The 51,826-nt window shown below is 38.9% G+C and overlaps 1 long non-coding RNA gene across 1 annotated transcript; it reads right to left on the minus strand.

Moving 5' to 3' along the window:
- Positions 1 to 15,804: 15,804 nt before the first annotated feature.
- Positions 15,805 to 42,985, minus strand: LOC116592727. Its single transcript, XR_004286596.1, has 3 exons — positions 42,802 to 42,985; positions 29,471 to 30,731; positions 15,805 to 15,897 (listed from the first exon to the last, which is right to left on the minus strand). It is a non-coding gene; the product is annotated as an uncharacterized LOC116592727 (long non-coding RNA).
- Positions 42,986 to 51,826: the final 8,841 nt, after the last annotated feature.

Below are 51,826 nucleotides of genomic sequence, written 5' to 3' on the forward strand. Positions count from 1 at the left end.
GTTTAAGCCATTTAGAGTTGAGTTTTTTGGGGCACCTGAGTGGCTCAGTGGGTTAAAGCCTCTCTGCCTTCTGCTCAGGTCACGATCCCAGGGTCCTGGGATCCAGCCCCGCATTGGACTCTCTGCTCAGCAGAAAGCCTGCTACCCCCACCCCCACTCTCTTTCTCTGCCTGCCTCTCTGCCTACTTGTGATCTCTGTCAAATAAATAAATAAAATCTTAAGAAAAAAAAAGAATTGAGTTTTTCTGTCACTTGCAACCAGAAGAATCTAATTGGATCAGACAGTGTTTAAAAGAGAGTCAACAAATGTTTATTGAAATGTCATAGAGTATGAAATCATAAATGCTCGAGATACAACTCAAAGAACTACTTCTATCAGCAAAAACCTTAACTTTAATACACTGTCCTCTGTGTATGGAAACCAGTCCTGATTTACTATCAATAGGACATCTCCTTTGACTGCTTACTTAACTAGTGATAAAAACTCTTACTCAGGAAGCAATTAAGTGGATAGTTTGGTCTCTCTAACATGTTTAGATCAACTGAACTCACGTGGAGGTAGATAAATCTACCAAATGTGAAACCAATAAAAGCAGGTAATTGCAAAATTACAAAGCACATTGAAGGAACAGGGCTAAAATCACTCTCCCACACTGCTTTGTGAGAGTATACATGTACAACTTTTAAGGGTAATTTGACAATATTACCAAAAGCCTTAGAACTGTGGTCCCACTTAAATTTGGTGATCACCCTTGTGGAAATTTATCCTAAGGAACTAACTGTGGATATACACAAAATCTTAGATACAGAGAGATGTCCATTACTGCACTGATTACAAAAGCATGCATACACACACACACACACACACACACACACACACACACACACACACACACAGAGGCTTAAATGCATGGAGGAAATCATTCTAGTGTGGAGCAGTATGGGACTAGCTAGCTATGTATGGCTTATCTGCACAATGGAACCCCATTAATCTCATTTAAAATAACACAGGAATACTGTCACAAAGTACTCTTGCTGATATATTATTAGGTAAAATAGATTTTCAAACAGTATGTAGAGTATACTCCTATATTTGTAAAAAAAATCTGTGTAGATATATAATGGATATTAATTTGGCCAAAGAAATTACATAGTCCTGTGTTCAGTAAAGTAAAAAATGGCTCTGCTAGTGGCTGGATCATGATGTTGCCAAGTGGAAGTTAACAATGTTTAAAGAATATAAACAATACTGTACTAGGCCATTCTGACCATGTTTGGAACAAGATAAAGAAAAAGCCACTCTACAACCTAAAATATCTTTTCTAACACTGATGACTGCTACTTTCTTTTTAAACTGATGACGACTCTCTCCCACTTGAGTTTTTTTCCTTTTAAGGTGAAAATTAATATAGTTATCCCCAAATTCCCTTTCTTTTTGACAGAACCCAGTCCAGATTTGATCCCCGTTGCCCTAATGTCTCCTTAAACATATCCAGAAAGAGCCCAAATGCCCTAAAAAACCCTCTCAATTCCCTTTTTGGGGTCTCCAGCCAAAGGGCTTTAACCGTGCTAAAGGAGATAAACTGGGCCCCACCCACTCACCAGAACAGGCTGGAAATTCCATCTCAGCTGAGTTTTACATGGTATACAGCAAAGACAGGGGCTACAACTGTTCAGGTCTCTGTGGGAGCCATCGAGGTGCTTACTGCCCTTTTTCTAAGATATCAGCTTCATTTCTTCCACCAAGCTGGGTACAAGGATCTTACATTGTAGGATAGGGCCAAAAATCTGGGGTTCAGTCCCCCTTCTGAGAAGCCAAGTCACTACTTGAAGGCTGTCTGGGGGTGCAGTGGGACATAGGTCTTCCCCTTTTGAAGAACCCACTACCACTGGCCTCCTCCCTAACGAGCCTCCTGTCCCAGTTCAGACCTCCTCCACTCAGCACCAGCCTCCTTCCTGAAGGGGTAAGCCTTTGCCTTCTAGTGCCTGCTAGCTTCCATTTCCAGCTCTGCAACTGAAATGGATCAAGTGCTGGGTTCGAAATAAAGGAGGCCAAAAGAAGCACCCCTTGTTCTTTTCTAGTACTGAGTTCAGCACACATCAATCTGTGAATAATCCTGGCACACATTCTAGGAAAGGTTCAGAATATATATATCCTCAAGGGTTAAAAGTAAGTGTCTCCACTTTGCATCATGGACGTTTAAAAATGTTTACGTAGATTACCTTTTCTTTCTTTTTTTTTTTTTTCCATTTTATTTTATTTCTTTTCAGTGTTCCAAAATTCATTGTTTTACCTTTTCTTTCTAATTTTTCTTCCATGAACATCTGTTATCACAGTAAGAAAAAAAAATACGTCATTTAACTAATGAAAAGGTAAAGCAAGAAGGAAGAAAAGGGCCTGCTGCTGTGAAGGTACAAGAGTATCAGTCCAGCACAAGAACAAGACAGCCCTGGAGGTTGGTATTCCCCGGCATTCTGGAGTCAAGGCATCAACCTTTTGCCTCTGAATTGTACTTGTGGGAATACTTTAAGTGGCTTTTTAGTCCTCTGTTTATCAGCAAATACAAGGTAGCCCTATGGAGGTGGTAGAGGGTATTGGGAGTTCCCAACTGGGGAGAATGGCTTTTAGAGGGGAAATGTAATGATGGGTTCTACCCCTGATTTTATATGAGAATGACTGATCCCTGGCCCCCACTTCCAGTGATTTGGTTGGTTATGGATTAAAGGGAAGAGAGGATGGGTAAAGAATGGAACCATACAAATTCCCCTATTCGTAATTGTCCTCAGGGCCCTCTTTGTAAGGAAAAGTGGGACCAGAGATTCTTTCCATCAGCGTTTTCTCAGGTAGGGTAGGTGTACCCCATTGGTACACAAACTATGCATACTGCTGCAGGAAAAAACATTTTAAAATAATTTTTAATGATGCATATTTATTATATTGTGCACTATACATCAAAGTCATGATTTTATGGTCATGTTAAAAGTTAAAAAAAGGAAAATCATTTATGCAAAAATGCAAGCCAATAGCTACAGACAGATTAGTCGTAGAGTAGGTGGTTCATGGATATGGCCAAAATCAAGATAGTGTGCATGTCTTTAGACTGGGAAATACTGACAAAAGTTGCTTTCCTAGATTTTTCTGAATGTTGTGAGCTTTGGGAAGTGATTCAGAGCAGTGCATCCTAACATTGGACTGAAAATATGTGAGGCTGGCTGAGAGTTTTGGAAAAACTCTTCTACCGGAAGATTTTAGTTCAGGAGTTCTGGGATGGGGCCCAGGACTGTGTGTTTTCATGAAGGTTACCTGATGGTGCTGGGTGAAGCCACTTGGGAACCTTGAAGAAGGGAGCAATACCTCTTTGGGCCTGGAAGAGCAGTAGTTCTTCAAGAGAACTGAAGTTATTTTAAGTATTTGCTGGTTGCAAAGCTTATTCACTACCATTGACTGTCATCAGCATGGCTTTGTAAACTTTTAATTTTTAAACTGTGCCTCTGGGTCTCAGCGTTGAGAGCGTGTGTGAAAATTAAAATACACACAAGTGAGCACACTATACCCCTGCCAAAAACACATTTTAATCTGATTTAACCAATTAAACAAACAGGAGTGAATTATGCCATTAGGCTCAACGGGGCTTCTAGAGCAAACCAACTGCGTGGTGCAGACCAGGCATGGGAGTCATAAAGTGTGTGCTTTAAGTGGAAAGGAGACCCTGGAGTGGGAGCTGTTCCATGGCAAATTGATGTTTACTCAGTGAGTTTCAGAGGAATCATTGTGAGGCGCCTGGGATGGAGGTGCTGGGTGGGAGCACTCTGGGATGGAAACCCTGCACAGGGGCCCGTGGGAGTCCCATGAGAAGGCGACCGAGAGGAGTGCAGAAGAGAAAGGTTAAGAACTGGAGAGCTGCAATCAGGCCAGGAGGGGATGAAGGACTAAGAGAAAGCAGAGAGCACTGGAAGGGCACAGAGATGTCACTGAAGGGCTGGTAAAGTCTCCTCCGGAAAAGCTGCAAATAGTTGTGGAGCTCTGGGGAGAGGCAAACTATGATCCCAGAGGCCGTTTAGGAAGTAGAATGAATTCTTATATGAAATCATTAAATGCAAATACACCTCGGGCGCCTGGGTGGCTCAGTCCGTTAAGTGTCTGACTCTTGAATGATTTTGGCTCAGGTTCTGATTAGGGTTGTGAGATCAAACACCACATCAGCTCTGTGCTCAGTGGGGTGTCTGTTTGGGATTCTCTTTCTCCCTCTGCCCCATCTCCCTGCTTACATGCACGTGATCTCTAAATTAAAAACAAAACAAAACAAAACAAAACCAAAAAACTTAAAGAGCAAATACACATCTATGTCATTACAGCAAGTGAATATCTTGGATATCTTGTAGCAGTCTTTAGTACAATGGCTCTGTTTTATGGTTCAACTGGTGTTAGGTCATGTGTTCTGATTTTAGGGTGAGAAAAAATGAGAAGAGGGATAGAAGCCCAAGATGACATCCAGATGGCCCTGCTCCAGTTTTAGTTGGGAAGTATGAATTGCAGAAGCTCATAGATTGCGTGCGAGAGTGGATTCCTGGACCCCAAGCCTAGGGCCAATTGCCAGAGGCCAGGTCACTCAGCAGGGTTTCCAGAGGTAGTAGCTCGGGTTATTTTATTTTTTTTTTTTACCTGCTCACAGGTGCCTAGTCAAATTCAAATTGTTCTCATTGTGTAGTGGAAAATTTTCATACCATGCTAAAAAAAACTTGGGACAAAGATTTTTTTTTTTTTTTTTTTTTTTTTTTTTTACTGTCGCCTTTACCAGTTTCTTCATTCATACTTTTAAAAACTAGTTCAAGGCTTTTAGTCCCCTTTTGCCGTATTTCTTACAGAGCCTGATGTTACAGGATTTGGGGTGCAATTTTCAAAGACATTGGCGTTAGGACCCCTTGGAGATACTGTGGAATAACTTTATAAACTAGATTAATTCGACTCTTCCGGGTGGGGTAGGGTGGGGAGGAGATAGAAAACAGAGCTTAGCAAAGTTTTTCCACTAGGTGTCACTCTTGACCCAATTAAACCCGCTGGCGGTGTTTCTAAATAGGAGTGTATCTGTAAAACATTTATTTCCTTGGTTACGTAAATATGAATAACAAAATGTCCCCACCTGTGTGTTCTGAAGTCCTTCCCTGATGATCTGTGTCATAAAAGACAACCACACATCTGCTCTCTGGAGGATTAATTCCTATCACTGCCACTTCTGTTGTAATACCTCTTTGGCGTGGTGCGGGCTGGCCGCGAGAGTCGGAAACTCAGTTCACCGATTGTTTTATGTCACAGGACCCAGCCCCTTCGGGGACCACACTGGAATCTCCTCTGATTAGAGCTACTGCCACATTTCCCGCTTGCTGCTCCCAGAAGTGCTGTCTGCGGCTCTCCCCACCAGAGGCACCTTCACCGCCGCACCTGTCCTCCACCTCTCCACGCGCTCCCGCCAGCCGCTTCCACCTTCCTGGGTGAGCTGGACTCCGGAAGGGCAAAGCGAAGTTCAGCGACTCTCAACCCCGGGAGGTCGGCTCTTCACCGCGCCCACACTGGGGCAGTGCTGCCAAAATCGCTGTGGTAATATTGAATTTCGGAATACAGAATTATTTCGATTGGCTATGAATATTGGCCAAATTTGATTCATTTCTCATTTGCACTGCCTTCAGAGATAGAAATGGACGTACAATTTAGAGTTTACATAGAAGCAACGATCTGATTCAGAGAAGACTGTCTGGGGTTCTAATTAAAAATATATTTTATTCTTATTAAAAATTTTTATTCTTCAAAATATAAGATCACCTTCAGAGAAGAAATGATGCACTAGTAACTAATATTTATATAACACTTTCTGGTTCAGGAAGTTGTCTCAAATCCATCACCTGGTGGTAGTTTCTGCATAACCTTGGGAAACAGGTATTATTACTACTGTGTATCTGATTGGGCCTACAGTTGTGACGTCCTATGCTTGTCAAACTGGAATTTTAATCTAGACCAACTGATGCCAAAAGCTATGAAGTACCTACCTTATACCATGTTCTTAACCAAGGTGTACATCAAAATGTCCTGGTGATTTCAATGTACTCCCAGACCCATGCTGGACATTCTTTCAGAATTCCCCGATATTGGGTTCATTCACTAACAAAACACAAAGTAGGCATATAATATTACATCAGGTAAAGAGGATATTTTGGGAAGAAAAACAAAGCTCACTGGGGAAGTAGAAAGTAACAGGGGTATTAATTTAGGAAGAGTCCATTGGGGAAGGCCAAATTTTCTGAGGTGGGGACATCTGAACTCAGGTCTGAATGAAGTGGGGCAGTGAAGTTTACAGATGTAGGTGAGAAGGATGTTCTAGCAGAGGGAATAGCAGGTTCAAAGGCCCTGAGGCAGGAGTGTGCTTGACATGTGGATCAAGAGGAAGGTGACCAGTGTGGCTAGGGTGGAGTTAATGAGGGGAGAGTGCTAGGAGATGTGTTGGGAGACAGCGTGTAGCCAGATGCTAGGCCTTCAACTGGTACTGCATGACTTTTAAAAACAGGTGCATGGGGCGCCTGGGTGGCTCAGTGGGTTAAGCCGCTGCCTTCGGCTCAGGTCATGATCTCAGGGTCCTGGGATCGAGTCCCACATCGGACTCTCTGCTCAGCAGGGAGCCTGCTTCCTCCTTTCTCTCTCTGCCTGCCTCTCTTCCTACCTGTGATCTCTCTCTGTCAAATAAATAAATAAAATCTTTAAAAAAAATAATTTAAAAACAGGTGCAAGCACAAGTTTTCAATCCTCTAATGGTCTTTTCTTCTTTTACCTTGCCAAGCAATGAAAAGGAAAAACAAGGAAGGTAAAAGCAGAGCTAAAATACAGCCCTGATGAGCTGCCACTATTGCAATCACCATGAAGCTTCAGTTCAGGGTTGTTAGAGAGACCAAGAAGACTGAAAACGGTTAGTGGTGAATGAGTAGCTGCTAATTTGATAATCACCGTGAATCCGAGTGAAACAGATTTGTTCGCCTCACTGTCTACAATTTACTTTTATTTGTGATTGAATTGTAATTTCCATTTAAAATCATTATAAGGAAACAATACTTTCCCATCACGCTCACTTAAGTGCCATCCTAGAGTTTTTAGTTTTGCTTTAACATTAAATCTGGTCATGCTGTCTCTCATTCCCACAATCACGGCTTTCTCTTAAGTAGATGCTGTTCTTTTCCTTGTTGTGTTTATCACATGGCGGCAAACTACACATGCCTGGAGAAACAAGGATCACGTCTCGCTTCTAAGTACAGATTGATTATTTTGAAATTTTCTCTCAAGTGTGTTAAATATCTCCCATAATTTTGGAAGGAAAATATTTTGTGGATATCATTTAAAAAATACATTTATTAAAGCAGGACTAGAATGCCATATCCACACAGTTTAAATCCATGATAAATATAGTTGCAATAGATACTACTAATATTAATTTATTTTCCCCATGGTATGCTGTGATTAGTCACTTGCTTAAGCCAGCTGGCAAAGTCGGATGAGAGGGGAGTGCTAGGTGAGAGATGCAGGAAATTTTGCCTGGTATAGCACTCATGAGCCCGGCTTCCGAATGGCTGGCACACACAACACAGGTGAAGAGTAACTTCAGAAAACATGCAACTTTGATGACTTCGGAACATGGCAGTAATGACGCAGTAAGTGAAAGTGGATGCAAAATGTGATCCTCTATCTATCTACATATGCAGTCCATAACATCTAAAATGATCTTGTCACAATATTGCCAGTGGTATTATTTTAGAGGAATGTGGTTTCTGAGTGATTTTATTTGAGATTTGTTGCATATCCATACTTTATAAGATAAACACATACTTATGTAACAAAGAAAAGCATGTGCAATAAAGAACAAACAAATTACAGAACAAACAGCACTGAAAGATTTTTTTTTTTTTGAAGTGGTGTTTGTTGCATGGTGTGAAGATCACATCTTGGTTTCCTCTCAGCCTCACTGGTTTTTTTTATAACTCACTAATGAGTTATTGATTCCTACTTAATATTTTTTTTAAGATTTTATTTATTTATTTGATAGAGAGAGATCACAAGTAGGCAGAGAGGCAGGCAGAGAGAGAGAGAGAGAAAGAGAGAGGGGCAGGCTCCCTGCTGAGCAGAGAGCCTGACGCAGGGCTCGATCCCAGGGCTCTGGGATCAAGACCAGACCGGAAGGCAGAGGCTTAAACCCACTGAGCCACCCAGGTGCCCCGATTCCTAGTTATTTTAACTTTGTGTTCCACAATAGAAGACTCAATGCCTCTGTAAATTTTTTTTTTTTTTTTTTTTGTTATAGTCACTCCGACTCCATACTGCAGAGGAAGGGATGATTTTGCTATGTGACTGTCAACCGTCTTCTGGAGTCAGGCCTCAGGGAGGAGTTCTGGATTCCAGACCGTACTCGCCACTATATCCCTTCTGTCCACTAGAGGTCAGCAGATGACAGGACTCATGGGCTATTAAGGTTAACTTCCTGTGTTGACAGATCTCTGGGAGACAAGTGAGAAATGGTCCAGGCGTAGCTGGCTGAGTGTCACAGTGACTCTGTCATTCAGAAAGCCGTATGGTTTATTTGTATTGGTGCAAATTAAACAACAGAATGTTTCCCTCTCCTCTGAACTATGGAGATGCAGAAAACTAACTTCTGCTCCATTGTTAGGTATTTCCAAAGATGCCAATGAAACAAATCTACATACTTTGCACCAAATAAACTTTCTTTTTTCTTTAAGACTTGCACACTATAGACTATATACTATACACTATATATTGTACACTATACACTATATATTGTTGGAGGTTCTGGTTAACTAAATTTGAGGCAGGGCTGATCTAAAGTTGAGGTATGAACAAAGGTGAACTGTTCTTGCCCTTAAGGTATATAGAATACAAAAGCCAGGGAATATGGTGCAGAAACTCCATACAGTTAAGAGGGTTTAAAGGAGTGGTGATGAGTAAAATAATATTAGAGATATGTGTTTGACTCTGAGTCAGGATTTGAAGAAAGTAATGCCTACAGATTAGAGTGCAAACAGGGGTTGAAAACGGGTGCCTACCAAATCCAGGCTGTGGGAGGTACTTTGAACAACTTAATACTTTAAATTTCTGAAAATCTGAATTTTATTTAGGTGGGCCATGCACTTCTTAGTTTGCTCTACTTCCCACCATTCCCCTCATTGTGCACCTAGCACTTCATGTATTTATGTCCCTTGTCTTCCTGGCCCTCAAAGACATTTGTTGTTGCAACCCCATCTTAGAGGAACTGGGGAGCGGGACACAGGAGGGACGAGGCAGACATCCAGGAGTTGGGGCATGAATATGGACCAGAATTGGGAACAGGAAGTTGAGAGTGTGTACCCTGGGGTTGGTATATATAGACCGAGTTGACTCAGACTGAGGGACCATATTGGAAAATAGGTTACAAGGAGTTGGGGGTGGTGGTGGTGGTGGTGATTCAAGGAGTAGTTTGGGTCTGGTACTGCTGTAGGAAGCCCTGCAAATGCTTCAGAATCAGAGAATCAGGAAGTCCTAGAAGATACAGGAATCCACTGGTAAAGTACTGGCAACTGTATTTCCTGTTCACTCTGATTGATACACGTTTTCCCTATGGGATTATATGACTAGCACTGCTCTGCCAAAAGGAAAGAGCCAACTCTGGGGCCAAACATGATGGACATGTATGGATGTTGCCCTTCACTACCACACCAGACCTCAACACTTACAAGTGTGTCTCCAGAAAGGTTGCAGGCTTGAGAGAACTCAGTTCCATCTAGGACATGGGTTTCTTTTCCTTGGAAGATCTAGGCAGCACAGTGAGGGGCCAAGACACTGGTGGAGTCAGTAGTGCTGGTCCTGCTCCAGACATTGACTTAATGGCTCACTAGGGGCAGAGTAACTTAATGATGGCACATTAGTTTTCTTATCATAATTTAAAGAGATTGCATGAGACAGTTTCAGAGGGGTTGTTCAGCATTAGTTTCTGATGACTGGAGCTCATTTAAGAAAGGCCAAGACCCAGCTCTTATAAATAAATCACATTGTCAACCAAGTACTATGCTCTGGAGAGGAGTGCTGGTAGCATTGTATTATGGGAGGACACAGTGGTGGAGAGGGCCTAAGAGGGACAGAGTGTGTAAAGTCTAACAAGATTTGACACAGGTTCCAGTTCTAATTCTACCTTTTCTTAACCGAGTGACCATAGGAAAGGCACTGAACTTCTCTTAGTATCAATTTCATTTGCAAAGTGATGACACTGGGATGTGTCTGGCAGGGTTCTTTTGGAACGGAAATGAGAGTGTGTCTGTAAATGACTGGCATATCTTCATTTCAGCCCTCGCCCCATGTGGAAGTCATTCCTGTGAACACCAGCACCCCATCTTTATGTGAGCAGGGGCAAAGTCTCAAGGACGCAGCAACCAGAGTTCATCTCCATGAGAAGAACTGCACGGAGCATATGTGCTGACGTTCCTCGATTAACTCAATTAAAACTCTGAATGGTTAATATGCTGTTTTCAGGCAGTTTTGATTGCCACAGCATTTTGTGGTTGCTCTGTCATCAAAAGAACCGAAGCAAGAATTGTGTTCAGAATCCAGAGGCTGTTTTTAGAGGAAGTGGGGAAGGTGCTGACTGCCCCACAGTGGGGATAGGGGGTGGGTCCCGAAGAAGAGCCACGGACCCCGACAGAGCTCTGCTCACCTGCCAGTGAGGCCTGCACTCCAGTGAGGTCCTCACTAGAACCTTGTCGCTTTGACATAGGTCTTGTTCTCCCCAGAGTCACTGGACTCTCTCCAGCAAAAGCCATGCTTTTCAGCACACCTGAGGGATATGCTGCCCTCTTCTCTTTGAGAAAGGCTTGGCAAAGTGCAATTGTTTTGTAGAGAAGAAAGAAAGCAGAATGGGTGGGGAGAAGGAGTATCTCTGGGAGCCTGAAGCAAGCCCTCTGCAGGAAATTGGGATATTATAATTTCCTCTAGAAAAATCTCAGTCAGGAATTTATTTTTTAAAAGATTTTATGTAAGTATGTATGTGTTTTAGAGAGAGAGAGAGAGCACACACACAGGAGTGGGAGGTGGGGGTGGGAGGGCAGCGAAGAACAGGGAGAGAGGAAAAGGGAAAGAATGAGCAAACAGGCTCTGGATTGAGTAAGGAGCCGGACCTGGGGCTCAATATCAGCACTGTGAGATCGTGACCTGAGCCAAGACCAAGAGTCAAGAAGCTTAACCAACTGAGCCAACCAGGTGCCCCAGGGGTTTAAATTAATAATAAAGTAATCTAATCAATAATTAACCAGAAAGGCCCATCTTGTTAGACATTGTCTTTTCTTTAGATAAAAATCTGTTTTGGATAGAATTTTGGATGCTTTCTAAGGCATGATGTCACTAAATGGGATTTCATAGTTTCACAGCATAACAAAGGAAATTTCTTTGGCTCATATTTTTCTTCTTGAAGCAAGGTCCAGAACTACTTGTTAACCTCTAAAATTCTGAGGCTTGTTCCAAACTCAGCCATACATTCCTAAGGCCAGAACAGCTTGGTGGAGTTAGGTGGGAGCAGGGCTTGGGGAGGTGGGGGAAGGTAGTGGGAGCACAGGGTGAGATTCAGAAGGGAGAGGAGCCACAGCAACTTGCTTTTAGGTAGAACTAAGAGAAAGAGCCCTGAAATAGTTGCCAGAGCCTAGGAGCATTGCTGTGGGAGCTGGGGGCAGGTCAGGAGTAGGGTGGGGCACTATGTTTTAAGGAGGTACCCATAGTCAGGTTCTTGTGGGTGTGGGACCAGAGCCTGAGAGTGACCACCGCCTTAAACTTTTACTGTGGGTGGGGGCGTGGCTTGCTCATCCCAGTCCTGGCTCAGGCAGCACAGTAGGATGGAGGGACATTCTGTTTCCTCTGATACAGTTTCAAACTTAACTCCTATTTTGGTTACCCAGAGGTTCATATAAAATCTAAACATCACACCTTTGGAAAGGAAATTCTCAGGTGATTATGAAGCTTACATTGTAGTAAAGATAGAGATCATTCACAGCTTAACAAGATGTAGACATTTATCATTTAAGGTACAAAAAGGGAAAAAAAAATCTTCCTCCAAATTAGGTTCTGTCTATATTCCAGGTACATGGCCTGGAGAGCTGAGAATTTTTTCCTTTATTCCTTCCCTTCTTTTCCTCTAGCTTTCTTCTTTTTTCTTTCAGCTCTTTCCTTCTATTTCTTTTTCCCCTTTTCCTTCTTCTCTGTTTGACATGACTGAAATGACTGCCCTTCTTTTTTTCTTCCCCCTTCTTTTGCTTCCGTGCCTTATAACAGATTCTAAGGGGAAAAAAGAATCAAATATCTGTTTCACAGCCATTTCATAAACAATACTGGCTCCTTTCTTTTGGTACCACAGGCAATGAAAAACACTGTGGGAGGACATTTGTGACAGGATAGTGATGAATTCATGACGACTTGGCAGCGTAGACTTGAAACAGGTCCACTGTGTTTCTCTGCATTTAGCCGAGACCAAACCAGAATGAATGCCCATGGGTGCGCAGCTGGATACATGAAACAAAGAGGTTTTCTAGTTTGTGATGAAAGGAAAATTATTTGGGGTGGGGGAAACTCTACCCAAACCAGAAATTGAATCTGTGTTTGTTTCAGCCAAAGTGCTTCAAGCCCTGTCATACACTTCCGTGGACCTTAATTGTTGCAGGAATGGGTTTTTAAAGCCTTTCAGCTTTTGTTAAACCTCTCCAGAACTTTATTTCAAAACGAAGGAGGTACTAACACAGTCTTTCCAACATTAGATCATATTCAACATTTTTTAACTTTTAAACAACTTGAACATTTTGAACTAAGTTCCGTTGTAAAAAATTGCATTTGGAAGTAGTCACGTCTCAAGTGAAACATTTCAGAAGGATTTAAATATTCCTGTCTACCACACAGGAGGAAAGATTAACATGGTACATACCACTCTCCTTTTTCCTGTTGTTTAAAACTTCCTATGATGAAAGAATGTACAACAGACTGCATAAAGACAATAAAACACACTTTCAGTGGGAGCCAGAAGGCTGCGTGTGTAGTTGTGTAGAATGCACTGTGCTGGGGACTCCATTCACATCAGAGTCATCATAGGTTTATGACACGAATTTCCTAGCAAATCGCATGGAAATGTCTTGGGCAAGTGACCCCTCCCCTGTCCCCCTCCCTCCACTTTGCACAAAGGTGCCATCTGGGAAAGCAGTGATCCTGACATGGATCGAACGGTTTATTTTTGCTCCTTTGGTCTTAGGCCTGTAACTGAATTGAAATGATTAGTCTAGATTGGTTGTATCCTGCTGTGCTTCAACTTAGGACCTTCCTCCCAACTTGCTGATCATTCCAAAATAAGCAAACAAAAAACAAAGCATGGGGTATCTGCATTCTTCAGTTCCCCCTGGCTTCCATTTGTTCTCTCCTGAGCCTAAAGGGCTTCTTGCTGGGTTCTTCCCCTTAGTCCTTACTTTATGCCAGATGCTTTTCTGGCATCCTGATGGATGCTAACTCATTGAGTCTTATGCTGTTAACCACCCCCTCCCTCCTTTTTTTTAAAGGATGAGGCAACTAAGGCTCAGAGAAGATAATTAATTTTAATTAATTAATTAAATTAATTTTCTTGTGGCCATACAACCAGTCAATGGCTGAACTGGGATTTGAACCCAGGCAACGTGGCACCAAAGGTCCTTCTCTTAACCACTCCACTCTTGCATCTCCTGAGTTGGGTCTCTTTTCCTGGAAACCTGTGCCTCCATAGTCCTATTTAAACTGCTCCGGCCATGCGCCACCAGACAGTTGATATCCCACCGCCTTCCAGGGGCACTCAATTAGATCTCTGCCAGGCACTGTCATGGGGCCTTGCTAGACCTCCTTGAGGACCAGCCCTATTTGGCCCAATTCCCAAAGCTCTGGTCCCCTCTAATTTCAATTTCCCCCCATTTTCTGCTGACCCACAGCTGAGGTCTCAGCTTGTCTTCTGGTGGACCATCCCACCCCCCGCCCACCTTGTGACAGATGAGGACAGGAGAGGGCATTTGCTATTGAGGACCATGCAATTCTTGAGCCTTGATAGGCTGCTGAAGTCAGGAATCCTTACTTTTACTTTCCTCCAACCTTCAGACTCAACGCCGCAGGCTCCTCCTTTCTAATTATCTTTATATTCTCAGCACTTCATATAACAGCACTTCATACAACAGGGAGAATAAAGGAATAAATGACACAAGATGGGATCGGGAGGGAGACAAACCATAACAGACTCTTAATCTCACAAAACAAACTGAGGGTTGCTGGCGGGGGAGGGGGGTAGGGAGAGGTTGGTGGGGTTATGGACATTGGGGAGGGTATGTGCTATGGTGAGTGCTGTGAAGTGTGTAAACCTGGTGATTCACAGACCTGTACCCCTGGGGCTAATAATACATTATATGTTTATTAAAAAAAAAAACAAAAAACCAAAGCCATGTTCTTTTTTTTTTTTTTTTTAAAGATTTTATTTATTTATTTGTTAGAGAGAGATCACAAGTAGGCAGAGAGGCAGACAGAGAGAGAGAGGAGGAAGCAGACTCCCTGCTGAGCAGAGAGCCCGATGCGGGACTCGATCCCAGGACCCTGAGATCATGACCTGAGCCGAAGGCAGCGGCTTAACCCACTGAGCCACCCAGGCGCCCCAAAACCATGTTCTAAGTAAAACTACTTCCATGGAATTTAATAAAAGGAAAGCAGGCTGATAGCTGTGGTTTGTGAATCAGTAAGTTTGGGAAACACAGGATTAGCAAACCAAATACATTTCTTTACTGATTTTTCTTCTCTTTTCTTTTTTTCTCTTAAAGATTTTATTTATTTACTTGAGAGAGAGAGAAAAAAAAAGAGACAGAGAGAGAGCACAAGAGGGGCTAGGGGCAGAGGGAGAAGCAGACTCCCTGCCAAACAGAAGCCTGATATAGGACTCGATCCTGGGACTTCAGGATCATGACCTGAGCTGAAGGCAGTCGCTTAACCAACTGAGCCACCCAGGAGCCCTTAACTGACTTTTCTCACTATTCTCGAGTGTATGGTTAAGTCTCTAGGAAGGGAGTATTGTTAGAGTTATTCTAGACTTTTTTTGAGCACAGGGGTCATTCTTTTGGACACTTAGAGAACCACTGGACTCTGAACAGACTTTGGGAAAGGGAGTGTTGGTGGATAAGAAATGCTTTTCTAAAGGAGTTATTTTAAAAGAAATGATCAGGGGCGTCTGGGTGGCTCAGTGGGTTAAAGCCTCTGCCTTCAGCTCAGGTCATGATCCCAGGGTCCTGGGATCGAGTCCTAAGTCGGGCTCACTGCTCAGTGTGGAGCCTGCTTCCTACCTCTCACTCTACCTGCCTCTCTGCCTACTTGTGATCTCTCTCTGTCAAATAAATAAATACAATTTTTAAAAAAATAAAAGAAATGATCAATAATCTTAAGTATATAAAAATTAAAAATACCCACATGAGAAAAATATTATAGAAAAGTCAAGGGAAAATGACAAGGGAAAATGACTGAGAAAAGATGACAGACAGAACAAAAGTTAATCTCCTTAATATATAAAAGTTTAGGATAAATCAATTTATATGGTTACAAACCCCTAGAAAAATGGGCACGTTTTTGAATGAATGAACAGGTAGAAAGAAAAAAATATTTTATAAGCATGTGAAAACTATCTATACTCACTTACAGATGGAAAAACACAAACTCAAAAATAAAAACAAAAGCAAAACTGAGCTGCTGCTTTTTGACTTACCAATATGGTGAAACCTCAGGAGTTTGTTACTGTGTTGCACTGGCCAGCATGCGGGGACACTGGAACTCATCTTTGCTGGTGGGAAGAGAAATTGCTGCAAACAGTTAGAGGGGCAATTTGGCAACCTTAGTCACACACAATCAAAAAACATAGCTAAACTCTGACCACATTTTAGCACCTTCACTCCTGCCGTCTAGGTCTGAGCCATCACGTCTCTCACCTGGAGTGTTGTAATGGCCTCTTGCTTCCACTCAGTCCCTGAAGTCTCTTCTCAACACATGTTCAGAGTAAGAATTTTAAAACAAAAGCCATATCATGTCACGTCTTGCTCAAATCCCTCCACTGGCATGGCATGCCATTTTATTAAGAGCAAAAGCCCGCATTCCCATAATGCGCTGTAGGGCCCTACACAATGTGGCCCTAGCATCTCTTTGATCTTCTCTCTTATTTTGTCCTCCTTGCTTCCTCTGCTCCAGCCACACTGACCTATTTGCTTTTTCTTAAACATGTCAGTGATCCTTCCATTCTAGAGCTTTTGCATGGCATGTTCCCTCTGCTTGGAACAGTTTTTCCTACATATATGCAAGGCCAAATCCCTCACCTCCTACAGGTCTTTACTGAAATAGTACCTTCTCAATGAGGCCTTCACTGACCCCTCAGTTTAAAATGACAACCTCCTGATCCCATGCCCTCTTGCTCTTCTTTACTTATTTCTACACTGGATCTTAGCCAAAAGGCCGAGAAGCGATCTTCTTTACTTATTTCTGTAAATGTTACCATCTTCTAATGTACTATATGACTACCTTATTTATTGTGGTTTCCAAATATTTACTGAAAATTTTTGAGTTTACTGAATGCCATTTGATCCAGCAATTCTTCTTCAAGGAATTTATTCTATGACACAGTTCTGTGCACAAAGCAACATAAACACTGGTAGTCAATTAATGTAGTATTTTTGTAGCAAAAGACTGAGGAGTTCTCCCCAGAGACTGAACACCTTCTGAAAGTGGTTATTGAAGGGATCGGATAAAGTGTCAAACCAGAGAGATTTAAGTTTGTGTTCTACCAACCCTTACAAGGGTTAATGGAACTGAAGGGGCTGATGCTGAAGACAAATTAATTATAGTCAAAACAAACTACACATCTGAGTAAAAACTTGGAAAATGTACATGTATGTGGAGTTGTACTTTTCCTACTTCTCCCAAATTGGTGCGTAAGGCTCAAAGTAGAGAACAAAAAGGTGTTCGGGTCCCACATGCTAAAGAGAGCTGCCCACAATTACGATCAGACACTTCCATTTGGGCTTACGAAGAGGTGCTGAATGAGTACTGTCACCTCAACCATCAACTCTCCCCCACATGCTTATGTAAGAAGATTAAGAAATAAGTCCAGTGGTTAAGGGTTTTTCCTCCCAAGATACAGTGAAGAGGCTTCAGAAGACTTATTCACAGGAATGGGGGCTGCTGGAAAAAGGTGCTGAGGGTGGCTGACATTTCCTCTCCTGGCTGGATTAAATTCCATGTGGAGGCTCACTGTGGCGTTACTACTGGAACTCAGTTTACTTCCTGAGAGAGCTTAACAGGTGGTCTGGTAGTTTGGAGGTAATCTGAACCCAGAGACTACTTATCTGGAGATTTTGGCAAGGAGGCTTGAGGTGTTATCTATTGCAGAGAGGTGAGAAAGGATGGGGGTAGTTTGCTTGGGAAGAGGGAGTGGGTAGCCCTCACCTGCAGCTCTCCATGTCCTTTGGAAAAATGGAAGATTAATTTACAGGGTACTGGATCTTCTTGTAAAAGAGCATGAACAGAGATACAGAGAGAGAATGGAGATACAGGCCACGACGTTGTCCCGGAAACCTCTGGGAGGTACAGAATGTGGAGACTGTATCAGTTTGTTAGGGTTGCCATAACAAAATACCACAGACTGGGAGGCTTAAACAACAGAAATTCATTTTTTCTTAGTTATGAAGGCTAGAAGTCCAAGATCAAGGTGTCAGCGACGTTGGTTTCTTCTGAGGCCTTTCTCCTTGGCTTGCAGATGGCTGCCTTTTTGCTGTGTTCTCACGTGGTCTTTCCTAGGTGTGTGTGCAGTCATGGTTATCTCTTTTTGTGTGTCTAAATTTCTTTTTCTTGAAAAAACACCAGTCAGATTGAATTAAGGTCCACCCTAACACTTCATTTTAACTTAATCACTTCTTTAAAGACCTATCTCCAGTCACATTCTGAGATACTAGAATGTTCTAATTCAATAAATGAATTTGAAGGGACACAATTCAGCTCATAACAGGGGCATTAAGTTTTTTCTTTTCTTTTTCTTTTTTTTTTTTTTTGAGACTGAAAGGAGACAGAGGAAGGCATAGAGAAACTGGGCATCATTTCAAGAGAATCATCCCATGCATGGAAAGACCTCCCTATCTTCAGAAGCTACAAGGGCAGGTAGAACCAGATGAAGCCAGAGTAAGACCAGGGGGAGCCTCCCAAGGACCCACAGGCTGCCAGTGATGTAAGAAAGTCTCTGCTTCCAGTCCTCCCCCCAATCCAAAATGTCTGATCCAGAAAAGGAACCAGACCCTCTCATTCTTCCCACACACAATGAAAGAGCATCTCCCCAACTCCAAGTCCTTTGAGGCAGTGTTAGGTCTTCACTGGGGAGAAGTGAGGAGATAAGATTTAAACTTGAAATAAGGTGGGAATTTTAAACAAATTAAAATGAAATTTAACTGACAGTGGCAAGAAAGTCCTAGGATTTCCTGAAGAAGTCATGTAGGCAAGAAAGGAAATTCTCCAGCGCTCAGTCCAAGGTGTCATGCTTGGAAAAAATAATGCTATCACAATTTAACTCCACTTACTTGATATTTCTCAATAAACCAGAATGCTATCTCTGTATATAAGTAAAGGAGGTTATCTTGAAAAATAAAGGAGGTTATCTTGAAAAACACAATGAACTATTTTTGTTTTTAGCAGTTACTTTGGAAAGAGGAGCTCACGATGAAGGCCAGTATGAGAAGATGTATTTTTTCGTTTAATACCCTTCTGAACTTTTTTTTTTTTTTAAAGATTTTATTTATTTATCAGAGAGAGAGCGAGTGAGAGAGAGCACAGGCAGACAGAGTGGAAGGCAGAGTCAGAGGGAGAAGCAGGCTCCCTGACGAGCAAGGAGCCCGATGTCGGACTCGATCCCAGGACGCTGGGATCATGACCTGAGCCGAAGGCAGCTGCTCAACCAACTGAGCCACCCAGGCGTCCCCCTTCTGAACTTTTAAAATAAAAATATGTGCATGTATTATTTAAAACAATTAAAAAATTAAAATAGTGAAAATTGTTCAGTACTAATGAATAGAAGACTGAGTTCAGAAATAGCGCAGAAAGATACATGCCGATTCTGTATATGTTAAAGCAGCTTCTTAGTGGTGTGAACAATAGTTGTTGTAGGGTGAACCAGGGAAGCTCATAATGGAAAGAAGGTTAGGTGTGCTGGGTGGCGGGGGCCGGATTGGGGTTGCGGAGGGGAAGAGACCTATTCTAGGCATTTGGAACAAGGTCTGAAGAAGATGGAGCAGAAGAGACTTGGGCCAGAGCATGAGTGTTAGAAACCAATGTGAACTTTGCTGCTGGCTGGAAGGGAGATAAATGTTGTGACAGATGCCTGCAAAGCTTTTGGCAAGGAATGGGGTTCCATTTGGTATGATGCATTTCAAGGTTAAGCTCCTTTGTGTCATGTAGATGTGGCATGTTTTTGGCTCCAGGCTGAACCTTGGGGTTTGGGATTTATATAATTGTGAAAGGCATTAAGTCATGAGGCAAGGCACACGATTTGGTGAATGACATTTGCTTTAATTCCTCACACTTACATTGAAGCAATAGAAATCACCCCCAAAATATCACAAAGGGATTCCAGCAAAATAGGAACAAAAGAGAGAGAGCTTGTTAAGTTGACACATGTATTAAGTTTATGCATGTATCATTCATTGTGTGATTAATTTTTGGATGTGTTGAGTAAATAAAAATTGTAAAATCATCTAAAAAATTGGCTTGAGAGTCAGATGATAACCCTATCATCTTCCTGGAATTGACCTTGGCTGGGAAGGAAGGAGCTCTGATGAAATCAGGTGCAAAACTGGGTATTCGACTGATGCAATAAATGTAACTCAACCACACTAATGCCTGTCATAATTCTTCCCCTGTTATGACAAGTCAAAAGGAGATGAAACTATAAAATGGTAATATAAATGGTAAAAGCTGTGGGTGTCTGCCTTATTTTAGGAGTCTTTTCTGTTGAGGAGCATACTCCAAGGAGTCTACTGGAGCTTACAAAATACAGCTATTGGCTTTAGTTTGATGCTTGTTATTCACTGAAGCCACTGGCTCTTCTCCTCAAAGAAGGACTCATATTCCAGCCCCTCTTGGCTCAAAAACACTCTCCCGCCATTGAATTTTAAAATGGAAAACGTTTTTATTTATTTAAAGCCTGGATGGTGTGAGATGTCAGGAAGCTGACTGGGAAGGAGAGGTGCTCTCTCTCTTCAGAAGGACTTGAATGAAGAAGGATGTCAGTAGTTTGAAACTCTTGTAGACGTCTTGCCACTCTGTGGATAGTGGTGGTGAAACCTGTCCAGGATGTAGTAGCAATATAGAGTAGACACGGAGACAAGGTCCTAAGGAAAGTTTTTGAAATTTCTAATTTAGTTATGCCTGAAATCAAGCCTGCAAGTTGCTATTTTCAGGAATGTGGGTTAATATATTCCACTCTCTCCACCTAAACCTTTATTTTACTCCAGCTCTTGTGAGAGAGGGCTTCTGTCCCAAGCAATAGAAAGATTTTTACCTGTTACTTTAAAGTACTATGAAGAGATTACAAGAAAAATGAGATGTAGGAAGAAATGAAAAAACAATGTAATGTAAATATGACAATTAAATTGCAATAAAGGCAAAAGGTTAGGAGCTAAAATTATAGGTGGTTTAAAAATAAGGATATAAACAATCAACGATTAAAAATATATCAGTAACTCCCTCTAAGAAAAAAGGGTGGCTCAGTTGGCTAAGTTCCCAACTCTTGATTTCTGCTTAGGTCAAGATCTCAGGGTCATGAGATTGAGCCCCATGTTGGGATCTGGGCTCAGGGGGGAGTTTGCTTGAGATTCTCTCTCTCCTTCTTCCTTTGTTCCTTCCTCCCTCAGGCTCACGATTGCTTTCTCTAATTAAAAAAAAAATAATAAAAGAGAGAAAAGATGAACATAAAGACTAAAACCTATGATATAAAAGTTTAGAATATAAAAGTAGAGGAGAGAAAAGATTAAGAAAAGAAATGAAAATTAATAAAGAAATAAAAAAAATAAAACCAAAAATCTTAAAGGTTTGCCAAGAAGAAAAGACCAAAAAATTATTGATGGGATTTCTTCCATGGGGCAAAGAGCCAAGAAAGCAGAAAGCTCTTAGCTTGAGCAGTTACCTTTAAATACGTAAGGATGTCTGCTAATTACTGACACAGAGCAAAACAGTGGGGGGAAAAACCTAGCCTCCTCATCTTTGGGAAACTTGAAAAGTGTAACTCCTTTCCCTCCGCCAGCACACACACAATAGGTACTTGTCCAATTCTTTATTGTCTGAAATTTTGGCATATTATGCATACAGCCCATAGAGTCTAGTTATAGTCAATTAGACAATTGGCAGGAAAGGCAGGGAGTCACTGGATTCCTTTTTTCAAACAATTTCTTTTAAAGAAGAATTATATGGAGAATATGACAGCAATAAAATAGCTGTAATCACTAAATAGCAATAAAACTATGATCCCATTTGAGTTTACATGAGATGGCAGATTTTAGTTTTGTGTTCAACAGTCTTTCAGTTCTTAAAATACTAGAGCAAGAAAGCAATTCTATATCCAATTTAATAAAAAATCTTTATAGTATTTTTACTTAACCAACATTTTTCAGTTGAGATTCAAATAAAAATGAATTTAGTTCAAATGGAAAAATTTGTTGGGAAAAATATTGGTATGAATGACCTTGTTCACCTCTTAGCAAAATTAGAAATAGTGAAAAGTCAATTCTCATATCCCTGAAAACAGGAGACAAAAACCCAACTTGATGTTGAGACTCTAGAACAATATGAAATATGAAATTTCATCAGTTTCTCCCTTTTTGTATGTAATCTAGAACGTTGACAAAACATGTTCATTCATAAAAGCTATTTTTCTTTACTTGCCTATACTACCAAATTTACCATTATATTCAGTGTCAGTATTTTTTTCTTGCTTAAAGTGTTTCCTGAAATATCTTAACTATTGCTTCATTAATTTTATGAAATTTACTTGGAATACCTGTGATAGTTAACTTTTTGTGTGTCAGTTTGGCTAGATCATGGTACTCAGGTATTTGGCCAAACATCTATGGATGTTGCTATAAAGGTATTTTTTAGACAAGATAAATGTTTAAATTAGTAGACTTTGAGTAAAGCAGATGGCTCTCCATGATGTTGGTAGGCTTATCCAATGAGTTGGAAGGTCTTAGGAAAAAAGACTGACCTCTATGAAGAAGATGTAATTTTTCCAGCAGACAGCCTTTGAACCCAAACTACAACATTAATTCTTCCCTGGATATTCAGCCTGCCTGTTTACTCTAGAGATTTTGGACTTGCCAGCCTTACATGAACCAATTCCTTAAAATAAATCTCTCTATATAGGCACACATTCTACTTGTTCTGTTCCTCTGGAGAACCCTGGCTAATACAATATTGAAATTCTGTGAATGGCAGAGAATTGAAGAAATTTATTTTTTTTGCAATATAAAATGTACTTGGCTCAGAAAAAATATCAGTTCTGATCAATAGAGTACAATATCAAACTGTTGTCTACAGCAATGTAAATATCTTACCTCTTTCCTCCATTAAAAATTTCTTAAATGAAACACACTGGATTGACAACTTTAATTATTATGAGATCTTCATAGGTTGCTAATCTCTGGGATTCACAAAAGTGAAGTCACATCGACTCTTCCTACCCAGAAGTCCCCCACGCCCTCTACCAAGAACTTCATATAGAAAAAATACATGTTTTTCTGATAACTGCAGGCATTTCTTTAATAACATAATTATTTAAAGATTTTTTAAATAATTAATTTTCAGTATCCTCTGTAATACTAATTCTGAAAAGATAATTATATAAAAGAGTATTTTGTTTGTTCTCTAAATATTAAAAATTCTTTCTTAAAGGAAATTTGCAAGTCAATCCTAAACTTTAAAGAGTAATAGGAGAGGGGTAGCTGAAACAATTTAAGAATATGGACTTGGGAGTATCTTTGGTATATATCAAGATTTTTTTACAAAGCTGCAGTAATTAATGTGGTATGGTAATTGACATAGGAATAAACCAACAGACAATATAACAGAATGGAGAGCCAGAAATATTGTCATGTATATATATAGATGTATGGTAAATGAAAGAGCTCACATTATAAAGCAGCATTATAAAGCAGAGGGGTAGACCCACAAAGCTCAAATCATAAAGGAAAATATTTTTGCCTGATAAATTGCAAAAGATTTCATAAGCAAGGTGAAAAGAAAAACAACTGACCAAGAGAAATTATTTTCAAAGCATGTAACTGAAGAATTAATACTTAGAATATGCAAAAAATTTCTGTAAATCAGTAAGAAAAAAAGAAAGCTTAGTTGGAAAATGGACAGGAGATGTAAGGAAGAGATTAACAGAATTAGAAGCTCAGCAGCTAATAAGCATATGAAAAAATGCTCAAACTCACATAATCAGGAAACTGAAAATTTAAAAACGAGGTTACTCAGAACGAACATTTCATACTCATTAAAAGTCTGAAAATATTCTGTCAGAAAGGATGAATACCTACGATTTCTACCGACATGGACGGAACTGGAGGGTATTATGCTAAGTGAAATAAGTCAAGCAGAGAAAGACAATTATCCTATGGTTTGACTAATATGTGGAACATAAGGAATAGTGCAGATGACCATAGTGGAAGGGAGGGAAACGTGGATGGGAAGAAATCAGAGAGGGAGACAAACCATGAGACACTCTGGACTCTGGGAAACAAAATGAGGGCTGTAAAAGGGAGGAGGATGGGGTGGGGTAACTGGGTGATGGGCATTAAGGAGGGCATGTGTGGTGATAAGCACTGGGTGTTATATGCAACTAATCAATCAATGAACACTACATCAAAAACTAATGATGTACTATATGTTGACTAATTGAACTTAATAAAAAACATCTAAAAATATTAAGTATTATCGAGGATGAGGGGAAACAGAAACCCATACCCTGCTGATTTAGTAACAGTGACCGCTACTTGACTACATCTAGTATAGCTGAAGATTCCTATACTCTTATATATATATGCCCTAGAGAATGCTTACAATATGCATAATGAGACACGTAAAAATGTTTTTTGGAGTATTACTTCTAATAGTCAAAATGTATATAACATATTAGTAGAGGAGTGGATAAAAATTGTGATATATTGAATATATAATATGAACAGTTAACATGAACAAACTGTTGTGTCAATTTGAATAAATACAGAAAACATGGTACTAAATGAAAAAACAAGTTGTAGAAGGAGTCATAGGCTAGAGTAATATTGAAGTAAATCTTTTAAAACATCCCACACTCATATATTACTTTGGAACAAATACACCCATAGGACAAGTATAAAAAAATGGACAGAAACAACAGAGACCATATTCGGAGCCCACGAATAAGGAAGGATGAAGAATCTGGGGAGAATGCGAGGGAGTTTTAAATAAGGCTCTAGTGTCCTTTTACTTAAAACACATTGTGGTGAAGATGGGCTAGAAGCGGCAGAGGAGGAAGGAGTGCTTGTTGGAAGCCTCACGGTCTTGGAAGAGTGGTTGCCCCATTGTCTGTTTGGCAGTGCCTTTCTCATTCTGAGCCAGGGCAGACAGTGGGGAGTGGCAAAGCACCTTTGCACCTTCTTTTCAGCCATCAGGTTTTCTGCAATCCAGTGCCAACACATTCATGGATCACCAATTACATTTCTCGATCCAATTCTAAGGATTTTACAAATAGAGGCCATTTCTCCAGATTTTGGCAATTAAGAGCCAGGTCTAGTTTTCACTGCTGTGAGTTCTCAGCACTTATTGGGGGGCTTTTTAAGCACCTGTATTAGTCAGAGTAGACTAGAATATACTGTGATAATAAATAAAAATGCAAAGCACAGTGGCTTAAACTAGCCCATGTTTCATTCTAGCTCCTGCAGGATCCAATGCAGATATTCCTGGTCAGTGGGCTTTTCTGACTGGTTCTCCAAGCAATGTACTCATGGACCTAGGCTTCTTAAGAGATGGAGAGAAAGATGGTCACAGATTGTGAAGTACGGTCAGCAGCCAGTTCTGAATGTGATTTACTTCACTGTTGGCTAACACCACCAGCCAGAACTCAATCACATAGTCCTACCTAGCCACAAGGGGTCCAGGGAATGTAGCCTTTTTCTGAGCCTCAGAGGAAAAATAAATGAGTTTGGTGAATTTATAGTATTGTCCAGCCACCACATTTTACTGAGGATGGAAGACCCTGTGACAGAATTTAAAACCATTATGTTTCGTTTATTTAACTTTTACTTTTAATTATTTACTTAGTTATCATTAATTAGGTGATAAGCCCCTGCAAACTCACTACCCTAAATATGAGCAAGGACCTTGACAAAATCCTGCAACTAACTAAATGCTCTTCCCCACCTCGATCCTGACTCCCTACACAAGATTATCACCATTCTGAAACTGTATTGATCGTTCCATTGTTTTTCTTTCTTTAAAAAAATCAACCATTCTCTTGAGGTAATTTGAGATTCACACACAGGTGGAAGTAATAACAGAGAGAGATCCTTTGTGCCATTTACCCAGATTCCCCCAATGGTAACATCCTAAAAAATTATACTACAGCATTATAACCAGGATCTTAACATTGCTACTACACTCAAGATATAAAACATTTCCATCACGGACAGGATCAGTTATGTTGCACTTCGGTAGTCACACCATTTCCCCTCTGGTCCTCAATCCCTCCTTAGCCCTGGTATTTCCTACATTGTTCCCCACGTTTATAATTCTGTCATTTCAAGAATGTTATACAAAGAGAACCACTTCATTTTGGGCTTGGGATTTTCTTCTCTCAGCGTAATTCTCTGGAAACTCATCCAGATTGCTGTGGATATTAATAGTTCATTCCCTTTATTTGCTCAGTGTATTCCATGGTACAGAGGTACTGCAGTTGTTTAGCCATTTCCCAACAAACGGCAACTGAATTGTTTTCAGTTTTGAGGTACACAAATAAAGTTCCTATGAATATTTGTGTATAGCTTCTTCTTCTTCTTCTTCTTTTTTTTTTTTTGGAACATAAATCTTCATTTCTCTAGGATAAGTGCCCAGGAGTGCAATTGGTGAAGTTCATGTTTCAACTTTGATAGTCCTCTTGTCCTTCCACACAAACTCTAGAATAACTTTGTCTACATCTACAAAACACCTTGCTAGGATTTTGGTAGAAATTGTGTTAAAACTTGTATATCAATTTGGGGGGAACTGACAGCTTTACTGTGTTGAATCTACTAAACCATGAACATGGTGTGACTCTCCTTTTATTTAAATCTTTTATTTAAATTGTGCTTTGTAGTTTATAGTACAAGTCCCGTACCTGTGTTATTAGATTTATACCTGTTTTGTACAATTTTTAATGACATATTTTTAATTTCAGTGTCCACATGTATTTATTGCTAGTGTATAGAAATTTAATTGATACTTCTGTTTATCTTGTATCCTGCAACCTTCATGAATTCACTTATTATTCCTAGGAGGTTTTCGTTTTTTTTTTTTTTTTTTTTTTGAAATTCCTTGGGATATTCTATATAGAAAATCATGTCTCTGGAATAGGGACACTTTTATATCTTCTTTTCTGATCTTTATGCTTTTATTTCATTTTCTCACATTATTGCACTGGATAGACCTTCTAGTACTATGTGGAATAAGAGTGTGAGAGTGGATACCCTTGTCTTGTTCTGAATTTAAGGTGAAAGCATCAGCCTTTCACCCTAAATATAATATTAGCTTTGGAAGTTTTTTTTTTTTTTTTTTAAATGCTCTTTATCAGGTTGAGGGAATTTCGTCTCTATTTTTTTTCTGAGAGGTTTTGTAATGAATGAGCATTGAATTGTCAAATGTCTTTTCTGGATCTATTGATATAATCCTGGGATTTTTCTTCTGGGAATTTGTAAGGCTCCATTTGGTGATGGCATAAAATCCTTTTTATATACTGTTGAATTCTATTTGTTAATATTTTATTAGGGATTTTTGCATTTATGTTCATCAGGGATGTTGACCTACAGATTTCTCTTTTAATACTGTCTGTGGTTTTGGTATCAGGCTAATTCTGGCTTCATAATTGAATTGGAAAGTATCCTTTTCCTTTCTATTCCATGCCTTCTTATTAGAAGAGAATTCATAGAACTGGTATCTAAAGTTCTGTTAATTTTGTTTTTTGGGGGCCTACTTTTTCCCCGTTGTTTAGGTTGGTTAATTTCTGCTTATTTTATTCTACTTTTTATTTGTCATCCATTTTGCTTCCATCCACTGAGGTTTTTATTTTGTTAAAAAATTTTTTTTGAGTTCTAAAATTTCCATTAGTTCTTCTTTTTACCTTCTTTGTTGATACTATTTATTTTTTCATTGACACTGTTTCTTTTTTGTGCTCATAATTGTGCACATGCATTTTATATTATGGCTACTTTAAAATGTTTATTAGATAATATTAACATTACTTTCATCTCTGTCTTTTCAACTATCTTTTAACTCAGTTTTAGATCTTCAGTGTTTTTAGTCTGACAAGTGATTTTTCAAATAAAACCTGGACATTTCGTGTATTACATTATGAGATTCTGGATTTTCTTGTAAACCTTCTGTTCTGGTATCTCTCTGGAGAATAAGGGAGGGCCCTGCCTCACTACTACCAGGTAGGTATAGAAGTTCAGGTTCCCTACCTGGTCTTTGTTGGTACTTGAGGATGTGGTTCCTCATTACTGATGGGCAGGTTTGGGAGTTCTGCCTCCTTAGTAGGCCTCCAGTGATACTTCCCTGGCAGAGAGGCTTATGAAAATACCACATTACTGCTCCTCATGTGGTCTCCACTGTAACCATGTCAGCATCACTACGCTGGGTAGTGACAAAGGTACTGAATTTCCCCAGGCCTTCCTCTCACACCACCACAGTGGAGAGGAAAGACTAGCACCCTGTTACTCTCAGGTTGGAGTGAAAAAATCCAGGTTCTCCATCTTGTCTTCCCTAAACCTACAAGGGACGTTATTCTTGCATGGTGCAGATGGAAGTCCTTATTCCCTACTCTACTCTTTGACACTACTGCAGTTGGTGGTTTGGAGTTCTTTGTTACTGCTTGATGGGATGTGGGTGAGTGGTGGGATTGTGGTGGAAGTGTAGGCAGTTTACTCAGTCGTTGCTGGCATGGGTTGGGCCACAGTTTTCTGTGGTGTTTTGATGGAATAGAGCAGTTTTTGCCTACAGGTTTTTTTGTCTTGCTAGGCTGTCCCTTTCCTGGTTCTTTGGCCCGGGAGAATAGGCTTTGTTGGGGCCTTTTGTTCTCTGCGTCCATTGGTATTTCTATGTTGCTGGATTCTTCAGCTATATGTGTTGTATATATAAAGGCAAAAATAAAACCCAGAAAACTCCCCAGACTTCCGTAGGTCACAATACATCCCTAGCTTGTCTACTTTTTTCCCCTCCACTTTTCAGATCTTCTAATGATTGTCTTTTTGTTGTTGTTGTTGTTTGTTTGTTTATTAATTAAATAGAGGTATAGTTGACATATAACATTTTTCAGTTTCAGGCATACAACATAATGATTCTAAATATGTATAAATGATCACAATTGTCTAGTTAATATCTGTCATCATAATAGTTGCAAAACTTTTTTCTTGTGAAGACTTTTAAGATCTACTCACTTGGCAACTTTAAAATATGCAATACTGTATTAACTATAGTCACCATGTTGTACACCATGCTATACAAGCTGACCTCAGCAACACGCACTTGAACCACCATGGTGAGAGGTTTTTTTTTTTTTTTTTTTTTTTAAATTTCAATCTATGAACAACTATCTATCTATCTACTTATCTAATATATTTTTAAAATTTTAATTCCAGGGTAGCTAACATACCAGTTTCTTACACCACACATAAAAATAAACTCAAAACAGATTAAGGATCTAAATATGAGACCTGAAACCCTAAAAACCTTAGAAGAGAGCAGTAATTTCTCAGACATTGGCTGCAGCAATGTCTTTCTAGATATGTCTCCTGAGGCAAGGGAAACAAAAGCAAAATTAAATTACTGGGACTACGTGAAAATAAAAAGCTTCTGCACAGCCAAGTAAGCAACCAGCAAAACTAAAAGACAACCTACTCAATGGGAGAAGATATTTGCAAATGACATATCTGATAAAATATATGAAGAACTTATACAACTCAAACCCAGAAAACATAATCCAGTAAAAAGATGGGCAGAAGACACAGACATTGCTCCAAAGAATACATAGGAATGACCAACTGACGCAGGAAAGGATGCTCAATGTCACTCATCATCAGGAAATGCAAATGAAAACCACAATGAGATATCACTTCATACCTGCTGGAATAGGAACCTTTTTGAGATGAAGGTCAGCGGCTCTGGGACTCCCACATCTTCCAGGAGAGGAAAGTAGAGGCCTTCCCGCACAGGCAGTGAAGTGGAGGTGGCTGGAAATCTTGACGTCTCTCGACTCCCGGAGGAAGAAACCATGCAAGGCTACGCTGTTTGTGCTCTTGAAAAGCACTCTCCACACCGGAGGCGGCCGGCCCCACGGCAGACGCCCTGCGTTTTAATCCGCAAGGTCAATCCACACAGGTCCTGTGACCGGAACAAGCCGCAGCATAGAAACTGCACCGGAAGAGCTTGCCAAGTGCCGATCCAGCAGTGAGGTGCATGAGGTGCATGAGGTGCATGAGGTGCATGAGGTGCGTGACGTCACGCACTGGCCCCTAGAGTGTGTGGAGCGCGACTGCCTGTGGAAGAAGTTAGAGAGGTGCTTGTTTGCGTCCGTCGTGGCAGACCCGGCTGGGCTGGGAAAAGTGTGGTGGGATCCAGACCAGGACTTGGACGTGGTGACTCTAGTGGCCCTTGCCACCCCTGGCCACCGCTGCCGTGGGATTCGTGGGGCAACTGCGTGCAAAGTCCTGGCCCCATCCATCCTGCGGAGGTGAAGAAGTGCCTTTCTGCCCTGCAACGCCCCCAAACGGGGAAAGACTTGCAAAAACCATTTGGATGAGTTCTGTGGCTGATTGTGCTTGCAATTCCAGCGAAAGGAGCTCTGCTCTGTACGGGGCAGTTGCTTTATCTCTACACCTCCTGGCAGACTCTGCTGAGTTGTTACCACATTGGTCCACGTCTTCCACCAAAAATGTTTCTGAGGTGTCTCCGGGACAGCTCTTGCAGTAGACCCTGACCTCTGTTGATCATATCTCTAGTCTGAAGGGGTCAGTTGCCAGGAATACCATGACATGGCACTTTGTTTACAGAGCTACAGACTTCAAAAAACCTCCATAGCCTAGAAGTTGAGAGAGAGGCACCATGACTGCCGATGTAGTGATGAACGATAGCATCAGTCCTTTCAGTTGTCTTGTCAATCTTTAAGCTCTTCACAGCCAGCAGGAGATCGTGTCGTGCCTGCTGACAAGCCTGAGGGAGACCCCGACTCTGATCTTCTTTCTTAACTTCTGTGTTGTCTCTGCAGTGGGTTACAATGGTGGCTTCTGTGTTAATTTAGCGACTGGATGAGCTGAAGAAACTGTGCGAGCAAAACTCTCTTTTGGTCTCTCATAGAAGACACGTCTTCTTTTGCTGACTCGTTCTGTAAGTACACATGATTGCGTCTGCGAAGGGAAAATTCTGATAACTTCTGAGAACCAGCAGACGGGGAGGCTACTGAGTACTGCTTTGTTGACTGGGGTCACCAATACTCCAGGCATACCCGGGTTGTGTGAAGTAGGTGAAGGGGGTCAAAATTACAAACTAACAATTAGAGTAAATAAGTCATGAGAATGTAATGTTCAGCATGATGTTGGTCATATATATTATATACGGGGTTTTTTGTTATACTTAGTGGGAGGAGTAGGGAAAAATACATCTAAGCCCCTGGAAGTGGGAGCTGCTTTCCTTTTTTGTATGGATAAATTGTAGTTTTACTTTTTTTTTTTTTTTTAAGATGTATTTATTTGTTTTAGAGAGAGGTGCACACCTTCTTGTGTGCTCCCACCCATGGGGGGAGGGGCAGAGAGAGACTTTTCAAGTGGATTTCCTTCAGCAAGGAGCCAACTGGGGCTCCATCTCACATGAGATAAGAAACTAAGAGTTGGAAGCTTAAACCAGTGAGCCACCCAGGCACCCCTCTTTTTACATATTCTAATGTAGCCTTTGTTAATCTTTAACTTTACAAAAAGAGTATCATGTTCAACCTTTCTGTTTTGTCTCTTTTTTTCTGTTATCTTATCACGTTGTATCATATATCATTGATATCATATTAATGATATTAATATCATGTTGAATTAATGTCATATTGAAAAAAGTTCTCCTTATGGCAACAAGTCCCTGTGTAGTTAATTAGTTTTGCCTGCTATGTATATATAGCATGGTTCATTCGTCCAAGTTACTGTGAATAGATATTTGTGATGTTTTCATGTTTTCACTATTGTGAACAATTCTAGTATGAACGGTGTTTTACGAGTATCCTATCCTACAGAAGCTAGAGTTACTTTTTATAAATACCTAGGAGTGGAATGAATTGCTAGACTACAGGTTATGTAAATCTTCCAACTATAGAATATAAAGTTAAATTCTTTAGCAAAGTGGATTTACTAATTTACATTCCCCCTAGCAGTGTTTTACAGATACAAGAGATGTTTACTGAGCTGAAGTTTAAAACTCTCCCAGGCAGTAAGCTTCTGGGTGACTGTGGGGTTCCCTTCAAATTTTCTGTCTCTCTAGCATCACTTAACTGTCAATTGTTGTGTAATGACCAATATCTAAAAACTACTTTTTCAAATATTTGGGCTTTTTTTTTTTTTTTTAAGTTTCTGGCAGATGAGTTAATCTGGTCCCTAAGTCTGTCTTGCTTGAAAGTAGAAGTCTTTTAAAATCATTTAAACTCCTATTTTTCCTGTAATAATTGCCTTTTTTTAATTTATAAAATTATTTGTGTTTATTCTCTACTTTCCTTGATTAAGTTTGGCAAAGTTTAGTCAGTTTTTCCAGATAGCCATATTTTAGCATTTTATCTTTGTTGGTCTTCTCTATTCTATGTTTTTATTCATCTCTTATCTTGTATTTTCTTTAGTTTTATCCTGTTGCTCCTTTTCTGATCTCTTAAGATGGACAATTAATTCATTAATTTTGAGGCTTTCAGTTTTTTCTGTCAATAGTCCTGAAGAGGCTATATAACTTTCCCTCTGATCACTGTTTTTCTCACATCACATGAATTTTGATATGTAACTTAAAAATTTTTTAAATCAGTTCTATCATTGAGCACTACATCAAAAACTAATGATATACTATATGTTGGCTGATTAAAAAAAGTATACTTATCATGGAGTTAGAGAGTATTATGCTAAGTGAAATAAGTCAGTCAGAGAAAGACAAATACCATATTCCACTCATCTGTGGAATTTAAGAAACAAAGTGATGAACATAATAGGAAAAAAGAGACAAAACAGAAAACAGATTTTTAGAGAACAAACTGATGATTATCAGAAGGAGGTGGGTGGGGAGATGGGTTAAATAGGTGATGGAGATTTAGGAGAGCGCTTGTGATGAGCACTGGGTATTGTATATAAGTGATGAATCACTAAATCCTGCACTATAGACCAATATTACAGTGTATGTTACCTAAATAGAATTTAATAAAAACTTGGAAGAAAAAAATAAAAAAAAAGAACTCCAATCAATAAAAATGTGTTTGAGATTATTCTGCTAAAAAAATAATAAATCAATAAAATAAAATTGAAAAAGTAAAAAAAATTTAATTAATCTGTTCTAGATATTTTAAAATTTCCAGTAAGATCCTATTTTAACCCATGAGTCATTTATCAGGGCTTTGAAAAATAAATTTTGAATAAGTGGGAATTAAAAATTTCTATTTGCATTATTAATGTCAAATTGCATACTTTTTTGGGTAAAATTGTTGAGGCCTTATGGCCTAATTCATGATAAATTTTTATAGTCATCTGTACTTGAGAATATTTTTATTCAAAGTATCAGATGTTCATTAGGTTATGTTTTTTAGTTATGTCATCCAGATCTTGTATATCTTTGTTGTTTTTTTCCTCTATTTGTCTTCTCAATAATTGAGAAAGCTGTGCTGAAATCCCTCACTATGATGGTAGATTTATTATGCTGTCCTTGTGATGAAGTTTTAGAATATAAGTGAGGTCCAGAGCCGAGGACCAAGAAAAAATTCTTGAGACCTCTGTGGTGCAAAATGGTGGTTTATTAGAGCACGGGGACAGAACCCGTGGGCAGAAAGAGCCTCACCAGGGTCAGGAGGAGTGGCTCATTCTCTACCTACAAGTTGGAAGGAGGAGGTTAAGGAAGCGGGAAGTTTCAAAGGAACTTTCATATGCTAAAGAGTTAGGTGGTTTTCCCCTCTAGCAAGGCATTAATGGTGAGGTAGTTGGGAGATTCAAGGAGGAATGTCACACTTGGCGCACCATTGAGTGTGGGGTGGGTTTACAGGGTGTCAGCTTCTGCTTTGTCTTCAGCCATATTTCTGTTTCCTCATCACTTGCAGTTCTCATAAAATTTACTTTATATATTTTTAGGCATTTTATTAGTAACCACATCTTTAAAACTACTTTATCTTCTTGGATAATTGCATTAAGTAGTGAATTGAATTCTCTCTTTAATAATACGTTTTACTTTGATATTTATTTAATATATTGTTAGTAATAGCTGTAGCAACTTAGTTTTGGTTGTATTTGCTTTGTATTTAATTTTCTATCATTTTACTTTTAGTTTTTGTGTGTTCTTATGCTTTAGGAATATCTTTTATAAACAGCATATTTTAGATTTTATAAAATCTAAACTGTGACTTTATCTTTTTAAAATCCAGTTAATATTTATGCCAATTATTAATATATTTGGACCAGTTCAAAATGTCTCAACTTATTTGTTTTTTTTTTCCCCCTGTAAGGGCCTATTCAGCCAGAGCGGCCCCACCTCGGTTGAACAGCCATTTTGTTGTTTATGCAGTAAAACTTAAATTGACCCTGCTCCCCCTGCTCCAGGGGAACTTACTTAAAAGCAAGTCGGGGAAACCAGTCCCAGGTAACAAAGCCCAAATACAAGGGTAGGTCAGGTCAGGTGGAAATAACAGCCTGAATGCAGGGATGAGTTGGGTCAGATGGAGACATCCAATCAGTAGAGCACATACACTGTCTCCCTAGGTACCAAGGAGTGTGGGCCCCCCACCTTTTGGGCGCCAATTCTGACCAAGGTGATAGGCTAGTTCAAACGTCTACTATAGGGTAAATTGTAATTCAGTTGGTCACTTATGTGTGACCTAGCATGACTGTGTATCTTTCTCTGTGTGTTACAGTCTCATGGACTTTGCCCTTAAAAGCTAGTCTGTGAAGCAGAGAGGGGTCGCCCTCTCTGTAAGAGGCGTGGCCACGAGCTTTCGGTTTGATTCTTGATGCTTGGTACGAAATAAAGCTTTGCTTGACCTTCAATTTGTATCAGTCTCGCTCCTTTAATCATGGACCCATTATTGGGGGACCTTTCACCCCCCTCTATTTCTATTTCTTTTCACCCACTTCATCTCCTTCTCTCCTTTAAATTAATAGCTTTGTCTACTCAAAATGCTCGTCTGGGAATTGTTACTGATTCATGAGATAAAGACCTCCTGCTAGAATTTAAAATAAGCACCACTCCCTTCATTGAGAAAGTCTTTATATGTAAAAATCACATTACCTGAGCTAAGTGATTTTAGTGATGTGATTGATACACACTTTGGTGCAAGAAAGTTGTTAAGAACTGACAAACAGTTCACAAACCGGCTAGCTTGGTGGACTATAGGTTGCGTTCTTACACCCTTAGTGAGAAACTAACTCTCAACATACCGATAAAATCTAAGTTTTTAAATAGGATTATTATATTTCCTCTTTTATGTTGATAATAGATTTCTTTCCTTCACTCTCATTAAGGTAGGAACCAACTTTAGCATAGCAACCAAGATACTTAATCTCTTTTATTCACATATCACTTGCAGCATCTCTTGTTTGCCCTTTTATTTAAGCATCTCCCACCCTGTTGTCATCATGGATCTTTGCATGGCATACCTTCTGAGGCCTTATATTCCTGAGAATGAATGTGTTTATTAAGGCTTGATTTGATTTATATTTGGGCTGGATATACAGTTCTAAATACTAAGTTCTTTTTCTTCAGTACTTTGGGAATTCTACTTCCATAGTCTTTTTTTTTTTTTTTTAATGATTTTATTTATTTGACAGAAAGAGATCACAAGTAGGCAGAGAGGCAGGCAGAGAGAGAGGGAAGCAGGCTCCCTGCTGAGCAGAGAGCCTGATGCGGGACTCGCTCCCAGGACCCTGAGATCATGACCTGAGCCGAAGGCAGTAGCTTAACCCACTGAGCCACCCAGGCACCCCTACTTCCACAGTCTTTACGACAGTGTTGTTTCTGAATAATTTGATTCTTACTTCCTTAATGTAACATGTTTTTTTCTTTTTGTTAACTTTTAGGATTTTTTCTTTATCTTTCTTATTCTTAATTTTTAATATAATGTGGTGTGGATTTTTCTTTCTTTCTCTTTCTTGCCACTGTACAGACTCTTTCCATTTTAGGCCTGTTATCTTTTTAAAAATCGAGTATTTATCTGCATTGCTTCTTCAAATATTTACTCCTCTTCAATTTTTTTCTCTTTCTGTGATTTGCATTTTAGCACTTCTCTTTCTATTCCTTATGTCTATTGATTTTTTTTTTTATTTCTTTGCCCTTCCTTTCTGAGCAGTGTTCTTTTTGAAATGCATCATTTTTGTGTTATTTATTTCAACTATTATAATCTTGTCTTTAAAATATTTGCTTCACTCTTTAATAAATTTTTAATCCTATTGATGAATTCTTTCCTTTAAAAAGAATATTTCAGGTGCCTGGGTGGCCCAGTTGTTTAAGCTACTGCCTTTGGCTTACTTAGGTCATGATCCTGGAGTCCCAGGATCAGTCTACATCAGGCTCCCAGCTCCACGGGGAGTCTGCTTCTCTCTCTGACCTTCTCCCCTCTCATGTTCTTTCTCTCTCTCTCAAATGGGTAAAGAAAATCTTAAGAAGAAATAAGAAAACATTTCATTAAGCTGATTTAAAGTTAGTGGTGTGTGTATTTTTGCTTTTGATAGAATATGAAAAGCCAGATAGTTATAATCCTTAAATATCTTATGCTTTTGATTTATGTGCTTTGTTTTTCTTGGGGTTATTCAGCAGAGCCTATAGGGGAAGGTCAGACCCTTCCTTTGTCACCTCAGTTAGCTCAAGGAACAGGAGTGAGGTATATGTATGAGCCCTGGCGTCCAGAGGCTCAGGCAGTGAAAAACTCAGTCCATCTCTCCTCATCCTAAAAAAAGAAGGTAATGTAGGGCTTTGCCCTTTGCCCCTCAGGAAAGAGTAGCTTTAGGTGGGGATCTTCCTTAAACATAGCGACTTAACCGGAGTTGATACTTTACTTTTTGCATGGTGTCACAGTAGCTCCTGCCATTGATTTTCCTTTGTTTTTGAGATCAGGCAGAACACATTTGAATTGCTGTAGGTATAGAGTAAATACTCTTTATCCCAACAGTGTCTTTTATATTTTATTATATTTTCTATCCTCTACACTCTACTGAGCTGCTTCTTGTTCTCCCTGATTCCAGTCTCTTCCTCTCACATCCGTTCAAGATAGCCCTCTGTTTTCATCTCAGGGATTTCTCATACCTTTCTTGGTATCTTTGGTTGGTCTTGGGAGTGAGAGTTAAGAACAATTGCCTCTTCACCTTCCTAATCTAGTAGGATCTAGAAATTGATCCACCTACTCTTTGCTACTATTTTTAGGGACCATCATTCCCCCTGCCCCAGCACAAAGTAACCTATAGCTTTTCTTATTGTTTTATTTTTACAAAAGGTGTTTAGAATATAAGTAAAAATGTAAAATGAAAAATATTATACTCAAAATCTTTGTGTTGTTTCTAAACTTTTGCCACATGTGCAATCACTTTTTTTTATGCTGCAGGGTTTTGTTGTTGTTGTTGTTTTTAACCATACATTACTTTGAGTGTACTTATTTTTGTTTTTCTTGTTGATTTTTACGGTTCTACAGTGTTATTTTGACATACTGCATAATATTCTTAAAAATGATATAACAAAGTTTACCAAGGCTCTCTTAGGTTTAGGTTATTTTTACTTTCCACTGTTAGAGGTGAATATAACAGCTTTATAAATGCATCTTTTGTCTTTTGATTTATTGGTTTAGATTTGTTTTAAGAATGAGATTACAGGATCCATGGATATAAAAACTTTATGGCTCTTGATAAGAATTACCAAATTGCCCTTCAAAGAATGATACTATTCTTTGAATGGTTTTCTATATACTTATTCTGATGTATACTTAATTGCATATGCACAAACTTGTTGTATATCACTTAAGACAAATCCTCTTCTGTCTTTTTACACTACTCTGATTACATTTTTTAAAGATACATTAAATTAAAATGGTGATAGACCATCTCCTTTTTTTTTTTTTTAAACCACTATTACTTCCAAATAGCCCTTTAAAGTCCTCTTAATTCTAATTCTAATTCTAATTTAAGTAATTAGGAATATAAATATAAATTAAGACAATGGGTGACATTTACTCCCTTAGATTCTAGCAATGTAGAGAGCATGTATTACTTATATAGTTTGAGGTCTTAGGTGTAAAGGTACAAAATGTTTTTTGAACTCCATTTACTTCCACAAGTTGTCTGAAAGTCTGGCCTTCCCCCTCTGTTTGGAACCATCTAAGTCCTGGGAGTTTTGTGTCATGCAAGAAAGGACTGAGGGGGGCGGGCACCTGGGTGGCTCAGTGGGTTAAGCCGCTGCCTTCGGCTTGGGTTGTGATCTCAGGGTCCTGGGATCGAGTCCCGCATCGGGCTCTCTGCTCAGCGGGGAGCCTGCTTCCTCCTCTCTCTCTCTCTGCGTGCCTCTCTGCCTACTTGTGATCTCTCTGTCAAATAAATAAATAAAATCTTTAAAAAAAGAAAAAAAAAAGAAAGGGCTGAGGGGTGTAAAAAGGATAGCTGTTAGACTTGTTGCCAACCCTGATGTCTAGTGCTCAAACTAGATAAAGTTTGATATAGAAAATGTAAAAATGTAACATTATTTACATTTTGAAGCCTTGCTATTCATACCTGCTATTATCTTTAAGCAAAAACTCTGAATACTTTGCTTACATATATTGCTTACATCATGCTCATAATTTCAAGATTCCTGAAATGTTATGGTTAATATGTACCAAACATTGTTTTAGATGTATATTTAATCCTTGCAGTAATTCTTGTTGCATAATAAATAATGCCAAAATCTTGGGGTTTACAATAATAAACATTCATTTTCTCCCTCATAGGTCTGTGGCTCACCTGGGCTCCAAGATTACCTGGCCTTGCCTCTAGGCTGTGGGTTGAGTTCCTGTCTGCTTCTCCAGTGCCATTGGCTGTCTGGGGCATGGTCTTCTTATTACAGACAACTGAAGTGTAAGTAGGCAGGCTAAACCACACAAACATATTTAAAACTTCTGCTTGACTTACGTCTACTAAAATTCCATTGTCTCATGCAACTCATATGCCAAGTGCAGCTGCAGTAGGTTGAGATATGTATACTTTGCCCACAGTGGGAGGCACTGCAAAGTCAGTGGGAAAGAGTGTAGATGTGTATGTAATCTTATTAAGGAGTGAGTGAAGAACCGAGAACAATTGTACAGATTGTCTCTTGTTAACTCACGGTCATCGCCATCCCCAATATGATATTAAAGGTGCTGATTGCACTTCATTTTAGGAGAGAAGCCTAGTGTATTAATTAGCTTGGGCTGCCATAACAAAATCTCATCGACTGGGTGGCTTAAACAACAGAAATTTCTTTCTCACAGTTGTGGAGCCTCACATTAGTGTACCAGCATGATTGGGTTCTGGTGAGTGCTCTCTCTTGTCACCTTCTCACTTTGCTCTCAAGTGGTGGGCAGAGGGAAGGATCCAGCTCTCCAGTCACTTCTTGTAAGAGCACATTCTGTCATGGGAGTCCACTCTGTCAGCAGGTGGGCAGGTAAAGGGCAATGGCAGACAAAGGTTTACTTTTAAGTTCTGGGCATTTTTCTATAGAATTACTTGGTACCAGTAGCTGAGATTGCCATCATCAGAGATTTTCTGTGATTCCTTAAACCTTCTGACCTCTGAAAGCCATTGGTGGTTTTCCCTTACCTTGGATCCCCCAGAACTTCCCTTAATTTTGTAAGCACTTGACATATTTTATTGAATTTAAGATGCCATCAATTGTGTTGCTAAGAAAGGAAAAAGAGCTACTAATTAGATAAATTTTTTTTTATCCCTAAGCTTTTTGTTCCATATTTTTAGAAAAGGCTCTTTCAGACTTAATTAGATAGGTTTTAAAATACCCGTACATACGATTGTACATACATAAAAATGTAAATATGAGCACAATAAATCTACTATTCCTGAAATAACTTTATATCAAGAATTTTGCTTTTCTGAATCATTTTTTCCACTTAGAGTCCTTGATGTGAGTTTTCCCCCTCATCAGGAGGCATTGGGAGAAATGATAATGGATCATTTCTTAAGAGTACTCCATCATTACTTACTGTTTTTTCTTCCAAGCTGCTAACAAACATTCTGCTAGTTTGGCTGGAGTTGTCTTAATTTTATGTCAAATCCTGTTCCATTCACAAAGAGTACTTAAATGGTTTGTGGATTTAGTGTGTAAGGATTTTACAGTGGTTGAGTCATGCCATTGGGAATGACCCTGTGCACTTCTCTGTGAGCTTATTCTTTATTCTTCTTGATAGACATTTCTGTGATGCATCAAGAATTGATCAGTGGGTTGTATAGGATTGCTAGGGACCTGTTCCAGAGACTTTTAGCTAGCTCAGTTGGGTATCTGTCTGTTTTCTGAGCTGTGACAACTTGAGTGAAGATCTCATTTTTGTATACCATTTTGCAATTTAAAATTAAATCTAAACCTTTAGAATGTAGAACAGCAAGAGTGAAAGCTAATGTATATATAGACTTTGAGTGATAGGGATGTGTCAGTGTCGATTCATTGATTGTAATAAATATGCCACCATGGTGTGAGATATTGGTGAGGGAGGCTATGCATGTGTGTGGCAGGGAGTATATGGGAACTCTATTTTATGGGACTCTACTTTCTGCTCAGTTTTGCTGTGAACCTAAAATCATTCTAAAAAATTGAAAAGTCTATTAAAATATTAAATATAAAAATAATCTTGTTACTGGTAATTATTTATACCTTTACAGAGTTAGGCTACTTTTTATAACCTGTGTCATGGTGTTGTTATCTTTAGCATCTTTAGTAGTGACAGTATCAGCACTGGAGTTTCTTTAGCGTTTTCTGTTTGACCAAACAAATGGTTTTATTAATTTACTCAACTGAACTGTAGGTTACTGGCAATTAAGTAACTGCTATTCATAGTCAGCAAAAAGTTTCTGACAAATTGATACTTAGGGCTTTAAAGGATAATCTTGGATAATACGTAAATTATTCACAGAAACCTCTTTTTCAGCTCTTCTGGATGACTATGCAATTTCTTCTGTCTTGATTTTCCTCTTAGTTTGGGTTTTCCTAAAAGCAGAGCCTGAGATAAGGATGTGGGTACATAGAGAGCCTATTTAGAAAGTGTTCTCTGAGGGTGCCTGGATGACTCAGTGGGTTAAGCATCCAACTCTTAATTTTGATTCAGGTCATGATCTCAGAATTGTGAGATCAAGTCCCACTTCCGGCTCTGAGCTCAGTGGAGAATTTGCAGGAGGTTCTTTCTCCCTCTTCATCTGCCCATCCCGCTGCTTGCTCTCTCTCTAGAATAAATAAATAAATCTTTAAAAATAGAGGCGCCTGGGTGGCTCAGTCAGTTAAGATCTGATTCTTGGTTTCAGCTCAGTTTGTGATCTCAGGGTCGAGATATGGGAGCCCTGTGCTTGGGCTCACTGCTCAGCATGGAATCTGCTTGAGCTTCTTTCTCCATCTTCATCTCCCTCTGTCCCTCCCCTTCTTCACATGTGTATTCTCTCTCTTTCCCTCAGATAAGATAAGTAAATATTAAAAACAAACAAACAAACAGGGAAGTGCTCTCTGAAAGCATATTATCCTCTACAGCCATTAACTTCACCCGAGAGCCATTTACTGCCTCCACACTCCATCTGCCAGGCTTCTCTGAGGTACAAGAGCAGAGATACCTTATTGTTTTGAGTAAAGGGAAAGAACAGTGATGAAAAGTGAAAGTTGGCCACTGGGAAGCATATGCTAGTTTTGTTTTCTCCATATTACTTGCTAGTTCAAAATGCATGAAGTTGAGACATAGCATGATCTTATGACATTTATTCTCACAGCCTATTTGCATTTCTGCCTCTGTAACAACTGCTTGGGATGGATGCTATCTGTGTACCCCAAGTGTATCTACTCTGCTTTCTCTGTTTCCTTCCAAACCCGTCAGCTCGTAGTTGATGAATAGGTTAGTGATCTTACATGGAAATCAGACCATAGTGAACCTGTTGACATGTGTTCATTTAACAGAGCTCATTTATGCCTCATCACGTTTTTGCACATCAGATTTTGTACTGTGGTCCCTCTGCCTAGGTGTTGCCATCCCAGGAGTCTCTGCTGAAGCAACCTGCCAGGACTGGCAGGTCTTATCCTTTACTATGTCATAGATGTGGAGAATAAACAAGAAGTCCATGCAATAGTGGCTGATTTGGGGCAGTATAGATGCATGCTCAGGAATAGCCCTCCGCAGAGGCGAGTTTACCTCATACTTGAAGCAGTTGAGACAGAGGAGAGCCTTCATGGACTGGAGCCTTTTGGAAAGGCCCCATGAGGGGACTGGGTCTGATTAATAAATTTGAATTGGGAGAGCAATTTTGAAAAGGGCTTTTAGGACACATTCTTTTTGGAGGCTGGACACCCCAAGCAAATGTCATTTTAAAATGTGATCTTACTCTTCTTTGATCACCAGATGTCTGAGAAGTTAGTTGAAATCTATAAACCTTAAAAGCAGACAACTTGATTGTGGGATTGAGGTTGAGTGTGGGTTCAAATGCTGTGTTTGCCAAAGAGCTGGATGACTGACATTTAGCAGTGTCCTTGAAGAGGCTTGGTGACTTACTTGTGTATGGAAATGTCAGTTTCTGGAATGCCTGGCACTTCTGGATAAGAGCCACACATGCAGTGGAAACCATAAAGAGGAGAACCTCGTGGTTTGCTCTTTGGGGCAGCCAGACATATTTAGTTAGGTCCATGCACTTGGGTTCAAGCCATTGTATCATCTGTGCTGGGGAATAGCCGGTGGGAGTTGTTGCCCCTGGCTTGCTGGATGACACTGACCAACTCCTAGGTGGACTTGCACTTTGAAGAGCCATTGCACACCTCCCCAACACCTTTTATCACTAGGGAGAAGTTGTGCCATTTACTTTGGTTACATTTTACCATGGGCTATGGTGGCTTGGAGGTGGGGGCCTAAGGTGGCTGGGTGGAATATCAAACCTTCCTTTTGTTTTTTTGTTCCTTGTGAGTCTATGCTATCCCTAAACTGTCACTTGTTAGATAGGGAAGAGTTTACTTTCAGCTCTAGAGGCCTTGAATGATGTACCACAAGGACTTACGGTCACCTTTGGAAGGCATTGTACTTGGGTCTCAGAGCTGGGTTCAAATCCTGATGCAGCTCCTCTGAGGAAAACCATGGGTGATTCTCTTAGATTCTTTGAGTCTTGCTTCCTCCTTTATATGGTGGTTAATTATACTTGTTTCATAGCATCGTTGGGAGATTAAATAAAATAATGATTAAAGTCCCTGGCACAGAGCTTTAGAAATGTAGTTTCCTTCTACTGTAGCCTGAATGTCAGTTGTGATTCCTGAAGCTAAAGCCTTCAAAGATTCCATTTAAATTTAAAGAAAAAATAATATACTGATGCATTATTTAAAAAAAAGAGTGAGAAAAATATTTAGATTTAAACAGGGATTTTGAAGATAGAATTATGGTCTTATTTTCTAAATGCATTTGTTTCTAGTGACTATTCACTTTATAGAGAAAAAGTAATGTTATATAGAAGAGATAGTCTTGATATAAAGGCATGTGATGAAATGCAGCTAATTAAACACATAATTTGGTATAGACTGTGTACCCAACATATTTTGGCACATAAAATATTTACTCTGATAGACTGAAGCTGTTATTTTGAACTGGGTCTCAGTTGTTATTGAGACTGAGTGTTTTTAATCTAGCAAACGATAATGACTTTATCACTTCTGACTTTGTGTGTCTGGTTTAGCTGGGAATGAGATTTTATTGCTGTGCTTTCAGCTTTCGCTAAGAGTGCTTGATAGACTATCACTGCTAAATTCTGTTTTTGAGAAGAACATTAAATACTTGTTAATTTATATTTATATTCAAAACTCTAAATCTGTGCTAAACATAAGTCAGTCTCCTAATTATGAATTTCCCTCCTATTTTCAGTTTTATGTGAAGCTAGGAACTTAAACAGCACAAAAAGTAGATCAGCTCAAAGTTTCTTTCAAAATTCTTTGCTATTTTGGTCTCTGTCTTTCCTGCTTTGTGATTTATTTGTATTAGAAAAAAGGGATAGTCTTGGTCATGTTCTAAATAGGTATATTTTGAGGACCTCCCCCCCAAACCTGTGCTATAAGAAAGCATTGTCTGAGTTTCAGTTTTAAGTTTTTACTTAGTGTGTTTAAATTTACTTCTAGAGATGCAAGTTCTACTGTAGTTTAACTTTAGTTTCCTTCACTAAGTCTCAGGTGATGCTGAGGCCGCTGGTCTGAGGAGCCCACTGAGTAGAAAGAGCTCAGTGTGCACATTTGAAAATCTGACTGCTTGGGTTCGAGCACTTGCTGTACTCTTTATTATCCCTATGACCTTGTGTAGGGTGTTTAGCTGCTCTGTGTCTCTATTTTTGGCATCTGTCAACATGGGAGTGATTAAAATGGCATTTGGCTCTAAGAGTTCATTTTAAGAATAACTGATAGAGCCCACATAAAGTATTTAACATCTAATAGCAAAGTGATAACTACTAATAAATTTTAATATATTTTATCTGGTGAAAATACCTTTCAGAAAATTGGAAGTGGAGAGGGGGAGTCCTAATATTCATTTATTTTTGCTTGAGAAATATTTCATTGCAACTCAGTGACCAGTTGTCCCATTTTTCCCAGAACCGGTTTTTCAGTGGTTTTAATCCTGAAAGTCTCTTGTCCTGGGAAACCCTTCATTTCTGAGCAATTAGTAGAGTTGGTCACCCTTATATTCATGGGTTTAGGGTGAAGTCTGTATTCAAATCTGCCTTTGAGTAACTTCATAGTCCTTGGATGCTTCATTACATCTGTTGTACAATCAAATGTTGTTGCTGTATTCTTATGTAGTCTTTCAAAATGTATATCAGAAGCATATTTGGTTTAGAATAAGGTAAAAGAATACAAGATATTCAACCTTCACAAAGTTCATAAAAAGCAGGTAAAAAGGGATATACTGGACATGCAAGAATCATGAGACTGCCTGCCCTGATCTAAGGTCTGAGGAAAGATGACTCATCTCAAGGACTTTTTCATCTCAAAGTCTACATTTTGTAGACTAAATAAAATGGACAGTTGGATTAAGATGGGGGCTCAGTGGCAGACTATATAATTCTAGTACACGATAAGAGTTTGCGGAAGGAAGAGGATAGGAGTTTGTGGAAGGAGTTCTAGGGAAAATCTGATTTTATTACTTTTTTCTTTTTGACCCTTTTCTTTTTAGTCTTCTGCCAAAACGACCAAATAGGTATTCCTTACCTATCTTCATTTCTCTGCCTTTGTAAAAAATTAATTGAAGTGGACACAAGTGAACTTTGTCAAGTGGCAACATCAAGGGATTCCCGAACATAAGAAAATCCTCATATTATCCCATTACCCTGTCTAAGCTTTTTATGTGACAGCCAGAGAGCTGTATCAGCTGGAATCCTTGCTTTAGTCTTCATGAAACAAATGTTCTTAGCTCCAAAAATACTTCTACAATACTTCTCACAGAATTTGCTCAATTTTACTATTAAGAAAGCTACTGCTTATTGCCAAAGGAATTCTTACAATAGTTTCCAAACAAGAGTTTCCTTAGTTGGATATAACCCTAGTGAACCTGGCCCTCAGGGGAAGTCACATTTTTTTGTTCTAAAAATGGACTTGGATATGACATTTAACATAAAAACCAAAAACTCTAAAAATTCAAGGCATTGATATAAAATAAAGATATAAATAACACAAAATAAATTAATGCTAGTTATCTTAAAATATGTAGAATCAACAAAATTTTAAAGTACGGACCCTTTGTTATACTTTTTATTTATGTATATTTGTAAACTGTTTTAATGTATAATGGATTTGAAATGTGTATGTTCAAATGCTTGATTTTGCTATTTACAAACATTTTTATAGAAGATAAGAATTTATTATTATTATTTTTTAAAGATTTTATTTATTTATTTGACAGAGAGAAATCACAAGTAGGCAGAGAGGCAGGCAGAGAGAGAAAGGAAGGGAAGCAGGCTCCCTGCTGAGCAGGGAGCCCGATGCGGGACTCGATCCCAGGACCCTGAGATCATGACCTGAGCCGAAGGCAGCGGCTTAACCCACTGAGCCACCCAGGCGCCCCAGAAGATAAGAATTTAAATGGAACTATCCCAGTTTCATCTATTTGATCTGCCTACAATTTTAATTGAAGATAAAACCCGTGAGTAGGTTACTTTTGCAAATAAACTGCACATTTCAATAAAGATCACTAAAGTTATTGAAAAAAACCTCAATCATTGAAAAATAGAAAGAAAATTTAGAACTTTTCTTTATCAGTGGTTCTCAAAGTGTGGCTTCTGGACCAGCAGTATCAGCATTACTTGAGAACTTGTTAAAAATGAAAATTGTTGTGTTCCACTGGAGACCTACTGTTTCAGAAACTGGTGGAGGGCCCACCTGTCTGTACTCTAATCTTCCTTAGGTGATTCCTGTACATGTTCAGGTGTGAGAATCTCTGCTCTAAACCCTCCAGAAGAGTGTCTAATGGGTCATTATACCTTTAGCAAGATTTGAGTACTAGAATATAAATTGATGACTCAGAAATTAGATAACCTCTTTTTCTCTTTGACTTTGAGAAAAGTGATGACTGTTGGACAGTGTGGTGTAGTGAAGTGAATTTGAATTTTTTTTTTTTTTTTTAAAGATTTATTTATTTATTCGACAGAGAGAAATAACAAGTAGATGGAGAGGCAAGCAGAGAGACAGAGAGGGAAGCAGGCTCCCTGCTGAGCAGAGAGCCCGATGCGGGCCTCGATCCCAGGACCCTGAGATCATGACCTGAGCCGAAGGCAGCGGCTTAACCCACTGAGCCACCCAGGCGCCCGTGAATTTGAATTTTGAAGTGTGAAGATTTGGTTTCAGTTTGCAACTTTATATATGCAAATCACTGAAGAAGTTTCTAATATATAAAATGGTGATAATGATAGCCTCCCCACAACTCAGTCTCATAGAGTTGCTACGATCAAATGCAGACATGCATGTGAGGGCAATTTTTAAATTATCCAGTGCTGTGCAAATGTTACATTTCATATGATCATTACTGCCAGTATGATTACAGTTCTCAAAACTTACCCTTCTCACCTTCCCTGTCTTTGCCCCATTAAAATTTAATTACCTCTTGAAATTTAAGTTTTACAAAGCAGAGATTTAAAGAAAAAAGAAATTGGAAACTTTTTAAACAAGAGAAAACCCAGAGTTCTTACAATTTCTTTTATATATGAAATGATACTTGCAGATTTTTTCTTTGTTTCATGAATAGTCTTTTAAACATTTAATCCACAATGTAAAATGAATCTGGCACACTTCAGTGATACCATAGCAATAATAATGCATTTGGAACATTAAGTGTCAGATTTCCCTCACATATTTTAAAAATTGTTTCACATTTTTTTTCTGGTTTAACCTCTCTTGACACCAGTGAACTTAAGGCTTGTAATTGAAGGATAAGTGAACAAAAAAGCAGTTCAAGTGATAATATATCCATTTCAATTCCTGTTTTCTGGACGGAGACCTTTTATGCTAAGTTCATCTGAGAATAAATTTTTATGACAAAATTATAACCCTTAGATCGATGTTACTCACGCAGGCTGAGATCTGTCCTGATATAATGGATTTTGTGACAGTGAAATGCAAGAGAGTCTCCCAAAAGCTTTGCCTAAGAAATTTCTGACATTAGCCTGTATGCTACCAAAATTTTCAAGATGCTATTATGACTCATTTCTACTCATTACAGAAAAATGGCTTGGTATTTTAATCATGAACATACAGTTGTGTCAAAGAGGAAAAAGAAGCGTAAAGACATAATCTTTGAAATATTGCAATGTATTCATATTAGCTGCACCATTAGTAGATGTTGTTGCTTTTACTGTTTCTTAAAAATATTTTTTAAAAAAGATTTATTTATTTGAGAGAGAGAGGGAATGAACAATGGTGGGGGCAGAAGGAGAGGGAGAGTGTTTTAAGCATACTTCGTGGAGAGTGTGGAGTCCAACGCAGGGCTCAATCTCATGACCCTGAGATTATGACCTGAGTCATAACCTAAAGTGGGGTGCTTTAACCGACTGGACCACCAGCCTGCCCTTATTGTGGTTTTTAATTTGCATATATTTGTTACTCCTAATTTGACTTCCAGTCTTAATTTTCTGCATGTCACTAGTTGAATGAATAGAGGTGTCTTCTGTAATTAGAGGTAATCTGAATTTAAGTTATTTCCTGTAAGTTCTTTCTTCCCTAAGTGATACTGCTTCTTCTTCCATTTCAGTAGGTTCATTTTTTTCAGGGATAATATGTAAAGATGCCTCAAAATATTATAACACATGCAGTTGAAAATTTCACAGCATCTGTAAGGGCTGCATAGTTTTATCTTTTCTTCTCCTCAGTTTTATTCAGTTATAATAATATAAACATTGTGTAAGTTTAAGGTGTACACCCTGCCTATTTGATACATGTATATATTGTGAAATGATGACCACAGTAGGGTTAACACCTCTGTCACCTCACCTAACTACCATTTGTGTGTGTGTATGTGTGGTGAGAACATTTAAAATTTATTCTCTTAGTAACTTCCATGTATATGATACAGTGTTGTTAACTGTTGTCATCATGCTCTATATCAGAGCCCCAGAATTTATTCATCTTTCAGCTGGAAGTTTGTACCTTTTGATGAACATTTCCCTGTTTCCCCATCCTCAGCCTGGTAGCCACTATTCTGCTGTTTCTGAGAGTTTGGCTTTTTTAGATTCCACATATAAGTATTATCATACAGTATTTGTCTTTTACTGTCTGTCTTATTTCACTTAGCGTAATGCCCTCAAGGATCATCTGGGTTTTCATAATAGTGATTGCCTTCTTTCTCAAGGCTGAGTGATAGCCTAATGTATATGTATGTATGTATGTGAATACCATTACAATGACATTCATGTTACATATGTTACATATAAACATGCATGTTTCACACACATATTCTTATTATACACATACCCGCATTATATGTATCTCACATCTTCTTTATCTTTTCCTCCATAGATGGATACTTAGGTTGTTTCCATGTCTTAGCTATTGTGAATAATGCTGCAGTGAACATGGGACTACAGATATCTCTTTGAGATCTTGATTTCATTTCGTTTAGATATATACCAAGAAGTGGGATTACTGGATCATTTGGCAGCTCTATTTTTATTTTTTTGAGGACTCTGTATTATTACAGTGGCTCTACCAATTTCTATGAGTAGTGCCCAAGGATTCCCTTTTTTCCAAATCTTCGCCAACCCTTGTTATCTCTTGTTCTTTTGACAGGTGTGAAGTGATAGGTCACTGTGGCTTCAGTTTGCATTTCCCTGGTAATTGGTGGTACTGAGCATCTTTTCGTGTACTAATTAGCCATTTGTATGTCTTTGGAAAATGTCTGTTCAGGTTCTCAGTCTAATTGGATTGCCTTTTTTTTTTTTTTTTGCTATTGATTATATGAGTTCCTTATGTATTTGGTTGTTAACCCCTTCTCAAATAGGTGGTTTGTAAATGTTTTCTCCCATTCGATCGGTTGTCTTTTCATTTTGTTGATTATTCCTTTGCCTCTACCTATAGGATTTCTAGTTTGATGTAGTTCTACTTATTTATTTTGCTTTTGTTGCTGTGCTTTTGGTGTCATATCCAAAAAATCATTGCTAAGACCAGTGTCAGGGAGTCTTCACCCTATGTTTTTTTCCAGGAGTTTTACGGTTGCAGGTCTTACGTTTAAGTCTTTAAGCCATTTTGAATTAAATGGTTTCCATTTGCATGGAATAACTTTTTCCATTCCTTCACTCTGAACCTCTGTGTGTCCTTAAACCTGAGATGAGTCTCTTATAAGCAGCATATGATTAATTTTTTTTCTGTTCTTTGTCTTTTGATTGGAGACTTTATTTACACTTAGAGTAATTTTTGATAGGTAAGTATTTACTGATGCCATCTTACTGGTTTTTGGCTTTATTATGGTTCCCTTGTTCCTTTCTTCCTCTCTTGCTGTTTTCCTTTGCAAATTCATGATTTTCCAGAGTGGTATGCCTTGGTTCTTTCTCTTTATCTTTCATGTATACTGAGAGATTTTTGCTTTGTGGTTACTGGGAAGATTACATAAAATATCTTATAGATATAACAGTCTCTTTTACAGTGGTAACAATGTACATTCAATAGCACACAAAAACTCTACTCCCTTTCTCCCCATCTTATATGATTTTGATGTCATAATTTGCCTCTTTTTATATTGTATATTCATTAACAAATTATTATAGCTGTAGTTATTTTTAATACTTTTGTCTTTAACCTTTTTTAAAAAAAACTAGAGTTAAGTGGTTAATATAACACCATTTCAGAGTATTATGAATTTGATTATATATTTACTTTTACCAGTGTGTTGTATATTTTTCATGTTTTCATGTTACTGATAGAGTCCTTTCATTTCAACTTCATTTCAACTTCAAGGACTCCTTTAGCATTTCTTATAAGGCAGATCCAGTGGTGATGAACTCCCTCAGCTTTTGTTTTTCTGGGGAAATTTTGATCTCTTCTTCATTTTTGAGGAAAAACTTAATGGGACAAAGTCAATTGGCGTTGTTTTCTTTCAGCACTCTGAATATATCATCCTATTTGCTCCTGGTCTGTAAGTTTTCTCTGGATAAATCTGCTGATAGACTTATGGGGATTCCCTTATAAATGATAAACTTCTTTCTTTTTGCTGTTTTTTTGTTCTGTGTTTGTCTTTGATTTTTGCCAATTTTATTATAATGTGTTTTGGGGAATATCTTTAGAATTGAATTTATTTGGGGACCTATGAGCTTCATGAACTTGAATGGGCAAATCTCTCCCCATATTTGGGATGTTCTCAGGCATTGTTTCTTTAAATAAGCTTTCTGCCTCTTTCTCCCTTTTCTTTTCTGCTACTCCAGTAATTTGCAAGTTGTTTCTCTTGATGGTATCCCACAATACACATTGGCTTTCTTCATTCTTTTCATTCATTAAAAAAATCTTTTTCCTCTGGATAGATGATTTCAAAGTTCCTGTCTTTATTTCATGGATTTTTTTTCTTCTGCTTGGTCTGTTCTATTGATGCTCTCTATTGCATTTTTCGTTTGCTTTGTTGTTTTCTCCCACTCCAGAATTTCTTTTAGGTTTTGTTTTTATGATATCTATCTCTTTGTTAAACTTCTCATTTTGTTCATGTAGTGTTTTCCTGTTGTTTTTTTTTTTAAAGGGGATTATCTTTCTGCATTTTATTGTAGCTCATTGAGCTTCCTTAAAATAGCTATTTTGAATTATCTGGTAAATTGCAGGTCTCCATGTCTTTGGGGTCAGTTATTGGAAAATAAAGTTACTAATAACTTTGGTACTGTTCTGTTTGATTTCTTCATGTTCCTCGAAATCTTATGTTGCTGTCTTCACATTTGAAGTAGCAATTACTTCCTCTAGTCTCTGTTGACCTTGGAGAAGAAATACCTTCTTTCTGTCTTGCTAGGGGTTCTGAGGTTTTTTTTCAGACCTCCTATGGATTTGCCTGTTCCGCACTTCTTGCTCCCTCTAGTGGTAGAATTCTTAAGCTTGTACGCGTTGTCTTGATTTTGTGGGTTGAGCTGTGCCACCCTGCAGGAGAGGTGATGTGGGTAAAGGTAAAACTGTTCTTCTTACCCTCTCCAATGTGTCCTGACTGAAGTGTGTTTGCTCCACTTATATGCTGAAACTTCTCCACTAGGTCCCTGGACTTCCACATAACAAATAACTTGGCAGGCTTTAATAATTTTGTTAAATTTTAGGATATTTAATTTTCTTGATTCTGGTAATTGGAAATGTAATAGGCATTTTATATATTTCTTTGACTATTGCTAAACAAACAAAAATTCATAGTAACAAACAACACAAAAGAAGCAAATTACTACACAAACTGACTTTCCTCAGTTGAAGTTAATACTTACTTTGATGTATGCAAATATTTTTTCAAATTATGTTGGATTTTGTTTTCTATTGTTCTTAATATTTGCATTTGAGGATCAGTGACGTTTAGACTGTAAAAATTTGTTGATTTCCATTTGCATACAGGAAAATGTACAT

Source organism: Mustela erminea, chromosome 1 (assembly GCF_009829155.1).
Source record: "Mustela erminea isolate mMusErm1 chromosome 1, mMusErm1.Pri, whole genome shotgun sequence".
NCBI lineage: Eukaryota > Metazoa > Chordata > Mammalia > Carnivora > Mustelidae > Mustela > Mustela erminea.